The sequence below is a fragment of the Mus caroli genome, chromosome 19, assembly GCF_900094665.2.
Source record: "Mus caroli chromosome 19, CAROLI_EIJ_v1.1, whole genome shotgun sequence".
Classification (NCBI taxonomy): domain Eukaryota; kingdom Metazoa; phylum Chordata; class Mammalia; order Rodentia; family Muridae; genus Mus; species Mus caroli.
The window spans coordinates 5,778,318-5,830,842 of NC_034588.1; the positions used below are offsets into that span (position 1 = coordinate 5,778,318).

The following is a 52,525-nucleotide window of genomic DNA, read 5'->3' on the forward strand; positions in this document are numbered from 1 at the left end:
GCCCCTCAGCCCCTCAGCCCCTCAGCCCCTCAGCCCCTCAGCCCCTCAGCACTGAAGTCTGCCATCCCTAACATAAGGCCTTTGATGAGCAGGAAACTGCTGGGGCAACTAAGGCCATGGCACTTGGCTCATCACCTTGAAGCTAAGTGTTCAGGCCTGGGACCCCCCCACTTGAGTTCTTTTTGTAGTAGTGATTATTTTTGTTATGGGTTGCTGGTAGTTTTTCAGTGTTATTTGTTGTTTGTGATTCTTTGAAGAGGATCCTTTTGGGTGGGGGATTTGGGAGGCTTGCTGTTTTAGTTTGGTTGGTTTGTCGTTTTTCAGACAGAGTCTTACTATGCAGGCCAGGCTAGCCTCATGCTCCTGGGTGCTAGGATTAAGGTCTGCAGCACTGACACCGGGTCCTCTCCCTCAACTCCTCAGAGTGCTTTCCCCGTGTCCTCACTCCCTCCAAATCCATAAAAGCCAGTGCTGGGCTCAGCCTCCTCAACAGCCTCCATCTTCAAGGAAGAAGTGCAGTTTGTGATGGAAACCAGAAGGGGGTGACGTTCCCTGCCACTCCTTTGGAGCTGCCCATGAAGAGCCATTCCTAGCCTCACTCAGCCACCAGGCTCCTGTAATAATAACATGATCTCTATGAATGTATGTCCAGGAAGGGTCCTGTAAACCTGTGCTGTGACAGCTGAGGTGACAGCTGAGGCCCAGGCTGCTTGACTACATGGTGGACTCAGGAAGGGATTGGCTGGGCCAGAATCTATTTATTCCAGTTGACTAAGAAGACCTCACAGGCTCCAGTCTCTGCCTGGTAAGGCAACACTCTTGCCTAGTAAGAACATTTTCTTCTCTCGTTCTATGTAAGGCTCAGCTCTCCTGAGACCTGTTTCCTCAGGCCTGACCCTCAAGTTCCATGTGTTTGGTTCTGTGGGTTTATATACTTTACATAAGACCCCAACTATTGCAGGTAAGAAAATTGATGTTTAATTAGATGATTATCACTACCCAAGTCTGGCTAGCAAATGGTAGTGTCAATACTTATAGCCAGCCCTGTGAAAGTCTCCTTACCTGGACTGTCTCATCCCCAGGAAGACAACTGTAGGATGGGTCTGTGGAGGGGATGCACAGGCTAAGTCGCTGCTTTAAACCTCTGAGTGGGTGTGGAACAGGTAGGCCGTAGCTACGGGGGAGCCAGTCTGCCCATAAAATAAACGTAAGAGGCGAGAGACTCAGATGCTGAACTAAGTAAACCTGGGTACCACTGAGCCTGACTCATTCAACCCCTCATACCCTGATTCTTCATAGGATGCAGGCTTCTGACACTCTCTGGCTCCCACTCCTGGAGGACAGAAAAGCCCAGGGGGTCACCAGATCCTCTGAGACTGTCACAGAGACATCCTGGCCCTGAGGCCAAGGCCACCACATTAGATAGAAACAGAGGTTCTACCCAAACGAATTCGTTCGTTTCTCCTCTTGTTACCCACAACCACCCTATGCTCACTATTCTCCCCAGCCAACTCTACCTATTGAACTCACTCTATCCAGTCATCAAAGCCTGGTGATGCTGCCACCTCCTCTAGACAGCCCATTTCGACCTAGTCCTGCAGTCTGGTCATCTTAGACATTGATCTCCCTGTGCTGTAATGATTTCTGAAATGCTGTCCACTCAGAGAAGCACATGGGAGGTAAGGACAACCATAGCATGGGAACTCAGATATACATACAAGCTCATGAGAACATGACTGGAGAGAGAACTAAGTGAATCCAAGTTTACTTAGTTCAGCATCTGAGTCTCTCACTCTCATGGTTATTTTACCAGGCTAGCTGCCGGTACCTGATCTGTACCCACTCAGAGGTTTACGGCAGAGACTTAACATGTGCATCCCCTGTATGGCCACACATCTGACCACAGACAGCTGGTGGGATCCCTACTTCCCCTTTTTCAGATTCCCTTTTCCGCAGTTCCCCTGCCTCAGGGAATTTAGATTTAGAAAGGTGACAATGAGGCTGGAGATCCAGCCAGTGTTCCTTTGTGTTGGTCCTCAATCCCCCCCACCCCCCAGATGAGATGAGGACAACAGACAAGTCACACACCCCTGATGAGACCTGACAGATCACAGAGGAACCTGAGCTCAGCGTCAGCTTAAAGGAGACTGAACGAATTTAGACAGAAATGAAAAAAAAAATAAGAAAAAGAAAGGAAGAAAACCTATTTCCATGTCCCAAATTAAAAATACATTGAATGTGTAAGGTTTCTTAAGTACATAATTTCTTAAAAAAAAAAAAAAAAAAAAAAGTCAATTTGAACACATTAAATTTAGGATCACAGCAGAGGCATCCCGGGACAGAAGACAACAAGGACAAGCGTGAGTAAGAAAGGTGATGGAGGTGCTCATTTTGGCTACCATCTCTCTCTCCCACTTTAGCTGGAGCACCAACTCTATTATATACTTGATGTAGAGATGTTGTGTACTCAATATACTATTAAATAAGAGGTTTCTCGTGCTTTGCTTTTTTTTTTTTTTCAAAGCCACTTTAACTAATGAAGAGAAGAGGCCCAGGAAAAGGTGATTTTACTGAAGGTCATACAAGTCCATCATGCGACAACCCTCAATAGCCTTGATCCAGGGATCAGGAACCCATGCACATCCGCTGGGGGCCGGGGGCGCTGCCCGGATACAGCGGCCCCTCACTGAGCTGTTGGGCTATGTATACTCTGGCTCAACCCCAGAAGCCTCAGGGAAATCACCAGGCGCCTTTAAACAACATCCCACTGGGACAGGAACAGACGGACAGCCCAGGCCAATTAGGAACTAGAAAAGAACATCTCTGTGAGGGTGAACACCCAGAACAGGGGGTTAGCTGCGGCAGCCCAGCTCGCTGCAAGCCTCCCAGTCAAAACCTTCCTAAAACAACCCTTTGGCGGCCTTGGAGTATAATTTAATCTTCCTTTGATGACTCCAGATCTCACCCTGCCTCAGGTCACTCGGAGAACATCAGTAATTGCTGAGTCCAGGTGGTAAGCAATGAGGAGGGGCTGGAACAGGGTTCATCAGCTGACCTTGCTTTGTGGTAGAGGGAAGAGCTGGCAGGCACTTCAGCAGGAGGATCCCAGCCCTAACTTGGAGGCTGGATACCACCTTTAAGAAAAGGGCCCAGGACAACAGGAAACCTCAACCAGACAAAACAGAGAACCCCAAGTGGGCCATCTCTGATCCTGCCCACCCCCACCCTACCCCACCTCCCCCCCCGCATTGCAGATTGAATAGGGCATCTCTGGGGGAGGGGGGCCCCAGAAATGGTAATAGTCAGCTAAAATCAAGCCAGTTATGACTTAAAAGGCAGTGCAGGTTAAGCAACTTTACTAAGAAAGAAGCAGACTTCATAGAAAACTCTGGTTCAAACCAGAAGCACAAGTGAATGCTGGTGATCCTAGCAATTGAGAGGAGGCTAAGTACGGCATGAGGACTGCTGTGAGGCTTAAAGGCCAGTCTGAACTATATAGTGAGATCCTGACTCAAACACTCAAAGAGGAGAGGAAGGTGGAAAGAGGAGAGGGAAGAAGAGGAAGAGAGGGAGGGGAGAGGAAGGGAAGAAGGAAGAGGAGGAGGAGGAAGGGGAGAGGGAGAATGTGTGTGTGTGTGTGTGTGTGTGTGTGTGTGTGTGTGTGTTTAGATGCTTAAGGGCAGAAATGGACTTGAAGCCACACCCCTGACCTACTTCCTGCTGGGGACCCTAAGCTAGTTACTTAACTTCTCAGTTTCCTAACTGACAGTCCTATCAGTAGGGCCTGCCATAAGTATGTCAACCAAGTTTCCAGCGGACTGATAGAGCCTGTCTTAGACATGTCTGTAGGAGAACAGCACCACAAACCACAAGACTCCCTGCCCAAGTTGGCTCTTGGGTGAGACTGAATGTACTTAATTCAGTTTGTGTTGGCTTGTTAGAGTTTCTGTTTTATACAAGAAATGCACATTATTAGGTAATTAAACCGTACTCATAGAAATAAACAAAGCCATTGGGACTGCAGAAAGAAGCCAAAGAGCAGCTGGTGGCATAAGTCCACAGGTAGATGGAAGATGGTCACTCGTGTTTGAGACTCAGATGGGGATGGCCCTGGTGTTTCCAGGAGCCCAAGGCACGGTACCTCTGAGACCATAAGGACCAGTGCTTGGGTCTTTCTGTCTGAGTGTGTTCTAACATTCTCCATGAACCTACTCAGGAGCCAGGTACGAAAGATGATCCATTGCAGAAATGCTGCCTCCCATGTGCAGGAGCATCTCTCTTGCTGGTTGTTCTCCACTCCAGGTCCTCTGAACATCAGCTCAGAGGCTCTCTGGACCTGCAGACCTGAGTCCTTTTCCAGATTCTCACTTAGGAAACATGCCCTGAGCCACTAAGCCCTTTGTCCAGCAAGCAGCCTCTAGGCTCAGCCACACTCCACTCCCCAGCCCCCTCTCCACCCTTCAACAGCCTTGGCTGAGGCAGCCCCTTCAGGAGAGCTGGGCTTGGTGAGTGCACAGCATTCCCGCTGCCGGATGTTAATCTTCCAAAGAAAGTCAAACATTAGCCCAGGAAACAGCTTATGCCTTATATAAGGCACCCCAGGGGAGACACAAACAGCTTGTTAGAGCTGAGCTGTCCTACTACAGCAGCTGCTGGACCCTAGGACAGAGCACAGGCAACCGCTGCATCCACCTCCAGCCCAACTGAATCCAGCTCCAACCACCAGGTGAGACGGGATTGAAGGCCCCCAAGTCTAGCACCCAAGAACACCCCAAAGCCAGGCTTCCTCACTGTAACGCTGTAATTGGTCAAACCCCTAAAGCCTTCAGGGACCTACTTGGATTCTTCTGATACTCCAGCACAGGGGACTCACCCCAGGGAACAGCAAGGAGGCTTGGAGCTTGAGGAAATACTTCCTAGCCCACATGAAGCAATCAGAAATGTGTATTATCCTCTCTCACCCTCACCCACCCCCTGCCTGGGCAACCAACATCCAAATCTGGACCTTTGGTCCCTACTATCTGGCCCTGTGCATACACACTTATGACCTATAAGCACAGGGCCACATGCCTGCATTCACATGACCTGCACGGTGCAGTTTAGATGTACACATAGCACTGCATCCACACTAGTATTCCATATCCCTCTCTGCAACTGTGTACATCTTTATGCATCCACACACCAGAACCCCCAAATCTTTACACATGTAACTAGGTACATCTTCATGCATGTGATTCTATGATGCTCCACAGGCCTACATACAATTCACACACACATACGCACACCTCTTCTTGGCCCAATGCCTTGCCTACAGTTTTGGTTCATCTTGCCTGGTGCCATGACCTTCTCCGAGATTCTGGACCGTGTTGGAAGCATGGGCCCCTTCCAGTACCTGCATGTGACCTTGCTGGCCCTCCCAATCCTCGGACTAGCCAACCACAACTTGCTACAGATCTTCACAGCCACCACCCCTGACCACCACTGTCGCCCGCCCCCCAACGCCTCTCTAGAGTCCTGGGTACTCCCCTTGGGCCCAAATGGGAAGCCTGAGAAGTGTCTCCGCTTCGTGCATCTGCCAAACGTCAGTCTTCCCAATGACACCCAGGGGGCCACCGAGCCATGCTTGGATGGCTGGATCTACAACAGCACCAGAGACACCATTGTGATAGAGGTATGTCTGGCACCCTCTCTCTTTCCACCTCACCTTAGGTACTTCCATATACCGTGCAGCACTTGTGGATAGAAAAGACCCAGGGGCCTAGTTTCCTGGGATTGAAAGACAGGGAACTGGGCAAAGAGGAAGGATCCCAGTGCTAATGCACAAGAACTGAGTGGTTTGATTCGTTCATGCTCAGAGCCCAAGCATTCCTTCAACAATCTATAGCGTGGTATTGAGCTCCAGTGATGCTGAGCTGTACAGTCTCTCCTCCTAGTAGGATGTTATACAGCCTTGTGGAATAACTTGTTACCTCATGCTGTGCAGTGACCTTGGGCTGCAATCTTCCACCCTTGGACTGGTTATAGGGACAAGAAAAGAGTAGCTTGAGATGAAGTCACTTTGAAGAAGCATCCCTGGAGCTGAGATTAGAACAGCAGGCAAGGGGTTAACTAGACTAGAAGAGGAACATTCCATCCTGTGCAAAGCCTTGCAGGGCTGGGGGGAAGGGGGTGGTGCTAGGAGGCTGGGTAGCAGAGGGATTTCACATCGCAAAGGTTGGAAGGCTCCTGGGTAGATCCAGAGGGTGTCAGTCACTCACATAAGTGTCTGTATGACCTCACTCCCCAGTTACCCTATGGAGTGGCTGATTCTCTTACCTGTCATTTCCAGGAACTAGAGTTAAATCAAATCCTTCAATGAACTGACAGGCCAGTCAGGAGACTGTGACAGGAGGAAGATGAGGAACCTGGAAGTAGTGTTTGCTGAATGTCAGCTGCCTACCAGGCACCTCTGAGTGCTCTGCAGGGCTCTCCAGTATATGGATGTGTACGGCTGTCTTCTTGCTGTTGAGGGTTAGGTGCTCAGACCCCAGGAAGAGAGGTGACTGTTCAGTGCCACACAGTTTCAGAGCTGGGTTTTAAAGCAAAATGCCCCTTAGTACAAAGTTCAAGGGAAGCTTTAGCCAAAAGATTTCAGGAAGGCTTCATAAAGAGGTACCTGTTATCCCCACAAGTGCAGGATCCAAACATTGCTTCACTACCAGTTGCCACCCGATGGGTCTCAGCTTCCTGAAATCCCAGGAGTTCAGTCCCTTTATCTCCACTTCACAGATGAGGAAATAAAGGCCAACCCTGACTTTCTTCTGTAGGCAGAGGTAGGATTTGAATCCAAGACCATCTACACTGTCTATATAATTATCCATGTAGTTAACAAATATTTGTTCTCTATATAGCATTTATTATAGAGCAGACACTATTCTAAATGTCTTGCAAATGGTAACAGTTTTGAACCTTTTGACAGCTATAAAGTAATTAATATTCAAACTCCATCTTTCAGATGGGGAGACTGAAACCCAGGGAGCTTACCAGCTTGCTCAAAGTCACACTGTGAGTAAGTGGGCTTAGGTCTAAGCATGAGAGCTGTGCTTCTGAGGAGCCCATGTGTTACATCCATGTCCACTAGACCATACCTCTTCCCTGATACAGCCATTATTTTTCTCCTCTGTGCCAATCATGGTATTCAAAATCATCAGGTATCCAAAACATCAGGCACGTTGGTGTTATGGTGCAGAATGCCGAAGCCTTAAAGGCAAAGAAGCCATGAGCTTTCCAGATGCTTGCCATCAGAGCAGACACAGGGACTCCATAGGGATTTGCACACTTCCTGAAACAGGATTCACTGCTGTGTCCCCAGCACCTGGAATAATACCTTGCAAAGCAGGGGGAATAAATTTTTGTGGAAGGAATAAATAAATGCTCCATAGTCTTAAGATTCTGAAAACCCAGCGAAGAGATTTCTAACCAGCACAGGGGTAGGAGGTCCTAGAGGACTTATTGGAGTCAGCCTTGCTTGCTTTGAATATAAAAGAGAAGGGAGAGGTAGGAAGTGAGTCTGAGTGGGCAGTGCACCCCGAATATGAAGCTTAGAATGTTAAATGCAAAGTCACCAGCACATAAAGACTGAATAATAGAGACATGGAGGCAGGAGAGGGCAACAAGAGGGCCTGGTGTGATTTTTAAGGCAAAAATGTGGCCTCTCTAGCAGGGGACGAGGAGGCATGGATATAGTAATCTTTAAGAAAGAGTGTGGCAGGTTCAGGTGACCTTCTGAAGAGCCTCACTTTGTGGGACAGAGACTGGCCTGTAGAAAGTTTTAGTCTAGCAGTAGAGTAGCTCCAGGATGGAGGTAGCAGGTAGATGGAATAGTGGGTTTTGACAACAGAGAATAGGGAGTTGGAATCTGTGGGACCTGGTGGCTAACCAGATGTGGGTGGTAAAAAGAGATAGAAAACGAAGGCATGTCCATAAGTTTCCCAATGGATGCATGACTTGCTATGCCATGAAAAATAATAAAGGGCACCACCCATCACTTCAAGAAACATAGAACCCAAGGAATAAACAGCCTAAAGGAAAGGTGGGCATGGTGCCTCAGGCAGGAGACTGAGGCAGCCGAGGCTAAATACTTCCAGGCCACCCTGGAGTATACAGGAAAATCCTGTCCTGGGAGTGGGGAGAAAGTGGAGAAGGAAGAACTGAAGAAAGAAAAAGTCAGGCTTACAAGGAAAAATGAGGTCTCAGCAGAAACATGGTGTGTGAGTTCCTAGATACCAGATTGGAATAGGTGCACACATGAATTCATTTAAATCCTCACAGCCCTCCGACTTCCACCTTGATTATCCTGTTTGCATAGATGAGGAAACAGAAAGACAGATCACTAGCCAAGGGGCCACATTTACACAGGGTTAAGCAGAGAATTCAAGTCTCTAAAGTAGGACTCCAGAGGCCATGCTTCCTAACACTACCAGGATCCATCCGTAACCCATGAGGTTCACTGTCCACCCTGCACCCCACTGAGGGAACTGGGTGGTCTGACTTGTCCACAGATGTTCAAACTCACCCTATAGTAAATCCTCCAGGACAGGGACAGTATCTCTTTGCCATCACAGGACTAGGTATTCAGTAAGTGCTTAAACAATGCTAAATAAGCTGGATAAGCTCCAGCTGCATCTACAGAGACACTGCTGACCACTGGGAAACAACTTCCTTTCCAGGTCACTCCTCAGGTGGGCTCCTGGGAGGCATGCCAAGAGCAGAGGTTAGGGGGCCTCATACCCAGTCAGGCTTCAGTTCACGCCTGTGCCAGCTGAATTTCCAGTCACCGTTCCATTCCTTGAGATAATATAAATCTGCACAATGCAAGGGATAGGCAAATTTTCAGGGGGGCTGCACCCTTCTCCATGTCAGACCTCATTTAGCTCTGCATTAAGCTATAATTCCCTGAGGACGCTGCCATGGCAAGCCTATAAGAAGGGTCTGTGTTCTCCACACCCACTGGAACATTAACGGACAAACCCAACTAGAAGAATAGACTCAGGGCACTCTGATCTTCTGTTCATTCAGCTATGACAAATAGTTTCTGTGTGCTTAGGGGAGGGTAGAATGGAGTTCTGCCTCCCATGTGAGAGAGGCGATCAGGACTTCTCAGGAGCTTTAACTAGGACATCAGGGGGAAACAAAGACCTTTCTTTTATATCTTGAAGGCATGAGAGCCTGGATGCTGAGCCCTAGATTCCCTGGAGTACAACTCACATACACTGAAGCTCAGCTGACAGCCCTCTGGGCCTAAGCCCTGCCTCAAATGAGCAGAGTGCCCCCTTCTAAGCCCCTGGCCTTCCTCTGTGGTCCTTGTACCTTCCTGTCCTGCTCCCAGAGCCATAAGAAGCCCATGATCTCTACCCCAGGGAGAACCCTTGCAGGGCCCCTGGTCAACCACCTCTGACCTCCCCCATCCTTCTCACCAAACACTCAAATTCAGGACATTTATCCATCTGTCTCTTGTGTTCAGCCCCAGTCCTGCTTCACATCCCCACTGGCTGCTTGCTACCCTGCTTCATGTACCATCTTTTTCTACCTCTTTCTCAGCCTCTGATCTAACTCCCTAGTAAGGACTTGGGATTTCACTCTGGCTACATTCTGGCCGGCCTGACCCCAGCGACAGCCACTATGTAAAATGTGCAGGAGGCTGCCTAGAACAATCCTGTAATTCCCAAAATTCAAGAGCTCACTTGGTGGACACCTACTGTATCCAGGCCCCAGAGCTACTGCTTTGCTTTCTATGCATTTCACTGTGAGCAAGTCAGGTATTATCCTTACCATTCTATAGGAAATGGCGCCAGGCTCAGATCCAAATGGGAACCTACACAGCTGTGATGGTGGGCCAGGAGAACCTGACTCCAGAACCATATTCTATCTATTACATCATATGTCACATGACATTGGACATATGACAAAAACAATAATAATAATTAACAACAACAACAAGTTGAGTGCACAGTGTCTTCCAGATTTAGGGCTAGGTGTTCTTCATTCTTTTTAAAAATATATATATGTATATGAGTACACTGTTGCTCTCTCAGACACACCAGAAGAGGACATCAGATCCCACTGCAGATGGTTATGAGACACCTTGTGGTTGTTGGGAATTGAACTCAGGACCTCTGGAACAGCAGTCAGTGCTCTTAACTGGTGAGCCATCTTTTCAGCCCGTTCTTCATTCTTTAAATCATTCACAGATCCAAGAAGTAGGCACCAGGTACCTACAGATACAGCTGAAGACTCTGACCACATAGAAGTTAAATATCTGTTCCAGGGCTGGAGATACGTACGGCTCACTCAGTGAAGTGCTTGCCACATAAGCATGAGGACCTGAGTGCCATCCTAAGCACCAACATAGAAAAGCTGGATATAGCAGTTCTAGTCTGAAATCCCAGCACTGGGGAGGAAGAGACAGGGGGCTTCCCTAAGACTTAAGTATCAGCTGACTTAGCTGAGAAGCAAGTTCCATATTCAATAAAAAGCCCTGTCTCAAAAAAAAAAATTGATGGAGAGCAATCAGAGAAAATACCTCTGGCTTTCACATGTATCTGCACACACACATGCACACACACACAAACATGTACACCCATATAAGTGTGCACTGGTGTATTTGTAAACAGACACATAAGCACACACACACACACAATTTATCCCAAAATACACATCGCGTAAGCAACACAATTTGTTGGGTTATAGGCTGCCTCCTGAAGGGCGTGTGGTGACTATCATCCAGTCTGCTTACTTCTGAAGGACTTCCTGGCCACTCTTCTTGCTCCACTAACTCCTAAACCTGTATCTTTGGACCTTGACCAGCCAGCCCAGCGAGCTCTGACCTTTAACACAATGTCACAGTTGGCTGTGCTATCTCACAGAACAACAACTCCCATGTTTACGCCTTCTTTCTGGCATCTGGGAGTTGTGGTCCTGGTTGAGGACATCAGTAGATCTTGAAGACCTGAGCTTGAGTCACTGCCTTGAAATGAACCAAGCTATGCTTGAGCAAGCTATCTTTCATGGGAGCCACAGGTTCTTTGTGAAAATGGGGTCTTAGCAGCACCAGCTTTGTGATGTTGTTCCTCCATGGCTTGCAAAGCTGCCGCCTGAGCAGAGTAGCCCTTGTCTTTCTCCCTAACATCTTCCTGCTAGACTAGGCCACATGGGAAGACAAGGCTGAGGTTTCTGTCCTTTTCTTCTGGAACCAGCTCCTTAGGCCTTAGTTATACTATAAGACTGGGGAAAGAAATCTAATATAGGACTAGGCTATGAGGAGTGAGCAAGAAGATATGTAGAACAGACAGGAGCTGATGGGAATTACAAACCTAGGTCTCTCCCAGGGCAGAATAGAAGCAATAATAAGCTAATGTCTGGTTTCCTCCAATTAGCATGTTACCTTTCCCTCTCTGGGTCTCATCAGTAAAAATATGTATAATAGCTAAGCCCAGTTTATTTGTTCATTCATTATTCATTAAACAAATACTAACATGTATTATAACCAACGCTTCTGCTAGTTGCCAGGGATTAAAAAGTAAAGTGAGATGTCTTCTGTCTCCAAGAGGCTACAGAAGATAGGAGAGGAAGACAAGCAGATGAGCAGCTAAGATGCTTCATAGCATGTACCCTGATGGCAAGAGACAAGGAGCACTTTAGCTACACTAGGAGTCAGACTTCTGAGACATTCCTCTCACACATGAATTGACCACCCAGAGAAGCCCCTGACACTCAGAAAAGATTATTAAAGGACAGGCAACATTCCTGAGTAAGGGGATTCTAACACATGGAAAACAGCAAAGGAATCATTTGTTCTTATAGACTCGGGGTAAAACATGGTTAAATCCAAGGGCTGCCCCACCCTTTGGAGTCCCAGTCAAAGGCAGCTCAGAAACCATTCCTGGTGTCTTGAATATTCAAGCCTTCTGCTACAGGCTATAGCAGGACCCTCTCAGGGGCTTTGCACAGGAAGTCCCACAGAAAGCATCCAGGATGCTCTCTAAAATCTTCCTCTCTCAGAAACATGGGGTGCCTTTAAAAAAACCCATCCTGTTTGCTCCACACCTGCTTCCCTCATCTATCCTCAATTCCTTTCTTATCACTGCCTACCAAGCCAGTAGATGTTTCACACACAGCAGAACCACAGTTTATTCATTTCCATAAAAATCCCCCAGATCAGGTAGCTTAAAACAACACAGATTTTATTATCTCGCAGATTTGGAGACTAGAATTCCAAAGCCCACAACATCAGTATGTTCTCTACAAAGAATCCTCCCTTATCTCTTCTAGTGACAAGCTTCAGCATTACTTGGCTTGCGTGTCCATCACTCTAAGCTCTGCCTCCATCCTGCCCTGCCTGTCCTTCTCTTCCTACAAGGTCCACCATGCCCAGTATGAATGACCTCACTGTAACTCAGCTACTTACATCTAAACAACTTCATTTCCATTCTAGGAGGCTAGAGCTTCAGTGTATTCTTTGAGGGAACCCAATCAACTCACAATGGCTGTAGGCTGTAGATCTGCACCCCACAGTTTGTGCTGCTCTGCAGGGCAGTGGCAACTACATTTTTTGCTTCTGATGAGTTTTGCCACCCATGAAATCTCTGAAAGCAGTTTACAGTATAATTGCAGTTCACTTTATTTTTAATATTTAAACAGCAGGTCTTCTCTTTAATTTTTCCTGAAAAGCTTAAGACAGAATGTCATACAGTAGCCGAAGCCTCTCTAGACACCCCACCATGCTTCTCTCCCTCCTGTATGCTGTCACTTCCTGATATACTCTGTTTCCCCCTTTGCCCTCACAACATACCATGTAGACCCCCTTCCCCGTTAAAAATGTCTACTGGTATTACTGGACTTGTTGGCTCACCTGAAGCTAGTTGGAAGACCTGAAGTCCTCATCCACATCCCTCCTGCCTCACTTTCCAGGTAGAAAAAAAAAATCTCCTTTGGTCTCTCCCCACACTTTACTTCCAGAACACTCTTGGAAGGCATTTGTGGAGAACATTCCTCACTTCATTACCCAAGTAATTCAGGATGTCGGGAGTGAAAAATGTGTGCTGGGATTAGCAGGAGATTAGAGCAGACAGGTTCCCAGGCCAAAGCATAGCAGGCCTTAGACACCTCTCAGCAGGGGAGAGAGTGTCTTTACCTAGCCAACCAGAGGAAACCAGAAAATATTCTTAGCACAGTAGAAACCTAAAAGCCATTCATGTCATGTCCTAAGGGAAAGAATAGGGAAGATTGGTCGTGAGCTTGTCACAGTACTCTGCTCTAAGACTGTTTTCTCCCCTGTAAAGTGGGAACATAGTATGAATGCTGTGAGGGTTGAAGAAATTAAGTATAGAAAAGTTTACTTTCAGAACAGTGCCCGGAACAGTGATCCCTTAGTAAACATCAGCTGTCACTATTCAAGGGCAAGAGGATGAGGCCTACATCAAGGCAATTCTGATGAAATAGAGGGGCTGGAGGACAGGCTCAGCAGTTAAGAGCACTAGTTGCCCCTGCAAGAGACCTAGTTTCTATTTCTGGCATCCTCCTGGCAGTTCACAAGCATGTACTCTGGTTCCAGAGGATCTGACATCCACTTCTGACCTCTGGAGGCACCAGGCACACATATGGTGTGTATTCACATATGCAGATAAAACACTTGTACATATAAAATAAATAAATCTAAAAAACAGACAAATACAGATTCAAAAACAAATATACTGATATGGTGGCACATACCTTTAATCCCAGCATTCAGAAGGCAAAGGCAGGTGCAGCCAGGGCTATGTAAAGAGACCCTGTCTCATATATATATAATATAATATAATATAATATAATATAATATAATATAATATATATTACACATACTAGAAGCTTAAGGATCAAATGACTGTGGGGTGGAATTGGGATCTGTGAAAACACAGGGCCAGCAGAGTTTTGATCTGTGTTAGGCAAGAAGGAAATCCACTTCAGCACAAATCAGTAGTAGGTAGGCGTTGGTTGAAATTTTTAGAGTCTGACCCCAGACAGTTTATTCTAGGCATATTTAAGTACAGTACAATTTTGGAAATTTTTTCTGGTGACAATTAATTCAACCTTGTATGTACAATAAAGATTAAGTAATGACTCCATCTAAACTCTTTGCCTAATACATGTAATTTCTTCCATAAAAGTGGGATCTAAAGATTGAGAAACAATGCTCAAGACAAGGTTCAAGTGGTTCCCAGACGTCCTTTAATACAGTTCCTTGTGTTGTGGTGACCCCCACCATAAAATTATTTTGTTGCTGCTTTATAACTGTAATTTTGCTACTGTTATGAATTGTAATGTAAATATCTGATATGCAGCGTATCTGCTATATGACCCCTGTAAAAGGATCTCCTTTAACCCACAAAGGGGGTCGTGACCCACATGTTGAGAACCACTGGTCTGAGAAGGAGTGAAACAAGCCCAAGTGTCTCTAGGGCCTGGCCCTAGAGATAGCACACGTCACCAGGTTATCAACTACATACATTCTCAGCCTTTGGGTGGAAAATAGGTTCTATATGTCTTCCTTTGAAGAGATAACCCTGCGTGTTTAACATTCCTGGTTTCTCTAGTGCTTATCTGTGAGCACAAAGACACCATGTCCTCTATAGAATGGGAGAGAGGGGGAGGAGTCAAAAGAGGTACACCAGCATAGTTATGACATGCCTATGTGGAATCTAAAAAAGGGTATTCTTCTGAGTAGAGTAGAGAACCATATCTGTCAGAGGCTGGAGACTGAAGACATTGGTGTAGAATGGGCACAGAGAAGCTACTATCAACGGATACACCTTGTAGCTGTTTTCTTTTTCTTTTACTTTTTTTTAAAGGTTTACTTATTTTATGCATGTGAGTACACTGTCACTATCTTCAGACACACCAGAAGAGGGCATCGGATTCCATTACAGATGGTTGTGAGCCACCATGTGGTTGCTGGGAATTGAACTCAGGACCTCTGGAAGAGAAGTCAGTGCTCTTAAACCCTGAGCCATCTCTCCAGCCCTACACATTGTAGCTGAATGAGCAGAATAAGCTTTGAGTTCTATTGCACAATGATGTTACAATGGATTGAATATAAAAACTAAAAGAAGAAACTTAAAATGTTATCAGCACAAAAATATGAGTTAAGAAAAGGGATGGATAGTTTTCTTTAGCACAAGGTATTCATTCCATATATATCAAAAACACGGCAGTGGGCTCCACATATGTAACATAATTGTGACTTCATGGAATCAAAGTCATGTAAATTGCAAAAATAAATATTTTTAAAAGACAGGGTTGCTATTTGGTGTGTTTGGAACCTTACGAAGAGTGAAACAACACGTCCTGTTAAGTCTGAGATGTTTATGGGATGTGATCCAGGTAGTGTTTTCAAGTACACCACAGACTGATGGTCTAAAGGCCAGAAGAGAGGATGTGCTGTAGAAATTGATTTGGGCTCTTTAGTATAAAGAGTAATCTAAGCCTTAGAAATAGGTGACATTGTCTAGTGAAAGCAGATGGAGAGAAGGATCCAGAGGGAGTCCTGGAGAAGCTAGACAAGCTAGCCAAGAAAAAAGGAGCCAGGGATGGGGAGGCAAAAAGCAAGAAGAAAAAGGAGGGAGGTGGAAGAAAAAGCAGGTCAGGATGCATAAGGTCTGTGGCATGCATGACAAAGAAGCTATGGTAGCTGTGGTGAGCACAGCTTCAGTGTATTGGTCAGGGCAAAACTGAGAACTGTGTAAAGAGGAGGTTGGGTGGTGGCAAGAGAATTTGAGAGAGTTTAGACAGAAAAACTAATGCAGAAAACTGATGGAGACACAAGGAGGAGAAAGGGAGGGAGGGAAGGAGGGACCAGAAGATTGGACCTTAAGATGAGGAGAGTTGAGGTCAAGTATGCAGGTGGAGGGACTAGGCCTTGGGCATATGGGGCAAAGAGGCAAAAGGTGCTGCAGTACATAGATGGACCTTCCATGGAAGAGGCTAAGGACAGATGGATAGAGCAGCTAAGCAGCCTTTGTAAACCCCACAACAGGTTACACACACTTAATGTTGTCATCACACAACCATAGGTCAAGGACCCAAGGAATCCCCATAAACAGAAAGAACTGGTGCTTGAGGGTTAAAGACCACGCTCAAGGAAGACAAGGTGTTCATGCATGTTGTGGGGAGTGGGGGAAGGGTTCAGGTCGAGCATGGCTGGAAAGACTGAACTCAATTGAACCGAGCTGACCCTGACTTGCTTTTGTGCAGTGGGACTTGGTATGCGGCTCCAACAAACTGAAGGAGATGGCACAGTCAATCTTCATGGCAGGCATACTGATTGGAGGACCTGTGTTTGGAGAACTGTCAGACAGGTAAGGCTTGGAAGCACAACCCATGTACATCCCCTCTCAACTCTGCTCTACACATGTACCCCCAAAGAAGCAAAAGCTTGCGGAGATGGGAAGGATCAGCAGATACGATTCCCTTGCCAGGTCATAGCCTTCTCTTTGTCCCAAAGTCCTCATTTGAATCATCTGGCCTCTCCACCCAGTTTTTAAACACAGTATTGTGGCTGCATAGTACAAACCTAGGGTAGATGGATGGCTTAGAGATATGTGGTCTTTTGACCTCTGCTCAGTCAGCTAAGCTGAAATGGAAGAAATAACTCATTAACCCAATGCTCCTTCTGCAAACTTGTTGAATAACAGCAATTACCAGCAAGGCTCTAGTAAAGGAGTAATATGCTCCACCTGGTCCTTGAGGAAGGATTGGGGGCTGTCTTCAGCCCTTTGCCCCAAAGCCTGCAAAGTCACTCAATCTGGCAGATACACAGGGTTAACCTGGCCCTTCTTCTCTTCTGAGCTGCAGGTTTGGCCGCAAGCCCATCCTGACCTGGAGCTATCTCTTGCTGGCAGCCAGTGGCTCCAGTGCTGCCTTCAGCCCCAGCCTCACTGTCTATATGATCTTCCGATTCCTGTGTGGCTGCAGCATCTCGGGCATTTCTCTGAGCACCGTTATCTTGAGTGAGCCACAGTGGGAGACTGAGGAGCAAGGGTTTGGGGAGCACCAGCCAAAAGCTGAGAGAGTAGGTTTGATTCAACCCAGAGACCCTACCTTTGGTTTCTCAAGATCCTTCTGAATTTAACAACAGCCACAAAATAGTGTCAGCAGCTATGAAGCTATAGGACTTGCCTTGGGTCTGGGTACTTTACTAGGCATCTGAGCCTATGCAGCACATACACAGAAGTGAGTGACAGATGAGGCACAAAGCAAGGGAAGGCACTTTCCAGTAAAAATACATTAAAAATGAACTAGGGAGGAGAGAGGCCCAGGTTTGAGTCCTGTGTCCTTGGGTTTCAAGTGCAATATCTACAAAATGGTGATAATTCAACACTTGGGAGCAGATGAGGTCAGGTAGCTACTGGGAGGGAGAAGCTGATACCACTTCACAGAGAGGTGCTGAGACCTGACAAGACCCTAATTTGGTCCTTGGGCTCCTCCCACAGATGTAGAATGGGTACCCACCTCCATGCGGGCCATCTCATCAACAACTATTGGGTACTGCTACACCATTGGTCAATTCATTCTGCCTAGCCTGGCCTATGCCATTCCTCAGTGGCGCTGGCTACAGTTATCCGTGTCTGCTGCCTTCTTCATCTTCTCCTTGTTGTCCTGGTATGTGGCCCTCTGATGCTCCCCTCTATCCCCAATTCCATCTGGGACAAATAAGGGTTCCATGCCTAACCTGGGTATCCAACCGCATCTATTCCCAGCTCCCATGTGCTAGAGTCAAGGAAGGCCCTCCAGGGTTGCAGGGTTACATTGCTGAAGCACACTGCACAGGAGAACAAGTGCGGGGAGCACTGGGGGGCTTCCTGCAGCTAAAGAAGGGGCATGAGTTGAGATGGATGGGAGGGGACTGGTCCAGAATGAGCACACAAAGCCAGGGAAGCCTCAACTTCACATGGAGGAGGATGTAAAAGCATAGAAGGTGTCTATGGGTATGACAGGCCTGGCCTAAGTTCTATTTGTGAAGGAAAAATATGGTCCAAACATACGGACCCACATGGTGAAGCTAAGGACAGGGGGGGCGGGGCTGTGTAGAGGATTCCGAGGAAGAAATGTAAAAGGCATTTGAGAAGAAGTATCTACAGAACTGGGACGTTTTCAGATTTAAAGTACAAAAGAATACCCAAAGTAGAGTCTCAACTTGAAAATCTGTGAAAATTGAGGTGGTTTGGTGGGAGATCCAGAGGAGGCAGAGAACTCCTTATTAACCTGCTCAACCCCAAGCCATACAGAAAAAATAGAAAATTAGCCAGTCTATCTTACTACTGAAGTTCCAGAAGCCACAAGCATTCCAAGGAAAAGCTGTGAAACTTTGGAGTAACTATTTCTAAAGTATACATAAGACTCCATTCTGGACAGTAATTAATCTTATCTCTGATCTTTCTGGTATCTCTGTTTAATGGGAGTATTATTGTCCCTATTCAAAGATGAGAAAACTTCAACTCAGGGAAGGTGACATAGAAAAGTACAGACTTGAGATGGAACTTTACCTATGAAATAAGCATAGAACTGTCAGAGACGAATGGCACTCTGAAAGTCAGAGGGAAGATGGGACTGGAGTGGGGGACAGAAACATGTACACAACCTGGTGTGGGAGCAGACAGAGTCAGGAGACAGAATCGACAGGTAGTCAGCAGAGTACAGTTGAGAGCTCAGTGCCCTTTACCCTGTGACTTGGGGCAGGTCTCAACCACTCTGAGGACCAAGAGTTTTCTATGTAAGATGAAGATGACACTGCCAATTACCCTAAGTATTATGGGATTGGCCTATAGAAAGATTTGTTAGCTGGGAGCCCTTATGTCTAACTGTCATTCTCAAGGAGACAAGGCTAGGATCCTGGGCTCAGCCATGAAACATGAGAGGAATTCCTTCACAATCTTGGTGAGAGCAGGCTCATAGGACTGTCAAGGCAGAAACAGAAGCTGGAAGTGCATGAGAAACAGACTCAGGAAGCTGGGAGCACGGGTCTGAGGCCAGGTCCATCCTCCAAAGGCCCTGAAAGAATCCAGACCAAAGACATACACATCCAACATCAAGAAACCTTGGTTGAAGGCAGAGGAAGGCTTTTTACAAGTAAGGGGAAAGTGTACTACATTTTGTCCTAAGGAGAGGAAGCCCAGGGACAAAGATGGGCCAATGTGAAGCTCCACAGAAAGTGCTTTAGCCACCTGAGGTTCTTGCAGCCTCATGACCCCAGATGCAGAAGGGACTCTGGAACAGGAGCCACTCTGTTTTGACTCTGGCCCCCAGGTGGGTACCAGAGTCCATACGCTGGCTGGTTCTGTCTGGAAAATTCTCAAAGGCCCTGAAGACACTCCAACGTGTGGCTACCTTCAACGGCAAGAAGGAGGAAGGGAAAAAGCTCACTGTGGAGGTAGGTGGGGAGGGGGTGTAGCTGAGGCAGAACCATGTATCTGCCTCTCTTGCCTGTTTCCTTGGCTTAGAGCTATATCCCATCTGCTCCCCCAATGAATCTTCTAGAAGAACTAGACCTGACTCTCCTTTCCTTCCACCAGCAAGGCCCACTAATAGCACCCATCCTTCTCCTATGTCCAAAGGAGCTGAAGTTCAACTTGCAGAAGGACATCACCTCAGCCAAGGTCAAATATGGCTTATCTGACTTGTTCCGAGTATCCATCCTGCGCCGTGTGACCTTCTGTCTCTCTCTGGCCTGGTAACCTGCCACCTCTTCCTATCATGCCCTGCACAGGGCTGATGAACAAGGAGGTATCCATCAGGGCAAAGCCTACGGTACCTGCAAAAGAAATCAAGAGAATGTCTCCTAGGGCTGCTAAGGCCAACTTCCATCCCAGAAGCCCCACATTCAGCTGAGAGAGTCTGCCTCCCTCTGAGGTAGCACTATGCCACACAGGACATGTGCTCTAGATCCTTCAGTGCACATTCTGGGGTCAAAACTTTCCCCACAGTCAGCCTCTCTGTCACTAAAGCTTTCTAGCCTATCTAGAACCACACAGAGCAGAGATGACCCTGCAGACTGCTGACTTACAAGAAGCAATTATGTGTCTCCCAAGTTTCCTCTTCTGACTGATTCTACATCTTCCCCAAATTCTTTTTGTGACCTGGTTGTGAAACCATTTTCCATCCTAGTCTTCCCCAGGATTAAATTTGTCCTACACTTTACCATAATTCTGAGAGAAGAAAGGGGAGTTACCTGATCACGGTTTACAGCTTGACTTTCACCTTTGCCTCTGGATGTTCTACTTCTACTGAACAAAAACAGATCACTTCCTGCCTCCTCTAGTTTCTGAAAATATCTCCAGTCCTGTTACTCTATGAACCTAATCTTGGGTAACTTCGCCATGAATACCCTAGACAATGCCAGACATGACCAATCAATCCCAGCACTTTAGCTCAGACACAATCTCACAACTGTACTCAAGCAGTATGTATGAATCAGTTATAGATACCACAATAAACAAAACTATTTTTCATCCTGGTAATCCATAGGCTATGAGAAGAGACCGCAGCTTAGCTGGAGGTGCTGACCAATGCCTCTCTCTCTCTCTTAGGTTTGCTACTGGTTTTGCCTACTACAGTTTGGCTATGGGAGTAGAAGAATTTGGAGTCAACATCTACATACTCCAGATGATCTTTGGTGGGGTTGACATTCCCGCCAAGTTCATCACAATCCTCTCCATAAGTTATCTGGGCCGGCGCATCACTCAGGGCTTCCTCCTGCTCCTGGCAGGAGTGGCCATCTTGGCCCTCATCTTTGTGTCTTCAGGTGAGAGGTTACCCTAAGACCCCCTGGAAGAGGCTGCCACCAGCTGGAAAGAGAACTCCAGCTTTGTGGCCCCTCCTCCAATTCACTGTGTTGGCCTTGAACAGATATCCCTACTTTCTGTAGGACTCGGGTTATTCTTGTAGGAAGCAACTCAATTGACCTACATAACAAAGCACTAGGAGTAGCAGATGGATTCTTACCTTTTTTCTTTTCATGTGGGCTTCTGGGCAACTGAAGTACCAAGGCAAACTCTGCTAAGGAGTGAGGACATCAGGTGCTTATGAACACCAAGGCCCATACCCTAACCCCCTTCCCATGCAGAAATGCAGCTCTTGAGAACAGCACTGGCTGTATTTGGGAAGGGATGCCTGTCTGGCTCCTTCAGCTGCCTCTTCCTCTACACAAGTGAGCTCTACCCTACAGTCCTCAGGTAGGTGATGCACCTGGGTCAGGGGCTAACACATGGAACTGCATCCTCCTCCTGCCCTCTATGCAGGGGTCCCAAGACTGTCCTTTAAAAGCCTTCGGCACAGGCTGCCAATCCCATCTCTTAACCCTCCCAGGCAAACAGGTATGGGTGTGAGTAACTTATGGACTCGAGTGGGAAGTATGATGGCCCCACTGGTGAAAATCACGGGAGAACTGCAGCCCGTCATCCCTAATGTCATCTTTGGGACCATGAGTCTACTGGGAGGCAGTGCTGCCTTCTTTCTGCTTGAGACCCTCAATCGGCCCTTACCAGAGACTATCGAGGACATACAAGACTGGTGAGCTCTTTGCCTCTGGCACGCATGTCTCCCCTTTAAGCAAACAGGCCAGAGCTCTAGTTTTTTACTAAACTCTTTGTCCCTAGGTGCCAGCAAACCAAGAAAACAAAGCAGGAGCCAGAAGCAGAAAAGGCATCCCAGACAATCCCGCTGAAGACTGGTGGATAGGACCGTAGCTAAGAACAACAGAATCCTCTTTCCTGCCTTCCAGAGACTGATCCCAAGCAGGGCCCTTCCAAGGCTACTCGGGCACCTTAGGGGTTGGGTGGAGCCCCAGCTGAGTCCATGCTCTTGGAACAAAGACTTCTGAGAGTTCAGCAAAAGTGTTACCTTCACCACCTCCACCATAGCTCACAACACAGCCCTAGCCATATTCACCCCTGCACTCATCCTCCCTGCAACCCAGGCCCTGCCATTCTTCTCTCTACCCTCTTTGTATTGGCCATTTCCTCCATTGTCCCACCTCCATTTCCCTTTGAGATTCCCTGGCAGTTCTAATGGTTTCCTCTTACCTTCCCCAAACTCCTCCTTGGTGAGAAATTTCAATAAACCACAATGAAGAACTCAGGCCATGCTTCGTGGGAAAGAGGGCTGGCCATGATGTGGACATGTGAGCACACACACATACCACGCACACACACTTGTCCATCTGTACCATATGAACATAAAGACATGGGAACTAAACTGCATGCAAGCTGGCCTGCTATGAATGCATACATGTGTCCTAGTCTGCAGGTATAACAAACTACCACAAGCTGGATTGTCTGAATAACAGAACTGTGTTGCTCATAGTTGTAGAGGCTCGGAAGTCCAACCTGGGTCAAGGGATCGGGCATTCAGTGACTGGTGAGAACCTTCATAGTGTGTCTCTACAAAGCTGGTTCTGTCCAGCTATTTCATCAGGCACTAATCCATTTCCTGAGAACAGAGCTGTGTTAGCTTTCTATCACCATGACAAAGTACCTGAGGTAAACAACTTAAAATGAAAGTTTAATCTGGGCTCTCAGTTGGAGGTTTTGTTCCATGCTCACTAGGCATTGTTGCCTCAGAGCCACTGCAGAACATCATCACGGGTAGCACTTGAGCCCTCTCCAAGGGTTTATATTCCCGAGGCCTGCTAATCAAATACTTCCAGAACCCTACATATTAGGGTTTCTATTGCTATGGTAAAACACCATGATTAAAAGCCTCTCTGGGAGAAAAGGGTTTATTTCATCTTACAATGCTCAGGTTCCACCTCCTCAAATCAGGGCAGGAACTGAAGTAGAGGTCATGAAGGAACACAGTTTACTGACTGCTCCTCTTGGCACCACCAGCCCAGGGGTGGCATCAGCCATAGTGGGCCAGGCCCTGCCACGTCAATCATTAATCATGCCAATACCCCACAGGTTTGTCTACATGCCAGTCTTATGGAGGGATTTCTCAATTAGGATTCCCTCCTCCTAACTCGTGGTATGTGACAAAAAAAAAAAGAGCCAGGACACTCAGCTTGGATCAGTTCCATCCAAGCACTCAACAGAGGCTATTGCCACTATATAGGACATGCCAACCTACTCTATTGCTTCCCATTATCAACCACGGAGCTAATGACTGCTCTCAAGTATGTATTTAGAGATTTGAGAGGGTGCTTAATAAACATAAAAGGATTTTACTGTACCCTGCTTCCATCTTTCAGTGATTTCTCATGGGGATAAAACTTCAACCCTCTTACAAGGCACACCAGAATCAGGCCCCAACCTGCCTCAGCCATTTCAGTTTTAACACTCCGGTTTTACATGCTGAAATCCAGCCTCGACACAGCTTCTTTCAGCTCATATACTGTCCCTGCTTTTCATTCAGCACTAGAATTTTCCCCTGTTGGGCTCTCAATGCATTTGGCTCACCCACAACTTATCTTGGGGTCTCAACTTGTATAACTCCCTCCAAAAGGACAGTTCTGAGACTCCAAAACCTGTATTTGGTGGCTTACAGATTAAACAATAAATTGTGGTTACAGTTGCATCTTGGCATAGATTTCCCCAGAAGTGGATCCCAAGACAAGGATTTGAATGAAAAGTACTTTATTGGATAGGAGAGTCAAGAAAATAGGCAGTGTGGGGGTAAGTTTGAGAGAAGGAGCAAGAGCCAGGAGGAGAGGGAGTGAGAGGGCAGAAGGATCCTGCTGCTACCCACCCCAACCCCCACTCACACTGACCTGTCACCCAACCTCATGGAAAAGTCCATTTACACTTGGTTTGGATGCAGGAGTCTTCCTTGCCAACCTTAAAACAGTTTGGGGCTGGTACCCAGCCAGGATCAGCCACACTGACCTTGGAGACCTGACTTTTACAGTGAGGTTATCAGGTTTCATTTTAGAACTTGACATCTACTGGTGGGGTTTCAACCGTAGAGCCTGAGATTAGGGCCAGCAATGCCTCTCCTTGGCTTCACTTGATCTCCACCGGACAAAGAACTGGGCTCAGCGTGAATCATTGGCCTCTACCTTCTGCCCATCTATTATCACTCCAGAATTCAAGATGGCTCCTGAAATGGCCTAGCCATGACACTTCCTGCACCACTCCAGGATGTTCATTGCTGACACACAGTGAGGGAAAGAAAGATGCCCAGGAAGCTCTTCCCATTGTTGCTGTCAGGATTCAGGGTGAAACACAGATCCCTATTCCTCTTCTTCACCATTGGTACTGTTCCTCCTGCCTCCTCTATTCCCTCTGTCTGTCCCTGAGCAGGGACAAGTGCCTCAGTGAATTGCCACCCAAATCAGAGCATCTTCTGGGTTACCTCACAGGTAAATGATCTCATATCTAGCTCATGAGGTTTGCTGTTTTGTTGAGACAGGGTCTCATGTAGCCCGGTTTGGCCTCCAGCTCACTGACTAGTCAGCTGAGGATGACCTTAAACTTCTGATTTTGAGTGCTAGGATTGCTTATGTGCCACAATGCCTCATGTTATGTGGTTCTGGGAATCAAATTCAGGACTTCCTGCATGCTAGGGAGGCACTCTATCAATGAGCTACATCCCTAGTTCAAATCTAGCTTTTAAACAGCAGTTTTGGAAGGGCTTCTATTACCTGCTGGCTGGGGTAGCCAAGAACAAGGCACAAGGTTCACTTTGGCTCTGAAATTTCCGGCTTGGATGATGGCAGGCAGCTGGAGTCTTCTGAACTCTCCGGGTCATTTTAACCCCATGCTTCCAGAACATAATTTGAGCCAAAGTGTCTCCTTTGATCTGTAAATTATTTATTTGAAAGGTGTCACAAAGTAATAAAAATCACATGTAGTCCCACACTGTAGTTATATGAAGTCAGCACTTATCCCAGAAAAACTGGCCTATGTGACAGCAATTCACACAGTAGGGAGAACGAAAGGGTCAAAAGAGCTGAGTTTGAGGCTTGCTGTGTGATCATCAGACACCAGATCATCGTGTCTGAGCCTCAGTCTCATCTATGTCAGGAGATATTTTCAGCTGAGTGACAGCTCTCAGTCACAGTGATAAGTGGTTCTGCAGGGGGCAGGAGGGGCTTCCAGAGCTGACACCCTCCCACTGAGAACAACCAGAGTTTAAGCCAGTGATCCATTTAGCACAGAGGAGTTCCATTCTTGAATTTTTAATGAACCACAAGATCATCAAGGGCCAGTCCCTGGATCTGAAAATCTTGGGATCTTGCCACAGTTCAGTTCAAGGAGTCTCCACTGGAGTCTTTTATAGACTCAGCCAGACGTGGGACTGGTCAGGAGCTGTGCTGGCTAGCTTTCTATCAACTTAGCACAAGCTATGGTCATTAAAGAGGAGGGAACCTCAATTAAGAAAATGCCTCCATAAGATCAGGCTGTACACCAGCTTGGATGGCATTTTCCTAATTAGTGATTGATGAGTGAGGGCCCAGCCCACTGTGGGTGATGCTACACTCTGAACCGTCGGATTTTGGTGCTGTAAGAATGCAGGATGAGCACATCATGAGGAGTAGACCTGTAAGCTCCTCACTCCTCCATGGCCTCTGCATCAACCCTATCTCCAGGTCCCTGCCCTGTTTGCATTTCTGTCCTGATTTCCTTAAGTAATGGACTAGGATTTGGAAGTGTAAGCAAATAAACCCTTTCCTCCCCAAGTTGCTTTGGTCATGGTGTCAATCACAGCAATAGTAACCCTGACAAAAACAGGAACTGAAGAAGGCACTCTTACCCAGAGCAGGATTAGGCACAAACTTCAAGAGGGAGGGTGCTTGCAGGAGAGCCCCACTACCCTCAGCACTCCACCTACTCCTCTAGAAGAGCACTAAGTCTTGGCAGGGAACTGACCCCACAACCTCTAAGCTGTTTGTCCAGCTGTCCTCGCCTCCCCAGGCCACAGGTTCTTATATACCTTGGCCTGGGGAATGTATCAGGCATCTGGACACCCATGGAGCCCAAGCTAGAATCAACACATGCTGGGAGGGGGAGGCTGGGATGGATTACAGCCTCCTCTGGGTCTCTTCTCTACATACAAAGTTAGCTTACCTCCAAAACCCATTTAGTTTGGCAGCAAACACCCCTAAAGCCACAAAGAGTTCAGCTCTTTGGCCACATGTAGTAGTAGCTCCAGGCCTATAATACCAGCATATGGGAGGCTGAGATCCGAGAGTCAGGAGTTTGAAGCCAGCCTAGGATGTATAATGAGACCCTGTTGGAAGAAAAAGAGGAGGAAGCTCACTTTGAAATTAAGATTCTAGTCTAACACCTCAATGTGTCTGAGGATCTAAGGGGACAAAAAACACCATCCCAGTTTAATGCATAAAACTGCAGTCTGCATAAGCATAGTATATAGCTTTTCTTTCCTTGTAAGAGATTCTTTAACCCAGAGTATCATCAAGTCCAGGGTGCCATCAAACTCACTCTGTAGCCAAAACTAAGCTTGGAGTATTGATCCTCCTGCCCATACTGGCTTTGAACTCCTGGGCTCAATCCTTCTGCCTCAGGCTCCCCAGGAGCTGGGACTACAGGCACAAACTTGCATAGTTGGACAAAGGCTTCCTTAAACTCTTTACCTGTGTTGGCTCACTTAGCCCTCCAAGAACAAAATTAAGAGGACATGAAAATCATCCTGAGCTTGAAAGAGGTAGACAGGAGTTTAATAACTTGCTCCTGTCACACAAGTATGAGAATATGGAAAGAGGACCAACTCCAAGGTTCAGTGTTTTACACCAGATGCACCTTACAAATCAAAGCCACAGAGTAGCAGCCTGCCCTCAACCTCCTTAGTCTGTGATCCAACCAATTGGATCCAACAGAAACATCCAATTAGTGTTCAACACTGCCTCTGATTGTGAGTAACCAGGGCTCACAATCCAAAAACTGTTGGAGGAATTCAAGTCAGGTCCTAAATTTGAGGCTAAAAATAAGATAGGTTCATGCTCATTCAAGAAAAATAAAAATTAGCTGGGCAGTGGTGGCTCATACCTTTAACCACAGCACTCTAGAGGCAGAGGCAGGTGGATCTCTGAGTTCAAGGCCAGCCTGGTTTACAGAGAGAGTTCCAAGACAGCCAAGACTACACAAAGAAACCCTGTTTTTAAAATAATAGAGAGGCGGCTCAGTGGTTAAGAGCACTTGCTACTCTTGTATAGGATCCCAGTTCAATTCCCAGTACCTACATAGTGGCTCACAGCTGTCTGTAATGCCAGTTCCATGGAATCTGACACCAGATTGGTACCAAGCATACATATGGTGAACAGTATTCATAAATAATTCATAAATTCATAAAACACTAATTCATATGAAATAAGTAAAATAAGTTTTAGAAATAAAAACACAAGGGGAAAAACTAAACCAAGACAATTAAAGAAGGAAACAGGGGCTAATGAGATGGCAGATAAGGGCTTGCTGCCAAGCCTGATGACATGAGTTCAATTCCCAAAGCCCATATGGTAAAAAGAGAGAATCTGCTTCTACAAGAATCCTCAGACCTCCATGCACAAGTTATGGCACACAAACACACACACATACAAAGATAGATAGATAGATAGATAGATAGATAGATAGATAGATAGATAGATAGATAGATAGATAGATAGATAATTTAAGATAAACAGTAAGGTGGTTTACATTTGTAATCCTAGCATCAGGAAGGTAGAGCCAGGAGGAGCCATTAAAGACCAGCCTTAGCTATGTATTAACCTAAAGGCTACCCTGAGCTATGTGAGAGTCTTCAAAAACAAATAAAAAATAATAATCAAGAAGGTGAAAACTGAGACTCCAGAAGAAGGGTCCACATTATGTCTGAATTTTCTTGAAGGCATGGTCCCCGTGTTCCTGTTGTATAAAGCCATGTTCCTACAAGATGTGAGCTGTCTGTCCTCAGAAGAGCAAAGATCAGGATTGCTCAATTTAGCAAATAAGTGCCACACGACCTCCAGTAGGATCTGTGTGACAAGTTCCACAGACTGAGGCGATTGACCTCAAAAGGGGGAGGCCTTCTGGAACCAGTTGTGGAACTCTTTGCTGGAGAAAAATTATTGAGCCATAGTTCTCATGGCAATCTATCTGTTTTGTTTTCTCTTATTCCTTTTCTTTTCTTTTCTTTTTCTTTTTTCTTTTTGTTTTTTTGTTTTGTTTGTTTTGTTTTTTGTTTTTTGTTTTTTGTTTTTTTGGTGGGTTTTTTTTTTTTTGTGGTTTTTCGAGACAGGGTTTCTCTGTGCAGCCCTGACTGTCCTGGAACTCACTCTTATTCCTTTTCTTATTTACATGTTCCTGGTAGCCTAGGCTAAGATCTTAAGCAAGAATAATGGGTAAGAAACCATCCCTTAAGATGGGGTCACTATGAACTTATCCCGGGGAAACCAACACTTTTCTTTTTAAGTCATTTACAAAACTATTATGATAGATAATAACTTTCCCAACAATAACATTTCATATGGCTACACATGTGCCATCAAAGGTGAGTTTTGGTATATGGTAAAGAAAGCCGTAATTAGAAAGAATTAAAATAGTTTAAATTTATGCATTGAAGATCTATTAAAAAATCAGGCATTAGATGTTAAATAATAATTGACCATATGGGGCTGGAGCTCAATGGTTAAGAGCACTGACAATAAAAATTTATTAACCTGCTCTTGGAAATATGTCACTAGCCTTGGATGACTGCCCCACTGAATACACCCTTTTAGAATTATTGTATTTTGATTATTTATATTAATAATGATGTTACCTGTTCTGTTTGTAATCTACTGAATACATAGCTCCAGAGTTGTAATGCTTGGATGATTTTTTTGTGTTTTACTGTGCCAAATGATTTTTGTTGGTATTTGTGATTGTTTCACTGGATACAGTTTCTAAGAGATGTAATGTTTGGGTTTTTAATGTATAAAATCCCCTGCTTGAGAGCTGCAGGATACACTCAGATCAAACTGCCTCTGTGTTTGTTTCTGTTGTCACCGCTGAATCCTTACCCACCTCGCTTCCAGGACCCTCATTCCAGGGACCCCCGCCCGATGGGGTGGTGCGTAGCAAATAAGAGTTCACTACTCCCAGTCGGATCAGTTTCAAATCAGTGTATAATTTTGAATATAAACATGGCCTGTTCAATATTAGGGCTACACTTTTTTTAAAAAATTAACCATCAATATGACATTCAGGTTCAACAGGACTTGCTATGTTTTCTCTGGTGTTATTCCAGAAGACAGACTATGGTATCCACAGAAACCCTTCAGAAGGCCACCACATTTCCCAGAGCACAGACTGCTCAATAGAAAGAAGTCAGGAGGTGCCACCTTTCCCCTTCTGCATCTGCTGCCCAAATGGCCTCCCTTGGTGAATCTGCTCACTCTCATCCATCCTCCTCCCTTGCCCTTCATTCCCAATTGGAGAAATTCCACTGACACAAGGAATACTCACAGGGTTAATCCTTCTAACACCAAGTCACACTTTAACTCATTGTCATCAGGACAAAGATTAAAAACTGCCTGCGTAAGAGTCAGGGCTCCAGCAGACCCTGAAAGCTGAGCTGTCCAGACCCCCGAAGTGAAGAAAAGAGGCGAGGGCAAGGGAGGGCCAGAACCAGGGGAGAGAGAAAGGAGGGGCAGCCCACCAGCCCGCTGTCTCGCCACAGAACCGGCTCAGCTCCAACTCCAGGAGTCACTCAGCTGCAGAGGCAGTGGCAGCCCTACTCCTCAGGCAAAGGGCAGCCGACAGACAGACAGAGGTCCTAGGACTGGAGGTCCTCAGTCATTGACCACTCAGCCTGGCCCAGCCCCATGGCCTTCAATGACCTCCTGAAACAGGTGGGGGGCGTCGGACGCTTCCAGCTGATCCAGGTCACCATGGTGGTTGCTCCCCTACTGCTGATGGCTTCCCACAACACCCTGCAGAACTTCACTGCTGCTATCCCCGCTCACCACTGCCGCCCACCTGCTAATGCCAACCTCAGCAAAGATGGAGGTCTGGAGGCCTGGCTGCCCCTGGACAAGCAAGGACGACCCGAATCTTGCCTCCGCTTTCCTTCCCCGCATAATGGCACAGAGGCCAATGGCACTGGAGTCACAGAGCCCTGCCTTGATGGCTGGGTCTATGACAACAGCACCTTCCCTTCAACCATCGTGACTGAGGTAAGAATTTTGGGGCTTTCTCTCCATGTGACACTACTTCACCTCCTACACAGACAAATGGGCAGACACACATACATACACACACACGAGTCAAAGTTTCTCAGGGGCCAAGATCAGAAGATGAAATTAAAACATTCAAGAGAATGGTATTTGTAGAAAGGGTGGATGCGGAAGGTGATGAGTGCTGTAAGTGGTCTTACCTCTCAGGAACTGTGAGACAAACAGCAAAGAGAATCATTACTGAAAGAGGGTGACATGGACCCTGGAGACCTTCCTAGAGGAGGTTGAGGGGCTTCCCTGCATCGTGCTCTTCTCTGTTCAACCCTGGCTTACCTCTCCCCACAGTGGAATCTTGTGTGCTCTCATCGGGCCTTCCGCCAGCTGGCCCAGTCCCTGTTCATGGTGGGAGTGTTACTGGGAGCCATGATGTTTGGCTACCTGGCGGACAGGTCAGTCCTGGGTAAGCCAAAGAGCTGGGCTAAACTGGGATTGGGGGCCCCTGGCTGGTTTTAAGGCAAGGGTGGCTGGCTTAAGTACAAGACTCAGGATTCTTCTTCGGTTCTCAGAAGACTGCAGCCTGGGGCATCACCCTAGGCAGCTACTCCTCTCCTGTGTAGCTCAGTCTGGCCCCTGACACAGGTCTTCCTTCCCCCACAGGCTGGGCCGTCGGAAGGTGCTGATCTTGAACTACCTGCAAACAGCTGTGTCAGGAACCTGTGCAGCCTATGCACCCAACTATACTGTCTACTGCATTTTCCGGCTCCTCTCGGGCATGTCTTTGGCTAGCATTGCAATCAACTGCATGACACTAAGTGAGGACTGTTCGTCATGTCCCCTTTCAACACCCAGTCCTGTCAGCCTTCTCCCAAAGCCCTCACCTCTGAGCCCCACCTCCTCTCAACCCAATATCTCCCTTAGATCTGCATTTCCAGTCAACATTAACACTGCCTTCCACAGCCCCCAGCTCACACCACCTTGACCCCTCACTTAGAATGAGATTGCCAACTCTGTGGTCAGAGTACCCAAGACAAGCCAGGTGCAGGAGACCTTAGGAGTAGTGAAGACTGTATCCAACTAGATCGGAAGGCTAATAAGACAGGCCAGGCATGGTAACATGGTCCCACAATCCCAGTGCTCTGGAGTCAGAGGTGAGAGGACTGTCTCCAGTGTGAAGCCAGACAGGTCTATATAAATGAGTTCTAGGCCAGTCTAGGATAAGTAGCAAAGAAGGTGGGGGTTGCAAGATGTCTCAATGGGTAAAGACACTTGCCACCACGTCTGATGACCTAAGTTCAATCCCTAGGACCAACATGGTGGAAGAAAAGAACCAACTGCTGCAAGCTGGTAGCCCTCTGACTACCACACACTTGTCATGACAAGCACACACATACATACAAACACACAGACAGACAGACAGACAGACACGACACACACACACAGACACACACAGAGACACACAGAAAAGATAGAGTGAGAGGATGCATTTTAAAAAATAGTAATTTTTTTTTAAAAAGAAACATTCTATCTAAAAATATCGAAGGCACTCCCAGCCAAGAAGTCAGATCTCGCTCTGTTTCTGTTGGCATTGTTTACTTGTTTGTTTTGATGTGTGGTCTTACTATGTAGCCTCCAACTCACAACACTCAGCTCCCCTCACTCAAATGCTGAGTTTACAGACACACACCGCCACGCCCAGATCACTCTCAATTCTTAAAATTAATATAAAATATCATTATTATTTTAATACTGTGGTTAGTCTAATATTCCTAAATAAGGATGAGCCAGCATCATCTGCACCAAATACACTTAGTGACCGACAATAGTGTATTCATAAATCATCAGTGTGATTCCTCTAGTAGATTTTACACACACACACACTTTCCCAGATAATGAATCTAAGGCTGGGAAGAAGAAACAAAATTTACCTGTGGTCTTCCCTCAAGCCCAGAAGAAATTCAGGAATTCACAATTCTCTAGATGAAAGGAACTAGCTAAGCCTGAGCTAGAACTAAGACATGCCTAAGGCTCCAAAGTCAATATAAATATTCAAGTGTACCCCAACAGTAGAATCAGAAGTCCATCAGAAGCCCAGCCCTTCCTCTCGAGACCTTAGCAGAGTAGTGGTCCCCTTCCTACCTGGACTGATGCTCCAGGATGGAAAAAAGTCGTGCTCTGACCACTGAGGGTGAATCCATTCCAGGACTGAGAGAAAGGCAGTGCTTTCTGCTGAGAACAGACTTGAGTGGTCAGGCAAAGGGACTAGTCAGGCCCTTAGGGCAGGGCCAAAAAGCAGCAGGAGTATGGAGAGGCCAGTTCTGGGGAATCCTGAATCTGACTCCCAATTCCTACTTCCACTTAGTGTCTCCACTCTCCCTACCCTGGCACCCAACCTCACTGATGCATCTTCTACAGAGTCAGGGAAGAACCCGATTGAGGGGAGGGGGGAGAGAGGTTTCTTCCCATCTAGCAGTCCAATGACTCCCACCACTCTACTCTAACCCTTTCTAGACATGGAGTGGATGCCTATCCACACCCGTGCCTATGTGGGCACCTTGATTGGCTATGTCTACAGCTTGGGCCAGTTCCTCCTGGCTGGTATCGCCTATGCTGTGCCCCACTGGCGCCACCTGCAGCTTGCGGTCTCTGTGCCTTATTTTGTTGCCTTCGTCTACTCTTGGTATGTGGGATCTGGGGTGGGAAAGATTGCCTGAAGTCTACAGTGATACAAGGGACAGGCCATCTCCCAGAGCTTGGCACAAACCTCCCGAGAGTTCAACAAGTCATAAAGCTGACCCCAAGCCAATGCTTCTGTTGAATAGATTCTGAAGCCAAGGTTAGGGTAGGTTTTGCCCTGAAGGAAGGTGGCAGTTCCCTGGCACCCCACAGTTTGCCCTGCCTCCTGGCATGCCTCTACACAGCACCCAAGAGCTGGGCTTCTAGGTTGGGAAATGAGTCTTTATCAATCTGACCTTTGTCCTTAAAGGGTTCTTGGAAAGGGTTCTGGTCCCCAAAACATAGATAAAACCCTACTGCATACCTCTGACCCAGAAGACTGAAACTGAGACCATGCCAACATCTGCCCTCTCTCCATCCTCACTGCCAGGTTCTTCATTGAGTCAGCCCGCTGGTACTCCTCCTCAGGAAGGCTGGACCTCACCCTCCGAGCCCTGCAGAGAGTGGCCCGCATCAACGGGAAACAAGAAGAGGGGGCTAAGCTGAGTATAGAGGTAAGATTCGTTTGTTCCTAGACACCTCCTGAGCTCCAACCCAAGTACCAGTACCAAGACCCAAGCCTCAGAGGTTATACAAAAGGGGAAAATCCAGGCCCTGAGTCACGCCCATGCCATCAGGTGCTCCAGACCAGCCTGCAGAAGGAACTGACTCTAAACAAAGGCCAGGCCTCCGCCATGGAGCTGCTGCGCTGCCCCACGCTTCGGCGCCTCTTCCTCTGCCTCTCTATGCTGTGGTAAGCTCAGACAGACACACTAACAGACAAGCAGGCTGATCAAAAAGATGAAAAGCAGGCTGGGGGAGAGCATGGGTGAAATGGGTGGGAAAAGGAGGGGAGGGAAGGGAAGGGAAGGGGAGGAAAAATCAGCAGATCTGCTGTGGCTGGTAGTGAGAGCCTCAAAGAAACAATCATCTTCCAGCTCAACCCAGTCCCTGGGCTCAAACTGGTCACTAGTCTCCCAGCATCTCTCCCAGCCCTGTTCCAGTATAAACCACCTCGTAAGAACCAGTGGTTTCCAGAGCCCACAGGCTTCTGTTGTGAGGTCAGACCAGTGTGATTTGGAAAACAGGGACTTTATTGCTCTGGTAGTGCCTGGAGGGAAACCAGCACAGGCATCAGAGAACCCACACATATTCCCCACAACACACTCAGGACAAGGATGATATAAGCTCAACTCTTCTTTTCCCTGTGCAATGTTCGTTCTCTCTCTCTCTCTCTCTCTCTCTCTCTCTCTCTCTCTCTCTCTCTCTCTCTCACATGCATCACCATGGTAATCCCATGACAGTTAAGTGGGGCATGGTCAGAAGAACAATCTTACCAAAGGATTCTTTGATGCCAGTTTTGGGTTTATTCTCTGTAGAGGGTTCTTTCCCTAAACCTAAGCTCTGTGCAGCCCTAAACATTCATCCCAGAAATACAGATAAACCCCAGAGGATTCCAGCCCTTTCCAGCACCTTGATGTAGCTTACACCTGTCCTCCCTCAGCCCAGCAGATAAGATAAAGACTGAAAGTGTATAAACCCTACTTAGCAACTAAATGAAAGTTCCCCAACTCCCTGGGGTGTCATTAGCACAGGATTGGAGGACTGCCCCAATATTGCAACTGTGCAGTTTGAATATGTAGTTGTTATGAGTCTAAAGAAGCAATAACCGAAGCAGATCCTAGGTCCCAAAACAGGATACTCCATGCATCTCTGTATTTACAGAAGAGCATCCTTGACTTTTGTTGGTTTGGTTTGGTTTGGTTTGGTTTGGTTTGGTTTGGTTTGGTTTGGTTTGGTTTGGTTTGGTTTGGTTTGGTTTGGTTTGGTTTGGTTTGGCTTGGTTTGGTTTGTTGGAGATTTTATTATGCAGGGGTTGGTGGGGGGGTTGGTTGATTTTGGTTTGGTTTGATTTTAGTTTTTCAAAACAGGGTTTCTCCATGTAGCCCCCAGCTATCCTGGAACTCACTTTGTAGATCAGGATGGTCTTGAATTCGAAGATCCACCTGCCCTCTTGTGCTGGGATTAAAGGCAAGAGCCACCACTGCCCAGCTATGAGCACCCTTGTTTAAGCCCATCTAACCAGCTCCACATCCTTCTCTCTTGTTCCAGGTTTGCCACTAGCTTTGCCTACTACGGACTGGTCATGGACCTGCAGGGCTTTGGGGTTAGCATGTACCTTATTCAGGTGATTTTCGGCGCTGTGGACCTGCCTGCCAAGTTTGTGTGCTTCCTTGTCATCAATTCCATGGGCCGCCGGCCTGCACAATTGGCCTCCCTGCTGCTGGCAGGCATCTGTATCCTAGTGAATGGCATAATACCGAGGGGTGAGCACTTGCCAGTCTCTCGACTCTCAGCCCCACCCACCCTACCCCTTCAAACATAACCCAACTTCTCAGAAGAAGAAAAAAACAGTCCCTCCTATCTCAATCCCTGTGCTCCCCATTTCCCCATTCCTCTCTCTCTAGGCCATACAATCATTCGCACATCCCTGGCTGTACTAGGGAAAGGCTGTCTGGCTTCCTCTTTCAACTGCATCTTCCTGTACACCGGAGAGCTGTACCCCACAGTGATTCGGTAAGCGGGACCCCAGTACATGGAGGATCTAGGGAAGGGCAGTCCCTTGCTCACATTAAAGCCAGAACCCCAGAATATAGTTTAGTACCTAGAACATCTCCAAAAACCATTCACTGGAGCAAGATATATAGGAACCACTCAGTTATACATGTCAGGGTCTGGCTGGCAGAGGTATGGCTATCTAGCCATCACCTAACCCTAGAGGAGATATAGATGTTACCAATTCGAATAGGGTAGAGAGTCACATCTCAAGAGGCAATGAATTGAAGACCCTGGAACACAAGATACAAGCTGTGATCATATCTAAACTTCCTCTTAAACCAAGCAGTATATCTGAAATCAAAGACACAAACACACATGCAACTTCCTACTTGAACCACTCCTGACAACATCACAGCCATACGAGCAAACTCAGCACCACTTTATGGTAAGGCAGGAAAGATGTTAACAGATACAACAATGTGTCTACCTTAAGAATTGAATGCAAGCATCACATGAAATGTCAAAGGCCTAAGAGGTCATGGCGCTGGGATGCAAACCCTGAGGCATCTTGGATACTATTCCACAACTTTATGATTTCTAGACAGTGTGTTCTATGTACCAAGCACTCAGGTAGAGCATGTACTGTGTACCAAGCACTGTCTTAATCTTCTCACAAGTATTAACTCACTTATTTCTCAAAACAGGTCAAAATAGACAATATCACTTTTTCTTTTACATGCGTGAAAACAGAGGCACAGAGAAGTTAAGCGTCTTCTCTAAGACCACACAGCTCGTGTGTGAACCCCAATGCAGTTGCCTCTTGAGTCAATGTTTTTAACCTCTTCTCTCATAGGGAATGTTCTCGGCTAGCAGGATTTACTTTTAGATTTATTTATTTCTATTTAATGTATGAGCATTTTGCCCACGTGTATGTACATATGCCATGTGCATGCCTAGTGCCCATTGGCACAGAAGAGAACGTCAGACCCACTACAACCAGAATTACAGATGGTTATGAGCTGCCATGTAGGTATTGAAAACTGAATCTGGCTCCTCTACGAGAGCAGTCAGCACTCTTAGTCACTGAGCCATCTTGCCAGCTCTCATAGAGAATAAATGTTCTTAACACACAAGCAACATGCAACTTCCAGGTCCCTTCCCCTGGGAATCCTAACTAATAGGTTTCTGTGTGACAGAGACATCTATGATTCATAAGGTATGCAGGTGTGATGGGGTATAGCTCAGGGCAGAGCAGTTGTCATGTGGGTGTGAAGTCCAGAGTTCCCCTGCACAGCCGGGCAGGGGAGGGGGGTGGGGAAAGAAGAAAAAAATATTCCAGAAACCTTGGTCTTACCCAATGGTCTCACGTGACAGTTGAAAACTGAAGCCCAGAGACTGTAAAGAAATTGACTGAAGGTCACACAGCAGCTTAAGAACAGAGGCAGAACTCAGTTTCAAGTCTCTTGATTCTCTGACCACGGCCCTTCTCAATTTCCCTTTTTGCTTTAAAAGTGACCACAAGGGCCTGGGGATTCCAGTAGTAAAGGGTCTGCCTGGTCTATGCAAAGCCCTGCCTGGCTTTGATTCCAGCACAAACAACAGCCAAACACAGAAATGTGGAATCATTTGCTCATCAAGCAGGAAAAGGAAGGCACAAGGATGGAGCAGGGAATGGCCCTGCTCCAAATGTGGCCCACAGGTACCCATGCCAGAGCTCTAACCGGCACTTATCTGACCACAGGCAGACAGGCCTGGGCATGGGCAGCACCATGGCCCGGGTGGGCAGCATCGTGAGCCCACTGGTGAGCATGACTGCCGAGTTCTACCCCTCCATACCTCTCTTCATCTTCGGGACTGTCCCGGTGGCCGCCAGCGCTGTCACTGCCCTGCTGCCAGAGACCTTGGGCCAGCCGCTGCCTGATACAGTGCAGGACCTGAAGAGCAGGTAGGTATACCCCAAAGAGGATCAGTGACTTACTCCAGGTCACCTACACAGGCGGGGGTAGCACTGAGGCTCAGACCCAGGCTTCCTCTTCCATATCAGAGATTTGTCCCTTTGTCTGCAAGTGGAAGAGTCTCCCATAATCCTTGTGGCTCTCTGCTCCAGGAAGAAGGGGTTGCCATTTGAGAGCAGACAGCAGATAGCTAATCACAGCTGAGGGGAGAACCTGCCCAGTCTCGACCCAAACAGGAGGCTGCAAACCCAAATTTCTGCTTTCCTTCCCCAGGAGCAGAGGAAAGCAGAAGCAACAACAGCTGGAACAGCAGAAGCAGATGATACCACTCCAGGTCTCAACACAAGAGAAGAACGGACTCTGAAAATGGAAGGGGAGACACACAGCACTAAAGGGAGTGGGGTTCTATGAGGAGGGGGAGTGAGTGCAGGGACTGGACTATCTAAATGTGGAGCCTGCCGTTCAGAGAAATGCCTCCCCAAAGGTCACTCCAATAGACCTACTAGAAACAAAAGCTCTAACTGTGTGCAGCTTCTTAAGCAGAATGAGCTCTTCCTCAGCATCTTCCAGCTCAGTGGTCACTCCTCCAGCTCCAGTCCCTTCCACCTCCAGGACATTGCAAAGAATCCCAGACAATTAAATAAATTTCTTCTACCTTGGTCCCTCTGTTTTCTTCTCTCCTATTCAACCATTTTTGTTTTAGCTACATGTTTTCTGTCTCTTCCCTTTGTAGAAATCAGAATTTAATGAGAAACTGAAATGAAATCAGCAGTCAGAGGTTCTGCCCTGGGCTCTTCTCCTGCTGTAAGAACAGATAGAAACTTGTAGCAGCAAAAGAGATAGATGCTCATAGGCGTGATGTCAGGATACTGTCCCCTGCAAGTTCAGACCACTAGTCAACCTAATCTTTCCTGTGTTTGATGGGTTTTCAACGTTGCTCTGCTTCCTGTAGGTTCAGGGGCTGGTGGAGGAGTGAGACGAGGACCAGACAGTACTTAACAGCCAGGGAGACCAAACACTGAGTATTCATTACGTGCCAGGTGGTAGCTTCAGCAATTTGAATGTATTAATTCAGTTTCTCCTCTTTGGTTTCATTTTCTTAGTTTTCCTGATAAGGGGTCTTATCTAGCTAGTTATTTTGTCAACTTGACACACACATTTGAAAGGAAAGAACCTCAACTGAAAAAAATGTCTCTATAAGAGGCCTGAAGGCAAGCCCGTGCGGGGCAGATTCTTAATTAATGATCGATGTAGGAGGATTCAGACCACTGTTGGCAATGCTGCCCCTGGGATGGTGGTCCTGTTTGCTATAACAAAGCAAGCTGAGCAAGCCAGTGAGCAGTGTTCTTCCACAGCCTCTACTTCAGTCTCTGCCCCAACTTCCTACCACGTTGGAGTGTGACCTGAGAGCTATAAGATGAAACAAGCCCTTTCCTCTCTAAGTGGCTTTTGGTCATGGTATTTTGTCACAACAATGGAAATACTAAGACAGGGTCTCATCCCTAGCTGGCCTGGACCTGACTAAGTAGCTGAGGATGACTTTGAACCTTGAGCCTTCTGCCTCCACCTCCCAAATGCAAGCATTACAGGTGTGTGCCACAATGCTCAAATCTGAAAATAGTACCCTTTGATTCCTATCTTGGTCTCTTTTCAGTCTATGTGTCGGGGACCTTGTAGCATCTTCTGTGACTTGACCAAGATGGAACACTCTGAATTCTCAACTTCCTGGTCCTGGTAGAGTTCTCCTCCTTCTCAGGGCTTCACCTCATCATTCCAGGTTCCACACAGGCTTTTAGTCCAAAGCCCTTCCTTACAGGATTTTTCCTCCTTCAAAGATGTTTCCTGACCCCAGAGAGATTTAGAGGACAGAGTCTCCACCAGCTAAGCTTGCTGCCCTAGGTCAGGCTGTGCAGAGGAACCCTAGAAGAGGTCTACACAAACTCCTTGGAACTTTCAATTGTGTGGCCTAAAACATAAATGACATGCAGATATAATTAAATTAAGGATTCCAAAGTGAAGAAACTATCCTAAATTATTTGAGTTAGCCCAATATGATTACAAAGGCGGTTAGAGAGACAGATCAGTGGACAGCAGATATAACAACAGAATCAAGAGGGTGGAGTGACTCAAGAAGGAATGAAAAATAAAAATCAGTTCAAGACAGAGACAATAAGCTTCAATTAGTTGTTAGTAAATTAAAGTAACTTCTGATCATTTTCAATTAAATAGAAACATTTAGCATTATCAAATAAATAAATACGTGGTATGGGCCTCCAGGCCAAGGAATGAAACTTCCGGGAGCTTAAATGGGAAGGAAATGGATTCTTCTTTGAAACCACCAAAAGGAACACATCCCTGTTGACATAGCAACCTTCAATATCCAGCCTCTAACTATACAAGAATAAACGGGACTGTTTTAAGCCTCTATATTTGCAATGCTTTCTTATGAACAGCATTAGGAAACTGATGATGTCTTTTGTTAGTTTCCTCCAGGACACCCAGTAGAGACTCTATTTTCCCATCTATTATATTTTTGGTTGGGGTGGAACTGTAATGCCTAGGTAGGGAAAGGGTCCTATTATCAAATTCACAGGGTTTGCCTGACCCCCACTTCCTGTAGATATTTTGGAACTCCTAAACTCCCCTCTGCTAAATCCTCATCTGCTTATCCCCAACCCCTTAACCTCCACAAAATCCCTGCACAGGTGTTTCAAAACTATATAGGAGCAAATGAAAAATACTGCACTGGGGCTGGAGATGTAGCCTAGCTGGTGGGAGCACTTGCCTAGCAGGCATGAAGCCCTGAGCTCTAGCCTCAGCATTAGTAAGCCAAGCATGCTGATGTGCACCTGCAATCCCAGGATTCAAGAGGCACAGGGGGGAAGAGCTGGGTCTCACAGTGAGTATGAGGTCAGCCTAGTACTCATGAAGGAAACCCTGCATGGACCTGTGCCCCCGGCCTCCCCCTACAAAAATGCTCAGTGATCTCTGAGGGCTATCTCCATGCAGCTCAGATGTGATTACATGCCAGTAGCTGAATCTGTTGCAAACCAATAAAGTAGTAAGCTACATGATCTTGAGGCTCTGTTTCCTCCTCCAGTTCCAATCTAATCTCACCCTGTTTCACTTAAATTCCTCCTCAAGAGAAGCCCACTGTGTTATATCGAATCTGTAAGGGCCCAAGACAGCTATAGTTTAGATGTAGGTGGTAGATAAAGCTAGATGATCAGATGAAATGTCTCAAAGCCACTACGGAAAGCTATGGCTGAGGAGACGCAAACGCAGCCTAATGGAAAGCTAGAACTACCCCTGGGCTTTATGATACTCCTTGACATATAGATTTAACCAGTCCCAATGCCACTTACTGACCTCTACTTGAACTCTCCACTTGTAATTATACAAGGAACATGGTTGTTGTTCTAAAAGCATTGAGAATGGAGGAGAAAACAGTTCCAACCATCAGGGAGCACAGGATCTGAAAGAACTCTTCTACTGTCAACAACTAGGAAACGGAAGGAAATGTAGAAGGAAAACTAAAGGAACCGCAGTTCTGACACCAAACACTAGGAAGCACCAGGCTATACTTGCTATGAGAAAGGGAACAAATGATATGAGAGCTACCCTCATCCAAGCTCCCTTCCTGGGAGCAGATTCTGGACCTCAGTACAGAAGCAGGGTCCCAAATAGAGCCAGGCAATCTCACAAAGTTGAGAACAAAAGAGATTCCAAGGTGGCCAAGGCAGCGAGTTTGCAGAACTGAGAACTCTAAAGCTTCTAGAGACGAGAGAGGTAATCGTGCACCAGGGACCATGGGTTTGCAGAATCTAAAGAGGATTCCTAGCGGTGGAGATGCAGCTCAGTTGGTAGAGGGCTTATCTACCTAAGTACTACAAACAAACCAGATGTGGTGCCTCATGCCTACAGTCCCAATAGACAAAAGATCAGAAGTTCAAGGTCATCCTCAGTTACATTGGAAGCTCAAAGCCAGACTCGGCCACATAAGACTGTCTCAAAAACAAACATACATACACACATACATACATACATACATACATACATACATACATAGGCAAAGGGAATGTCTAGGGACCGTGAGGTGCTCAGGGGGTAAAAGCACTGGCCACACAAACCTGACAACATGAGTTCTGTCCCTGGAACCCACTTTGGAAGCAATGAACTGACTCCTGAAAGTTATGTTTTGATCTCTATCTACAGACATAGAGAATAGAATGAATTTTTAAAAGAAGAATTCCTAGAACTCAGTAAAAAGAACTCAAGCAGCCCAATCCAAATACAGCCAAAAATCCATAAACACGGGCTTTGCCATAGAAGATACAGGAACAGGCAATAAGCACAAAAAATGATCAATCTCATTATAATTCAGGAAAATGAATATCAAACTACAGTGAGATGCTGGGTCACACCCATGCGAATAGCTAACACATAATAATCTGGATTCTATGCAGCCATGTGCTGCCCTGGGTAGCCACCATGGGATGCTACAGGCTCCTCACCAACACAAAGACTTTCACCAGATGTGACCCCTTGACTTTGGACTTCCTGCTACTCCATGTGACCAAAATGCAGCCAAAAGGCTGAGACTTAGCTAGTGAGACCTACCCACACTGGACTTTGATTCAGGGGACAGTGACTTGAAAATGGAGCCCAACAGAATACTCCCCTCCCCACCTCCACATGATGGCAGGTCCACAGCTCAGGTACAGACCCCAGTGCCTTCACTGGACTAATTTGTGGGTTATACTATGCAACCTGAATTTTCTCCCTAACTCCCTCAACTACCCAATGGGCTATTGATAAATGTGTTCTCTCCTTGAAAAATAAATTGAGGCTGAGCACACTAATGTGCTGAAAATAAGAAACAGAAATCCAATTCTAGCAGAAACCTAGGTTTGCAGCAATGGCAGCAGTAGTAGGTCAAAGTCAACCTTTGCTCTTTGTAAGTTGACGTGCCTCAGGTATTTGTCACAGTGAGAGAAAGCTAATATACAGAGTTCCAAAACCGAATACCAGACAGCTTACTCAACAGAAAATCACTTTCTTACAGTTCTAGAGGCTGAAAGTCCGTTATCAAAGAGTCAGCAGGTTTAAGCCTGTTCCCTTGGCTACCTTCCCATCGTATCCTTACATGGCCTCTCCTACACACACACACACTCACACACACACACACACACACACACACACACACCTGCTGCTTCTTTTTATAAAGACATCAGACGTTTAGGTTAGGAACTTACTCTTTATTATTTGACAATTCCACACATGCAAATAACACATACCAAGTTCCTCCCCCCAACTCCCACTCTTCCCAGATATCCCTGACATGTTTCCCTCTCTCTCACTTCCTCAACTTCAGTAAGGACAGGCAACCTGGAGTCTGGCTGCCTGAGTCCTGTGTCCTCTTCTCTCCTCCAATGGGAACAATCTTCTCCCAGTAACAGAAGCCAGCAGCACAGGAGCCACAAAGCCCTTCATGGATAGCTAGATCTTTTTTCCCTTCTACCAGCATGGCTGAGGTGATGGAACCTGGGCCGCTCTCCAACCTCCGTGCTGCATCTGTGTCGGTTGCCTTCTTCAGTGTCTTCAGAACTGGCTCACAGAGGGGAGACAGCCCAGCAAGGTAGAGATGCAGCAGCCTTGGGTAGCTGGTCAGAGAGCTGACTGCCTGTGTTTGACTTTTCTCCTTTTATTCACTCAGGAACCCCACCCCACAGAACACAGATTCAGAGTGGCTCTTCCTTCTCTCAGTCAAATCTCCCCAGAAATATCCTCCCAGATGAATGCAGAAGTTTATCTGCTACGTATTTCTAAATCCTGCCAGGATGCCCATGAAGATCCCTCCCCCACCCTCTCTTGCCCTCTCCACATACGGACACATTCTGAGTGACCATGACTTGAGTTTGTCTGCAACGGGGAAAGACGCTGAAGCTACAATGTTTTCCCAAAACACAGAGCTTTTCAAGTTGAAAGGTTCACCCTGGAAGAGACACTGTAATCCCTTCAGGAAGCAGCTCTCTGCCCAGACCACACTAGAGAAGACACTGCAACAGGAGTCAAATGCTTACCTTCACCGTCTCAAAAAGCCAAAAGACACTGGGGAATCAGACAAATCCCCAAGGTGGGTGCAGAAGAAAGAGAGTGGAGGCTGGAGATTCCGAGCTCAGAGCTTTAGAAACAGAAACAGTTTTCTGACTTTATCTAGAAATTGTTCCTGGTAGCTGGGCTTGAAGATGGAACACAGCCAAGGAGCTAAGATAGAAAGGACAACAGGGCTGTAGGGTTCCTTTCATCTTAGCCACACACTCACACACACTTTCTCACACACACACACACACACACACACACATGATTGGATCATGTTGGCATGCTGAGTGACTCGTTAGGCTGCATTCTGAACCTCACAGCTATAACACCAATCATGTTCCTCACCTCTGTTACAGCCAAAGGTCCTTTGGTCAGCAAGAACAGCCTCTCTCAAATAAGCCAGTGGGAAAGAGGACATAACTTCAGGTACACAAAAGAACTCAAGGAGCCTGAAGAGATTGCTCAGTAATTAAGAGCACTGGCTCCTCTTTCTCAGGACCCAAGTTCAATTCCCAGCACCCACATGGCAGCTCATGACTGACTGTAATCCATCCAGCTCCATGTGATGGACACCTTCACACAGACATACATGCAAGCAATACAGCAATGCACATAAAATAATTAAAGAAAAAAGCACCTGCTCCTCCAGAGGACCCAAGCTTGGCTCCCAACACCTAAGCCAGGCAGCTCTCAACCATCTGTGACTCCAGTGGCTGTGGATCTGTCGTGGATCTGCTAGCGATCTGTCTGGCCTCTGTAAGCACCTGCACTCATGTGCAGAAACTGTCCCACATTGCACCCTTATGTAGATACAGCTACAGAAACTAAAAATGGATTTAAAAAAAAAAAAGACTTTAGAAACAGGTGATAAAACATGTCCAGGACTCATGGAGACTGGAACCAAGAACTGGGACACCAGAGGTTTCTGTATGCTCACTCTGTTCCTTGCCCACTGCCGGTTTCATCTGCGTGCCCTTACAAAATGGCCACCCACCCTATCTGTCTCTGACCCATTACCTCTAAAGCTTAGGCCTCAACACCAATCAGAACATTTTTGTGTGCTTAGTTCAAATTCTCAGGGGAAGTTCTGATTGACTTAAGGCAACAAGCCTTCCCCTCTGCGTTTGGTTCGTGGCCACACTTTATCTAACAAATGCGCTTTATTGCTTACGTTTTATTGCTGTGATGATACCTCACAAATATAAGGAAAGAAGGGTTTGCTTGGCTCAACAGTTTAAGGATAAAGTCCATTGTGGTGAGGAGGCCATGGCAGCGGGAGCGGGAGGCAGCTGGTCATATGTCATCTACAATCGAGGAGCAAAGATGTACTCAGCTCACTTCCCCTCTTTATTCTGTCTGGGACCCCCACCCATGGATAATGCTACCTAAATTGGGATTTAGTCTCCATCTCAATTAGCCTAACCTACGTAATGCTTCACAAACATGCCCAGAGACTTGTTTCCATGTTGATTCTAAACATCATCAAATAATCAATTTAACCATCACTGACACCAAGGATGAGAATGGTGAGCTGTGTGGCTGACTGACATCAGCCTGTGCTATGCAAAGAGAAGATGCCCTGAGAAAGAGCTACAGTCAAGCATAGACCCAGTCTTCGCTCATACAGCATCTGTCTGAAACACATAAAAGGTACATTATATGCCTACTGGAAAGCTACCTACAGAAGTATCAGGCAATTAGTATGGCATGGCTAGTCCTTCCTCCCTCTGTCACACACAAGTGGCATGTGCAAGTCCCTCCAGGCACATTTATAACGTCTTTCTTTTTTTCTCAAAGATATGCCCATGTTTACTTCATGTGTATGGGTGTTTTGTCTGTGTGTGTATGTATATCTCCTATGTGCATGCAATCCACCCAGAGGCCAAAAGAGGGCGTCAGAACCTCTGGAACTGTAGTTATGAGCCTCCACATGGGTGCTCAGGGAGGGCTGCAAGTGTTCTTTATGATCGATCAGCTATCCCTCCAGACATCCCTCCAGCCAACTCTCCAGACATCCCTCCAGACATCTCTCTAGATATCCCTCCAGACATCTCTCCAGACATCCCTCCAGCCAACTCTCCAGACATCCCTCCAGACACCTCTCTAGATATCCCTCCAGACATCCCTCCATACATCCCCCCAGACATCCCTCCAGACATCCCTCCAGACATCTTTGTCTCCAGCCTGGGGATTTCTTCCTTATTTTCAGACCCAAGATCTCACTATCCTTGTCTACTCACTTCCACATATCTTAACAATCTTCCCAATTCTGCTTTCCCTTTACTCTTCTTTTTTTTAACTTTTAAAATTTATTTTATAGTGTGTGTGTGTGATTCAGGGGAAGAGGAGAGCACACATGGAGGTCAGAGGACAATTCTAGTTCTAGCCTGCCTTTAAGTGGCTTCTGCAGATCAAGTTCAGATTTTCCTGGGAAATGCTTTTTACTTTTATTTCTTGAGTTCCCTTGTCAGCCCCTCCTCCCCCCCCCCCCCCAAACTTTTTTTTTTTTTTTTTTTTTTTTCTTTTTTTTTGTTTGTTTGTTTGTTTGTTTTTCNTTTGTTTGTTTTTCGAGACAGGGTTTCTCTGTATAGCCCTGGCTGTCCTGGATGGAACTCACTTTGTAGACCAGGCTGGCTCGAACTCAGAAATCCGCCTGCCTCTACCTCCTAAATCCTGGGATTAAAGGTGTGCACCACCACCGCCCAGCTCCCCCCGCCCCTTTTCAAATCAAGGTCTCTACTTTGTAAAATCAGCTCCAAAGCTGACTACTCTCTAAACTGCCAACCCACCTGCTGTTCTTCTGTCCCAAACAGCAAGCAGCTTGATCTAAAAGCTCAGCTTTCTTATCATCTAAGGAATCTGAGTAAGTGAGCATCTTGAATTCCCTTATAAATGAAGACTTGATGCTAATCTCCTCAACATTTTTATTTTAGATTTAATATCTGACCAAAATATACATTTACCTCATTCCCAGAGTCAATTCCAAACAGGTCTGCATGGATGCCAAGAATGCTCTTCCAATGGATAGTTGGGGCTATCAACCACACCACATGGACCACTAGAAAGTCTGCTTTATCAACACAGTCATGATAGTTTTTCCTTAGGTCAATAATATCAAAGCCTGTGGCTGCCTCCCAAGAACATCTCATTAGGATAATAGACAGCTAACACACATAACCCAATGTGAAACTGGACCTTCTGAGATGTTAAGCAATTGAAATGGCTCACAAATCAGCAGGGACTACTTAAGCAAGAAACATAATTGTAATGAAGACATTTCACCCAGGACCACATGGCCATGTCTGGTAAGTACAACAAACCAGGTTGTCATCTGGGAAAGACAAGTCCCAGAATGCCCCTTGAGAAGAACTCCTAAAGATGTCACTGGGAAGAGTGACTCACCAGTCTCCATGAAATGAAAAGAAAAAAACAAAAAAAAAAACCAAAAAACAAAGATGGTTCAGTCAGTAAAGATGCCTGAGCCTGATGACCCATGTTTGATCTGATCTCTGGAATCCAAATGGTGAATGGAGAAAAACAACTCCTATAAGTTGTTCTTGTAAATTAAAAATGCTAGACAAGAGGCTAGAGGAATGACTCAGTCAACAAACATGAGAACCAAAATATTTGGATCCATACAAAAGCCAAATATGGCAATATAAGTAGAAACATATACATATATAAATATAAACATATACATATATATTTATATGTATATGAATGAAACCCCAAGACCTCAAGTGCTGAAACAGAAAGATGCCTGGAGCTCATTGGCCATTGATTTAAGCCCAATTCAGGTTCAATGAGAGGAACTGACTCATAAGTAAATAAATAAATAAATAAATAAACAATAAATAAATAAGATGGAGGAACTGGAGAGATAGTTAGATAGTTCACTGGCTAAGAGCCCATACTACTCGTCCAGAGGACCTGAGTTTTGTTCCCAGAATCTACATCAAATGGCTCACAACTGCCTGTAACTCCAGCTGTAGAGGCTCTGTCCCACTCTGCTAGACTCCACAGGCACCTACACTCACACACACACGTACCCTACACATAAACATATAATTTTTAAATAATTAAGATAAAATGTAAAATAAATAAGATGGACTGACAGAAAGACACCCAGTATAGTGAGAATTCTGGAATTTTGGTTTCTTTTAAAAAAAACACAGAAATATTATAAGAATATGTTTTCATATCAATCCCAAGTGTGGGACATGGGGCTGCTTCAGACTGTCCACAGCAACTATGATTTGCCTCATGCTCTAGCAGGGGAGTGATTTTGTCAGCTGCAGATAATTTCTGCAAATGTGTGATGTTTGGATTCTGGGGACTTTTAAGAGAGTATATTAAGATCACCAAGAAGCAGGTTTGGTTGGTGGGTTGTTGGTTGGTTTGTTGGTAGGTTGGTGATTGGTTACTGTTGATTGCTGCTAATTACTGTTAGTTATATTTGTTAATTAGTTGTGCACAAAGAAGAAAGGAGAAGAAATTAGAGATCCTGATGGCAAAGATCAAACTTGCCCCAAGGTGTTGCGCTCACCTCATCCAGCAAGAAAAAACGCAACACGGTCAGATTCTTCTCAACAGCCTTTTTTATTTCAGGAACATCTCGCTGCTACAGGAACCCCGAACCCCGGGAGGACTCCTTATATACACCCCAGCACTGGGGAGAGCTATGTGTCCTCCTGGGATTGGTCAGTCTGCCGGCACTTTGATTCGTATGCACCCGCTCCGGAGGGGTTGGCGCCAGATTTGGGCTAGCACCTGCGCAGTGGCGTTGTTTACGGACGGGACGGTGTACCGAAGGCCGGCCCCATCTTTTAGGCGCCCGGCTGCCTACACCAAGGAACTCAAAGCCCCTAATCAGCAGGAAGTAGGGTAACAATAATGTTCTTTCTAGCCTTTTCTCTCTCCAATCTAGTGTTAGGGGGTTGAAAGAATGGAAAAGGGGTGTAGAAGGATGTAGGAGAGAAGAACCCACATGTAGCAAAAGACCAGTTACAATTCAGTGTCTGGCCTCCACACACAGGCACTCACGTACACACAAGCACCAGAAAAATTCTGGGCTATAAACAGCAGCTTTTCTGAACCTATGTTGGTCAGGACTCTTGGTTTGTATGTGGTTCTATGACAATTCTAGCCTTTTTAAGCATAAATGGGATGGAAGTACAATGGCTCTCATAACCAAACACAAGATGGGTCAAGCTGAAGACGCCCTAGAGACAATGAGAATGGGAACAAAGACATGGATATTATCAGCATTCTTGTTGGTTGGCCTTCCTCCATGTTTGTCTTGCATGCTGGGCACATCTACTGTACACAAGTGCTTTGTAAGGTGGCCTCTTGTTATTCTGGGATCATCCTTATCCTTTATGACCAAGACAAAAAAGGGGATCCTTTCACCCAAATCCACCTCTGCGTGTGTGTTTTGCATATAGATAGGTATACATGTATGTTTAAACGTGTGGGGTGACATTGTACGGGTATGTGCATTCCTGTGTACACATATACATGTGGAAGCCAGAAACTGATGTCCCGTTTCTTCCTCAATCACTTTATTTACGGAGACAGGGTCTCTTGCTGAACCTAGAGCTCACTGACTCAGGCAATCTGGTTGGCTGATAACCCCATCTGTGCCCTCCAGGGCTGGGGTTACAGGTTGTCCTCCACACACACCCAGGTGGTTTGTGGGTACTGGCAATCCAAACTCCAGGGCTCATGCTTATGTGGCAAGCACTTTCTCCACTAAGCCATCTCCCCATCCCCAAAGCCAATACTGTCAGTGTAGTTTGTATCCCTCCCACTCATCAAGTTTTAGGGCAGAGAGACAGAAACAATCATGAAAGACTGAGTGTCCTGCCCATTCCTGTCCTTCAGATGAGCAACCATGCCACCTTAGCATCCTGTGGTCACTCATTTTCTTTCTTTTTCTCCTTTCCCTTTTCCTGAGGCCAGTCTCAGAGCATCTGTCATTTATCTGAAGTTTTATGGAGCCAGGAATGCAGGCTTGCCTTAGGCAGCAATTCTCTTAGTCTCTCTTACACTCACCATTGTATATTCCTAGACTTTGGCTCCTGCTATTGATAAAAATAATTCTCTATGCTCAAGGCACAGGAGCACACAGAAATACTTGATCTCCTGGGTTTTCAGGCACGCATGAAGAGAACAGAATGGTAATTGCTAATGACAATACTGAGATGGCAGAAGTCCCAAGCAACTGTTGCTCTGGTATATACGATGCAAATTAGAGCAGACAAGCCAAGAGATTTTTTTCTGAGTCCTCTATATTCAGGAACACTGTCAGGTTCTTAATCTAGAAAATTTAGACTGCATATAGATTTTAAGATTTGCTTTTATTATTGTGTTGAATGTGTGTGTGTGTGTGTGTGTGTGTGTGTGTGTGTGTGTGTGTGTGTGTACTACATGTGGGTGCCCAAGGAGACAAAAAGATGTTGAGTCCCTTGAAGCTGAAGGTTCAAACAGCTGTGAGACATACAACAAGGGTCCAGTGGAAAAGCAGCAAGTGCTCTTAACCACTGAACAACCCCTCCAGCCTTTCTTTATTTTATTGCATTCATTCATTCATTCATTCATTCATTTATGTGCACATGTACACATGTATGTATACCATGACACATAAGGAAATCAGAGGACAACTTGCAGAGGTTGTTTCTCTTCTTCTACAATGTAGGTTCTGAAGATCGAATGCAGATCGTCAGGCTGGAAAGCAAGTACCTTTCCCCACTGAGCCATGTCTTCCACCCCTGATCTTCTTCTCACTGTATCCCTCTGACTTCTTGCCTTTTTCTGACATCCTTTTGATTTTTACTCTTTTGTTATTCTGCTTCTGTCCAAAACATCATGAGCCCAGTCTCCCCAGTGTGTTCCAATTTCTATCTCCACAGAGACACACTTTGTCCCACTCAAGTGCTGTTAAAATTCTCAGTCTTCTCTGACACACCACCACTACGTATTTTAAATAAAAGCTGCATCAGGCAGTATGTAGACTTACATAACCGTAGCTATTTCAATAAGATGGAAAACAATTCCAGTTGTGATTTAAATGAAAGATGTCTTCATAGGTTCATGGATCCTAGTTGGCAGCACTGTTTGGAGAGGCTGTGGAACTTTTAGCGGGTGTATCCCTGCTGAAGTCCTTCACAGTCGGGGTTGGGGAAGTTGAAGGTTCTTTGAAGGATCTTAGCTCCACTTCCTGTTTTCTCTGATGCTTCCTACGTGAGGATGAAATGTGATCTCTCTGCTTCCTGCCCTTGCTCCATGGCTTACCCACAATTATGGATCCGATGTCTCTGGAGTCATAAGCCATATAAACACTCCCTTCCTTAGGTTACTTTTTGTGGTGATGCTGTACCACAGCAACAGAAGAGTGACTAATACCATCCCATTGCTCCTTGAGCAAAGCATGCAGGCACTGATGTCCCAAGTTCTGCATAATGTGATATTTGTATCCGTGGGATACTGAAAAACCCACAGTGGGGCTGGTGAGTGTGCAAGAGCTCTTGTTATTACCATGAAAACTTGAGTTCAGCCCCCACCACCCATGTAAACACTGGGTGTGGCCAGGCACATCTGTAACTCCAGTACTAGGATAATGGGGAACAGAGACAAGAATAGTGAGGTTCACTGGCCAGTTAGCATAGGTTTTAAAAGGCAAGCTTTAGGATCAGAGAGAGAGAGAGAGAGCTGTCTCAGAGGATAAGGCAGAAAGTCATAGAGCAGGGCACCCAGCACCCTCCAGATATGCATGTGTGGACACACATATGCACACGTATATAACACACAACAAGTGTGTACACCACACCATTAATCAAATCCCACAATAACAAAATTTACAAACAAGGGCTTCCCTCCAAACATACCAAGTGACTTTGCTTGAAGGGTAAATTCCTTTGGACATGCAACAGCACATGCAATGGGGACTCTGGCTGCCCTGCTCATTCCAGATCTTTCCTGTCTTTCCGTTCTTTGTGGACCTTTGTTTTCCTTTGAGACAGGGCCTCACTAAGCAGTCCTGGCTGATAGAGATCCACCTGTCTCTCTCTGTCTTTCAAGGACTGGAAGCCTGTCCTTTTGTCTGTTGGCAAAAAAAAAAAAAAAAGTTTTACAACCCATCCAAAAGGAGGCAAAAGCAAGTTCTTAATTTTAGAAAGAAAAATGGCATGTCTCTTCATCATTTCAATTTAAGAGTAATGGTATATATCCTTTGGCAGTATAAATTTCTGTAGGCTGTGGAGCTGTTTGATTGAACCTAGAGAAGAAATAATTTCAGAAGGAGAATTCTTTTCTTATCTTGACTTAAAAGAACAGCAAAATTATTCAGTGATAAAAAGAGCTGAGCTTCCAAGCCATGAAGAGCCATGGAAGAAGCTTCAATGTGCATTACTCAGCAGAAGAACCAGTCTGAAGAAGCCATGTACTATACAGCTCCATGTCTATACATATACATTCATGTGTATATGTATATGTGTATGTATGTGTATGCATGTACATGTGCATATGTATGTACATACAAACATACATACATATGCATATATAAAGTTCTTGTCATGACTAGACTATGCTTCTTCATTTTTCTCTCCCTCCTCCTCCTCTCTCCTCTGCCTCCTTTTTCTCCTCCTGGTCTTAGTGCCTCATTCCTCTCTCTCCCCCATTCCCTCTCCCTTCACTCCCTCCAGGTCTCTCTCTACCATCCCCATCTCTCCCTAGTTTTCTCCACTGTACACACACAGACAGGCACACACACACACAAAGAACTATACAATATATACAATATAATATATAGCTTTTTCCATATGACACACTTTTTGAGACAGTGTCTCACCATGTAGCCCTAGTTGGCCTGGAATTCAGAGATTCAGCTGGCATGACTGGCTATATTACATTCTTTTTTTTTTCAATTTTTATTAGATATTTTCCTCATTTACATTTCAAATGTTATCCCAAAAGTCCCCTATCCCCCCACCCTGCTCCCCTACCCACTCACTCCCACTTCTTGGCCCTGGCGTTCCCCTGTACT

At 46.1% G+C, this 52,525-nt stretch overlaps 2 protein-coding genes across 2 annotated transcripts; both read left to right on the forward strand.

Annotated features, from left to right (window-relative positions):
• The first annotated feature begins 4,605 nt into the window (after nt 1-4,605).
• On the forward strand, nt 4,606-23,051 carry Slc22a8 (solute carrier family 22 member 8). The gene is made up of 11 exons (XM_021152146.2): nt 4,606-4,726; nt 5,315-5,671; nt 16,267-16,370; nt 16,867-17,021; nt 17,505-17,673; nt 19,318-19,441; nt 19,626-19,741; nt 20,598-20,812; nt 21,134-21,242; nt 21,376-21,579; nt 21,666-23,051. The coding sequence occupies exons 2-11, from the start codon at nt 5,339-5,341 to the stop codon at nt 21,745-21,747; spliced, it is 1,611 nt and encodes a 536-aa protein (XP_021007805.1). The 5' UTR covers nt 4,606-4,726; nt 5,315-5,338; the 3' UTR covers nt 21,748-23,051.
• Nucleotides 23,052-29,513: 6,462 nt separating this feature from the next.
• Slc22a6 (solute carrier family 22 member 6) lies at nt 29,514-38,040 on the forward strand. The gene is made up of 10 exons (XM_021152309.2): nt 29,514-30,154; nt 30,500-30,603; nt 30,812-30,966; nt 32,663-32,831; nt 33,258-33,381; nt 33,505-33,620; nt 34,979-35,193; nt 35,335-35,443; nt 37,167-37,370; nt 37,654-38,040. Exons 1-10 carry the CDS (start codon nt 29,804-29,806, stop codon nt 37,742-37,744), a joined length of 1,638 nt encoding a protein of 545 aa, XP_021007968.1. The 5' UTR covers nt 29,514-29,803; the 3' UTR covers nt 37,745-38,040.
• The last annotated feature ends 14,485 nt before the right edge of the window (nt 38,041-52,525 follow it).

What these genes read in the sequence shown, in the direction of transcription:
- Slc22a8 (XM_021152146.2), top strand. Translation starts at nt 5,339, where the DNA reads ATGACCTTCTCCGAGATTCTGGACCGTGTTGGAAGCATGGGCCCCTTC. An exon ending in CTCTACCCTACAGTCCTCAG is followed by an intron (nt 21,243 to 21,375) that starts GTAGGTGATGCA and finishes TAACCCTCCCAG; the next exon opens with GCAAACAGGTATGGGTGTGA. An exon ending in ATCGAGGACATACAAGACTG is followed by an intron (nt 21,580 to 21,665) that starts GTGAGCTCTTTG and finishes CTTTGTCCCTAG; the next exon opens with GTGCCAGCAAACCAAGAAAA.
- Slc22a6 (XM_021152309.2), top strand. Translation starts at nt 29,804, where the DNA reads ATGGCCTTCAATGACCTCCTGAAACAGGTGGGGGGCGTCGGACGCTTC. An exon ending in AATCAACTGCATGACACTAA is followed by an intron (nt 30,967 to 32,662) that starts GTGAGGACTGTT and finishes AACCCTTTCTAG; the next exon opens with ACATGGAGTGGATGCCTATC. An exon ending in CTCTGCCTCTCTATGCTGTG is followed by an intron (nt 33,621 to 34,978) that starts GTAAGCTCAGAC and finishes CTCTTGTTCCAG; the next exon opens with GTTTGCCACTAGCTTTGCCT.